Source organism: Aquarana catesbeiana, linkage group LG01 (assembly GCF_042186555.1).
Source record: "Aquarana catesbeiana isolate 2022-GZ linkage group LG01, ASM4218655v1, whole genome shotgun sequence".
Taxonomy (NCBI): domain Eukaryota; kingdom Metazoa; phylum Chordata; class Amphibia; order Anura; family Ranidae; genus Aquarana; species Aquarana catesbeiana.
The window spans coordinates 243,305,743-243,377,831 of record NC_133324.1 but is presented as its reverse complement, the minus strand read 5'-3'; the positions used below and the strand labels follow the sequence as shown (position 1 = coordinate 243,377,831).

The 72,089-nt window shown below is 43.7% G+C and overlaps 3 protein-coding genes and 1 pseudogene across 10 annotated transcripts in view; 2 read left to right on the top strand and 2 right to left on the bottom strand.

Annotated features, from left to right (window-relative positions):
- CLIP1 (CAP-Gly domain containing linker protein 1) overlaps positions 1-6,270 on the top strand; it is a 225,624-nt gene extending 219,354 nt beyond the window's left edge. For all 7 annotated transcript variants that reach the window (XM_073626982.1, XM_073626975.1, XM_073626958.1 and 4 more), the window contains one exon: positions 3,485-6,270. In XM_073626982.1, the coding sequence (XP_073483083.1) occupies positions 3,485-3,713 (229 nt within the window). In that variant the 3' untranslated portion in view covers positions 3,714-6,270. The remainder of the gene's footprint in view (positions 1-3,484) is intronic.
- Positions 6,271-19,815: 13,545 nt separating this feature from the next.
- On the top strand, positions 19,816-51,573 carry LOC141140100 (uncharacterized). 2 transcript variants are annotated; one of them, XM_073626927.1, is made up of 5 exons: positions 19,816-19,932; positions 20,087-20,226; positions 31,824-31,953; positions 44,234-44,367; positions 50,740-51,573. In XM_073626927.1, the coding sequence occupies exons 2-5, from the start codon at positions 20,107-20,109 to the stop codon at positions 51,556-51,558; spliced, it is 1,203 nt and encodes a 400-aa protein (XP_073483028.1). In that variant the 5' UTR covers positions 19,816-19,932; positions 20,087-20,106; the 3' UTR covers positions 51,559-51,573. The 2 variants fall into 2 exon arrangements, with proteins under 2 accessions (XP_073483028.1, XP_073483020.1); XM_073626919.1 differs by having other exon boundaries at positions 20,020-20,226.
- On the bottom strand, positions 42,436-42,604 carry LOC141124466 (U2 spliceosomal RNA; annotated as a pseudogene).
- A 2,773-nt stretch (positions 51,574-54,346) lies between the features above and the next one.
- LOC141106241 (hydroxycarboxylic acid receptor 3-like) lies at positions 54,347-55,273 on the bottom strand. Its single transcript, XM_073596896.1, has one exon. It carries the CDS (start codon positions 55,271-55,273, stop codon positions 54,347-54,349), a length of 927 nt encoding a protein of 308 aa, XP_073452997.1.
- Between the last annotated feature and the right edge of the window lie 16,816 nt (positions 55,274-72,089).

Sequence of the window (72,089 nt, the reverse complement as noted above, 5' to 3'; positions counted from 1 at the left end):
TCCAAATGTGAAGCCAAAAACTGTGAATTCAGTAATTCTTCGATTATGATGGAAGTGACAGATGTGGATACCAAATGCCACCAAACCTCTTAATGATAAACGACACAGCACTTCGGTTTGCAACAGAGGTAGGCTTACTAGAATCATATGACCCTCAAATAAGAGTGGTCAACCAGTGATTGTGTATCAGTCCAAAATATCCAGCTTTCCTCAAAACCACATGTCAAATGATGGCACTTTTGCATTTGAATAGATCACTGTGCATATATACTCAGTTGGACATAGTATCATGAAAGACACGCTCTCTATAGTGTAATCCCAATTAAAACACCAATTTAATGTGGTAAATGCACTTACAATGAAGAGATGACAACCAGGCACTTCATATCATATGAAGAACTCATATTCCAGAATCCAAGATGGCCGTGGTGGGATCGCATATGCGTGTGTTCCGTCTCTGGCCTACTAGTTTCATCAAAGATGACATCATAAGGAGTATAGGGCATATGCTGCCATTCTTCCCTTTTAGGCTGGGTTCACACTTGTGCGATGCAAGACATGGCATGTGATTTGCACCGTATTGCTGTGCACATCACATGTGATGTCTGTGCGATGCAAATTCAGCCATACAAACTGTATGGGTGAAATCGCATTTGCACCAAAATGGCGAAGGACCCTTTTTTTGGTCCGCACTGGAATCGGATTGCATGGGTTTTCACACCTATGCGAACCGATTCCTGCACCATTTCACAGTTTGCACTGCAATCTGCGAACCGATCTGGGGGATGTCATTAATTTTCTGTTGACACCTGCAGAGGGCAGTGCGAACCGTCTGCAATACAGGTGCGATGCGGGAACCCGCACAGGATTTGCAGGGTTTCCCCGCATTGCAAAAGTGTGAACCCAGCCTTGTACAGAACAACACAAGAAGGAAGACGTCCTAATTAGAGCAGAGTACACAGGGTAGAAATTGATAGTTACCCTGCATACAAATTGCAGTGCCAAACACTTTCAGCGCTGTCTCATGAATGATGCTATAGCAAGTGTTGGCAATGTCTATCATGCGCCATCTTGTAGTCGAGAGTAAAATTGATCACAAAAAAGTTAAAAATAAGTGCAAAACATTTTTTTAACAAAAATATTCAACATAATAATATCCTTTGCATGTTTTAAAAATTAATTTAAAAACAAGAAATGTATTGCATAAATATTAAAATATATTTTTGAACAGATATTATTCCCTAAAAATTCCTAGAAATAGACTATATTGTCAAAAGTATTGGGATGCCTGCCTTTACACGCACATGAACTTTAATGGCATCCCAGTCTTGGTCCATAGGGTTCAATATTGAGTTGGCCCACCCTTTGCAGCTATAACAGCTTCAACTGTTCTGGACAGGCTGTCCACAAGGTTTAGGAGTGTGTCTATGGGAATGTTTGACCATTCTTTTAGAAGCACATTTGTGAGGTCAGACACTGATGTTTGACAAGATGGCCTGGCTCGCAGTCTCCGCTCTAATTCATCCCAAAGGTGTTCTATCAGGTACAGGCCAGTCAAGTTCCTCCACCCCAAACTCGCTCATCTATGTCTTTATAGACCTTGCTTTGTGCATTGGTGCGCAGTTATGTTGGAGCAGGAAGGGGCCATCCCCAAACTGTTCCCACAAAGTTAGGAGCATGAAATTGTCCAAAATGTCTTTGGTATTCTGACGCCTTTAGAGTTCCCTTCACTGGGACCAAGGGGCCAATCCCAACCCCTGAAAAACAATCCCACACCATAATCCCCCCTCCACCAAATGATTTGGACCAGTGCAAATGAGGATGAGCGAGTTTGGGGTGGGGAACCACATGTTTCTGTAAATATCTATTGAAGCCCCAGAAATTTAACTGACAAAAAAAGGGAAATACAGAACCAAAGGTCAAGAAAGGGGGACAAAACCGAAAGTAAAATGAAATATTAAATTAAATTGTAAAGAACAGGGCAGAGAGGGAATACATGCCATTACGCTTATGCGATCCCACCACGCCCATCTTGGATTCTGGAATATGAATTGTTAATATGGTATATGATGTTTATATTTGAAGTACCTGGTTGTCATCTGTGCATTTACCATATTAAATTGGTGTTTTAATCGGGATTACATGCAGAACGTGTCTTTTTCTTTTTCATGATACTATGTCCAACTGAGTATATATGCACAGCGATCTATTACAACACAAGAGTACCATCGTTTGACATGTGGCTTTGAGGAAAGCTGGATATCTTGGATTGATACACAAGCGCTGGTTGACCACTCTTATTTGAGGGTGATATGATTCTGGTAAGCCTTCCTCTGTTGCACACCAAGGTGCTGTGTGTGGATTATCATGAAGAAGTTTGGTATCCACATCTGTCATCTCCCTCATAATCGACGAATCACTGAATTCAGTTTTTGGCTTCACATTTGGATTTCTTTTATTTTTTGTGGCGACACATACTAGTTTGATATATTTGCATTGCACTTACATTTTAATTTATCTTAGCGCTGCACTATTGTTTTGTACCTTTGTACATTTTATCCAACTTCATCTCTTCAAAGACCTTCTGAATGCAAGCACATACTGTGCATTACTGTGCAAAGGTTTTAGGCAGGTGAGGAAAAAATGCTGTAAATTGAGACTGTTTTCAGAGATAGAAGTGTTAATAGTTTATTTTTATCAGTTAACAAAATGCCAAAGTAAATGAACAGAAGAGAAATCCAAATCAAGTCAATATTTGCTGTGACCACCCGTTGCCTTCAAAACAGCATCAATTCTTCTAGGTACACTTGCAAACAGTTGTTGAAGGAACTCTGCAGGTTGGTTGTTCCAAACTTCTTGGAAAACGAACCACATATCTTCTGTGGATATAGGCTGCCTCAAATCCTTCTGTCTCTTCAGTCTCATCCACAGAATATCTGTGGTTTAGTTTTCCAAAATGTTTGGAACAACCTATCTGCCGCGTTCCTTCAAAAACTGTGTGCGAGTGTACCTAGAAAAATTGATGCTGGTTTGAAGCCAAAGGGTAGTCACCCAAAATATTGATTTGATTTAGATTGCATTTTGTAAATTAATAAAAATAATCAATTCTAGTATACAGTTTTGAAAGCTTTCTAAACACTTGCCTATAACTTTTGCACAGTACTGTATATATGTCATTTAGGATTACTTTGTAACAGAACCACTGAGAACGTTTATGGTTTCAAAAGTATCCATGACCATCCAGAAAATAAGAGTATATAACATTTTCTGCAACTTTATTCTGTAGGCAGTTTTTCTATGTTAACTTTGTTAACCATTTTAGGATAAAGGAAGTGTGAAGGTGACCTCTGGTAATATTCTATGGGTTATTTCCACAGGATAAACTGTGTGATGTTCTGGACACTTAGTTTTTTTTTCAGTACCTTGAACTGAGATTAATAGCTTGCAGTTGCTGATTTTTGTATGATTTTTTTTTTTTTGTCAGCTTAAATGGCACACAAGCCAAGAAGAAAGTGCCCCCTCGCCTTTTCTGCGATATTTGTGATTGTTTTGACCTGCATGATACAGAAGACTGCCCGACACAGACTCAGTTACCTGACTCTCCTCCTCATTCAAACTTCCATGGAAACCGAAAAGAAGAGAGACCATACTGTGACATCTGTGAGGTGTTTGGCCACTGGACAAGTAACTGCAATGATGATGAGACCTTTTAACGTCACAAGTCTTTAGTTATTGGTATTTACCAACCTCACCAGCATTTCTTTTTATTGGCTGAACTTTTTAAAGAATCAAATCTGCATTTGCATCATTATACCATATAAGGGCTTGCACAGTGACCTGCGTTTGAAACCTCATGCAATGTTAGAATTTATTTTAAGATTCACTATAAGTTAGTACATGTATAATAATGCTCGGTTTCATATTTGCACTATAAGATTTACATATTTACATTTAAAAGGCCTTCAACGTGTGACACTGGATGTAATTTACATATCGGGCTTTAATTTTCATTTTTTTCTATCCTTGCTAACATCAAAAGTGATGACTAAATAGGACAAGTATTGGTATTGGGGATCACCACTGCTGCAAATGCGTTTGATAAATATGGACAAAGACATTTAAAATGAACAATGAAGAAAGACTGGATAGTTAACATATTTGCCATAACACTATCAGTATTTATGGGAGTGGAATATGACTTAATTCTACCATTTTAAACAATATAGTAACAGTACAGTGTTGAAACAAAACTGAAGTATTTATATTTTATTTTTCTGTACGTTTTTCCAAGGAGGGTTTTGGTGGGCAGGGGTGAGGTTGGTATGATTTGAGCGTATCACCTCCTTTCAAACTCTGGTTCAGTTAATTACAGAATCTTCTGCCTTGCAGTTGCTGCGTCACATTGTTTTTCAGCTTTTGCTGCTAGTGAGTTAGACGTATTTTTAAGACATCTATAGATCAATTATTTGCATCACCAGAAGGAGCTGGAAGGCAAAGTATGGTAGAGAGACAAATAAAACCTAATCAGGAATCTCTGCACTCGACTACAGAAGTCACTCATATTTTTCATGCATATCTGTCCCCTGTGTCAGGGAATCACGCCTTATGTTGGCGCTTGTATGTATGGTTAGTTTTACTTATGTTGGATCAGAAGGCAAACCATTTTACTTGTGACTGAAATCATCTTTGCATTTCAGACTTGCCGTATGTTGCATAAGACAAAGTTACTGTCAGTAAAAACAGTAATCGGATTCAGAAAATTGATTTTACCCTGCCCCTCTTCACCTCCTGAGCCTCCCTATTAATCAGTAAATTGTGGCGTTCACTAAAAGTATTATCCTCATGCATTTTTACATATTATGCAGTGCTTGAGCTACCCACGTGTATGACAGATTTACTTTAACTACTCTGGAATTTGTTCCTGCATTGGCATAATGTTTGGGTTTTTTTTGTTGGTGTTTTTTTTTTTAATAGAGATATGCCTCTAGAGGGAAATTTGCATCTCACTGCAATTACTCAGCCTCTGTGCTTAACAACTGTTGAGATGAGATATAAGCCACATAGGAAGTGCATTGATTTCTGCTGGTAGGCAGACTTGCATTGAAAAGGAGCAGTAATGCACAACCATTGTGTAGCAAAGCAGGAAACTGAGCCTGTGTATGTGATGAGCAAATATGGCGTGTATATCATTACAAACTATACTTGGAAGCGAAAAATACTTTCATTATATTTTAAAAAAATAAACGTTTGCATGCATACAAAAAAGCATTAAAATGCTTGTCGGATGCTTTTTGCTTTTCTCAAACTGTAATGAACAGTGATACTACATTTATTTAAATAACCTTAGCTGCTGATTCTTTTCAGTTTGGTAACTGGGAAGGCAGCTTAAATACAGGCAATCTTCAACTTTTGATCTGCGTGATTCAGAATGGAATATGCATGGCCCTGCCTGGGCTGCTGCAAGAGGCTACTGCTTTCAGACCATCAGCCCACCCTTACAAATCATATATAGGAACATCATCTGTTTAAAACTAAGCAGCACTTTAAAAAGATTTGAAGCCCCTTCAATTCTGCATTCCAAACACCAATGGGAATTACAGGTCGGAAGAGATTGGCAAACACGTCAGTCTAAAACCTCAAGTACAAATCCGTTTGTGCCTCTGATACTCTCTCACAACCAATTTGCGATGTCATGCAAACATTTTATTCAAGGAAGATGATTATAGTTTTTAAATGGGAACTGGGTTTTATAAACCAAGAATTCTTTAAAACGATCATTTAGTTTTTGTCTTTTTTTGCTTTTTTTCAAATTCATCTTTCCTCATATCAAACCAATGGTGTACTTGTCACCTTATGCTATTACTGTACAAAATTTGTTAATAAAGTAAGTTAAAATTAGACAAGAAAATTTTGAATATGTATATGAACTGACTGTTGCATATGAAATGTATAGTGGATGTAAGAATGGATGAATGTAAATATACATATTCTATCCAAATAAAAGGTTCAAAAAATAATTAAAACAAATCTTTTTATGAACTTGATGTAATAATATCTAGTACATATTTATTGTTCTTGTAATATGTATGTTCTTAAGTGGGTTTCTTATATTGAGAATAATGTACCTGGCTTTCTATGGACGACTTTGTAAACGGCTATTAAAGCTGTATTAACATAACTGGTTTGTGGATGTTTCAGGGCAATGTAATAGAGGTATGGTACGTCAGAAAATAATAAAGCTGTTAATAAAAAAAAAATGTACATTTGTAATGCTTTAGTAGGTTAACCTGACACAGTACATGGCTCTATCGGAGTTATTGCATTTTGGTGAATTTCCATTCCTTGTTATATGCGGAGTACATACTTTATACAGCTTTAGGCCCATTCCTTGTTATATGTGCAGTACATACTTCATACAACATCAGGTGTGCCATTATAGAGAACATATAATCTGAGCACTGGTCAACTACCTGACAAACAAAGCTCATGCTTAGGAGTGCATTTTGAATAGCAGGCAAAGTCTAGGCATTGTTGGCCTGGGTTGCAAGCACAAACTACCGCTTTAGCTTTCTTATTTCCCGACCTTCAGTCACATGACATCTCAGAGCCACAAAGGAGGTTGAAACTGGAAGACTACCCTGTTCCTGATGCTGTGGTTGCAGGTCTAAACAGTAAGAAGCTATCTATTGAATGGCCAGCAAATGTAACTGACTAGATCCTGCTCTGATTGATGTCTGAATTGCATCTCCTCTTATTTGTACTGGGTCAGCTAGCATATGTCCCCATACCAGTACCAATCATCTATAAAAATTGGTCGTTTATGGAACAGGCTAGTGAATTACAGTTATCTGCACCCTTTTAATTTGCCAGTTACAATGGCTTGTGGAATATATAAACCTTTTACAATTTATATGCCACAGTTGAGTCTGTGTGCATGACGTAACACCGGTGTGATAATTTACCGTAGGCTCATTATTTTACATGTGTATAATGTTGACGTACTCAACATGGCTGATTGCATATAAATGCAATTCTCATATAATCAATCGCATTTATATGCAATTCTATACATTTCTGTATAGAGAACAATGAACCATTCATATCGCTCTCTAGCACAGAGGCGTTTAATAATAATACTATTGTTAAGAGACATAGTGCTAATGAGTGGATGGTACATCTGTATAAAGATGAATTGATAAGCACAGAACCCATCACGACAAAATTACACCATAACGACAAAATTACACATTTTGGTTTTTTTAAAGGCATAGTTCACCTTTTGCAAAATTTCTATAAATGCACCCACATAAATAATAAAAGTGCATTTATTACATTTTTGCATTGAAACCTGCAGAGCATTTCAACCAAAATCCTTGCATTATGGGTGTGACCCAGCTGATCATGCCATCACACTTGCGCTCCATAGTGATCTACAAGTCCTCCTGCCGTAGTGGTTAATGGCACTTGTAGTCTTTCCATTTGCAGATGCATGTGAATGACTGACCTGGCTGTGTGGGCAGAGCCACACACTGCTGCAATCAATTAAAGAAAATATACAGGATGATGCAGGGAGAAGCATCCTGCAATTCAGGTGGAAGGGGTTGGAAAATGTGACCCTTTTTAAAGGATAAGTTAATCTTTGTGAACATGCTACACCCATATGTAGGGTATAACCCGTTCAGCATTTGCCTGTTTTCCCCCCCGATATGCCCATATGCTACTCATCACCACATCGGGATCATCGCCCTGCATCCTCTGTCATATTCAAAAGGAGCACAGCCGTTTCATTCATTCAGAGTTCTGTGAATTAATGAACTACAAGCACCGACAGCCTTTGCGGCTTGACAAATGCATGACGGTTTCGGGCTGTACAGATAGCGCCCTTCTTAAGAACAAGACGCATAAAATAATGGTGATCTTTACAGTCATGGCCAAAAATATCGGCACCCCTGCATTTCTGTCAGATAATGCACCACTTCGCACAGAAAATTGTTGCAATTACAAATGTTTAGGCATTCTCATGTTTAGTTATTTTGTTTGTATTGGTATGACACAAAAAAGTGGAAAAGCAAAAAGCCAAATCTGACACATTCCAGGTAAAACTCCAAAATGGACTGGACAAAATTATTGGCACCTTCTCAAAGTTGTAAGAAATAATTGCATACCAAGTTTGTGATGCTCCTGTAATTTGTAATCAGTCGCCTGTATCCGGTAACACGTGCTGACAATATAGAAATCACAACCAGTTAAAATGGTGAAAAATTCACTCAACCTTTCTGTTGTGTGTCTGTGTGCCAAACGAAGAATGGAGAAGAGAAAGAGCAGCAAAGAATTGTCTTGAGGATTTGAGATCAAAAAATGTGGAAAAGCCTGGACAATCTCAAGATAAAAAGTCCACCTCCAGAGATCCTAATGTTCCTGTGTCCACTGGGCGCACCATTGTGAAAAAGTTTACAGCCTATGGCACTGAAGCTAATTTTAGCAAAATTTACAGCTTTTTGGTAAAGCCTGTCAGTCTAGTGTTTTCAGAAAAAAGAGGCCTTCAAAGAAAAGAATACAGTCCCTACAGTAAAACATGGTAGAGGTTCACTGATGTTTTGGGGTTGCTTTTCTGCTGCAGGCACTGAATGTCTTGACTGTGTGCATGGCATTATGAAATCTGAAGTCTACCAAAGAATTCTGGGGTGCAATGTAGGGCCGAGTGTCAGAAAGTTGGGTCTCTGTCAGAGGTCATGAGTATTACAGCAGGACAATGACCCAAAGAGCACGTCAAAAATACAATAATTTTGTCCAGTTCATTCTTGGAGTTTTGTGTGGAATGTGTCAGATTTGGCTTTTTGTTTCTCACTTTTTTGTGCCATACCAATACAAATAAAAGAAATAAACATGAGAATGCTCAAACATTTGTAATTGCAACAATTTTTTGGGTGAAGTGGTGCATTATCTGACAGAAATGCAGGGGTGCCAATATATTTGGCCATGACTGTGTGTGTGTGTGTGTGTGAGTGATAGATAGATAGATATACACACTCTTCTCTCATATGGGATGTCGATGAGGATAATTGACAAATAGAAAAAACACGTAGACATATATGGAATCATGGGTCATCAGGTGCTATCGCTTTTATGCACTAAAAAAGAACAAACGCATATAGTGTGTATGTGTGTGTGTATGTATATGTATATGTATATATATATATATATATATATATATATATATATATATATATATATATATATAAAAAAAGAATAATAATGATCATCGCTGTTTGTATACATTTAAACCAAAAAACAAAAGGAAAAAATAAAATTAAAATAAATCAAGTATATATACTCACTATATGTGTTTGTTCTTTTTTAGTGCATAAGGAATGTAATGGCACCTGATGACCCATGATTCCATAAATGTTTAATGTTTTTTTCTATTTGTTAATTAGCCTTATCGACATTGAATGAGTCATTGATTGATCCCATATGAGAGAAGAGTGTGTGTGTGTGTGTGTATATATATATATATATATATATATATATATATATATATATATATATATATGTATGTGTGTGTGTGTGTGTGTGTGTATATATATATATATATATATATATATATATATAAAATATGTTTGTAAACATCACCATTATTGTATGTGTCTTGTTCTGAAGAAGGGCGCTATCTGTACAGCCCGAAACTGTCAGGCATTTGACACTGAATGGAACTTGAATTGATATCTTTCTAAATAAATTTTAAGTGCAGCAATCCCATATGATTTTCTTTCTCTATATGGCCTGTGGAAGGGCCTGATTGCTTAGCACTGCTACCTTGGATCGTGTGCACTCCACCCTCAACACTTGTTCCATATCTATATTCTCTATCTATATATATAAATTACAGTATCTCACAAAAGTGAGTACACCCCTCATATTTTTGTAAATATTTTATTATATATTTTCATGTGACAACATTGCAGAAATTACACTTTGCTACAATGTAAAGTGAGTATACAGCTTGTATAACAGTGTAAATTTGCTGTCCCCTCAAAATAACTCAAGACACAGCCATTAATGTCTAAACCGCTGGCGGAAAAAGTGACTACACCCCTAAGTGAACATATCCAAATTGGGCCCAATTATCCATTTTCTCTCCCCGGTGTCATGTGACTCGTTAGTGTTACAAGGTCTCAGGTGTGAATGGGGAGCAGGTGTGTTAAATTTGGTACTGGTCACATACTGGTCACTGGAAGTTCAACATGGCACCTCATGGCAAAGAACTCTGAGGATCTGAAAAAAAAAGAATTGTTGCTCTACATAAAGATGGCCTAGGCTATAAGAAGATTGCCAAGACCCTGAAACTGCGCTGCAGCACGGTGGCCAAGACCATACAGCAGTTTAACAGGACAGGTTCCACTCAGAGCAGAACTCGCCATAGTTGACCAAAGAAGTTGAGTGCATGTGTTCATCGTCATATCCAGAGGTTGTCTTTGGGAAATAAACATATGAGTGCTGCCAGCATTGCTGCAGAGGTTGAAGGGGTGGGGGGGTCAGCTTGTCAGTGCTCTGACCTTACGCCGCACACTCCATCAAATTGGTCTGCATGGCTGTCGTCCCAGAAGGAAGCCTCTTCTAAAGGTGATGCACAAAAAAGCCTGCAGTTTGCTGAAGACAAGCAGACTAAGGACATGGATTACTGGAACCATGTCCTGTGGTCTGAGACCAAGATAAACTTATTTGCTTCAGGCGGTGTCAAGCGTGTGTGGCTGCAACCAGGTGAGAAGTACAAAGACAAGTGTGTCTTGCCGACAGTCAAGCATGGTGGTGGGAGTGTCATGGTCTGGGGCTGCATGAGTGCTGCTGGCACTGTGGAGCTACAGTTCATTGAGGGAACCATGAATGCCAACATGTACTGTGACATAGTGAAGCAGAGCATGATCCCCTCCTATCCAAACAGGATAACCACCCCAAACACAACTCCAAGACGACCACTGCCTTGCTAAAGAAGCTGAGAGTAAAGGTGATGAACTGGCCAAACATGTCTCCAGACCTAAACCCTATTGAGCATCTGTGAGGCATCCTCAAGCAGAAGGCGGAGGAGCGCAAGGTCTCTAACATCCACCAGCTTCGTAATGTTGTCATGGAGGAGTGGAAGAGGACTCCAGTGGCAACCTGTGAAGCTCTGGTGAACTCCTTGACCTAGAGGGTTAAGGCAGTGCTGGAAAATAATGGTGGTCACACACAATATTGACACTTTGGGCCCAATTTGGATATTTTCAGTTAGGGGTGTACTCACTTTTGTTGCCAGCGGTTTAGACATTAATGGCTTTGTGTTGAGTTATTTTGAGGGGACAGCAAATGTACAATGTTATACAAGCTGTACACTCACTACTTTACATTGTAGCAGTGTCATTTCTTCAGTGTTGTCACATGAGAAGATATAAAATATTTACAAAAATGTGAGGGGTGTACTCACTTATGTGAGATACTGTGTAATATATATTAAAGCGGTTGTATTGTCCGCTTGGTCATTTTTACCTACAGGTAGGCCTATAATGAGGCTTACCTGTAGGTAAAATTAATATCTTCTAAACCTGCATGGTTTAGGAGATATCCACCTTTCATGCAGCCACTGATGTCAGCCGTGCATGCGCACTGAAGGTCCGGCGGCTCGTGCCGGAACTAAGGACTCTTGAGCGTATGCGCGGGAGTGACGTCATCGCGGCTCCAGCCAGTCACAGCGCCGGAGCCCGCAAACCCAGAAGAAACGCAGCGGGAACATGTCAGCCCCCCTCAGCAGTGACCAGATGAGCTGCAGGAGCCTCCTTTTAAGGTAAGTATTTCATAATGTGCTAGTAGGCAATGCCTACTAGCACATTATGCTGTTGTCTGTCTTGCAGGGTTTTTTGGGGGTTTTTTTGTCGGTTTACTACAGCAAAAAAAAGTGCAATTTTTTTTTTTTTTTTTTTTTTTTTTTTTTTTTTTAGGTGTACATATCCTTTAATGTAACATCCTAAATATGGGTGCAACATAAAACATGGTCAGAAAGGTCAACTTGGTCTTTAAAGAGCATATCCAGACAATGACTGAAAGCAAGGAGGAATTTCCCCCTCATGCATAGCCTTGACCTGCAGCTGAAAAATTTAAAAGATATAAAACTGGTCCCTGAAGCAGAGTGCCATGATTGGAGGATGTATTCAAAGCAATAGCACAGGTAGCGGCTAATTCCTTCATATGTATTGTGCTGTAGCGTAATTTATTGTAATAAGTCTTATAACTGCAGAACACAAGGCATTGCCTGAAACATGTTGTTACGTATGCTATTACGTTAAATAAATGTCCCGGTCATGGCATAGTGCTTCATGGATTGTTCCTTTTGAAGGTATTTCCTAGGATCACTAGATTGCCAGTCAAAGGGACAGACGTGAAGTGGAATATTCAAGTCCTTGGACTCCTAATTACAGAAATCCAAAATCCCCCTGTAATGTTTTCAACGCTGCATGAAATGAATCAGGTTTTCAAGGGAGGCTCTATGCCAGCTTTCTTAGTATCCATTTTATACAGATGCAAACCAAGCCTGTACAGTAAAACCTTGGTTTGAGAGTGTTTTGCAAGACAAACAAAATTATTTTATCAATTTTGACTTGATATACAAGTAGCGTCATGTCACAACGGAGTATAAAAGAGAAGAGAGGCGCCTCTAAGTGTAGCAATATAGTTACATTTAATGAAGGTACAACATTTAGAAACTCACATGGTTGATGAAGCAGGCACATCTAAGTATGCAGGCATCCGGGTAAAGATGTCCACATAGACCATCCTCCTTAGTGCCATTGACGCTGTCCCTTCCACGCTGCACTCCACGAGCGGTTCAAGCCTTGCTTTCAGATCGCTTTACTCCAGGGTAGTCTTCCTGGTCACGACTGCAGACAGCTTTACTACAGATGCCTGCATACTTAGATGTGGCTCTTTTAATCATCAACCATGTGAGTTGCTAAATGTTGTACCTTCATTAAATGTAATCATATTGCTACACTTAGAGGTTCCGCTCTTCTCTTTTATACTCTGTAGCTCCTGCTGGATTTACTTCTAATCCCCTTGTGGAGGCTTTCATTTGTGGATGGACATTTTATGGTTACACAACCAATCACACTGCTATAATCTTTTTATATGGACTATAAACTGAAGGACTTATGAATAAATGGTTGTGGAATGAATCATTTGAGTTTCCATTATTTCTTATGGGGAAATTTGCTTTGATATGCAAGTGCTTTGAATTACAAGCATGCTTCCGGAACGAATTATGCTCACAGGTTTTACTGTATTGGAAATCAAGATGAAGTAAGTGCTGAGCAACCATAACAGCTTGTGGACACAGACTCTTGGTTAGAAATGCTTTCCTCACTGTACAATTCAATGGGAATGCAAAAGCAGCGAAGAAAGAATCTGAAATGCGTCCAGTGTATGAGCTGACGGTTGATAAATGCATATTTTGTAGGAATAACTCTTCTGCAAGTGCCTTCAGAAAAACCTATCCAGATTTAAACTGGCCATACATTATACAATTTTTTTTGTTCAATTTCCTTTAGATTTACCTTCAACTATATATTGCAAGGGCTTGCTTGATTACATACAAACTAAAAGTGTTTAGGTTTGACCTCATATGGTTTTGGTAAATCTAAAGGAAAATTGTAAAAGAATATTTTATAATGTATGGCCAGCTATATGGTCACTGCAATACGCCACCCAAAATCGTGATCTACCAGCCTGATACTAGGCCTCTTAGGGACCAATACCTGTCCTTTTGAGAGGAGAGTTGTCCCTACCCCCGCCAAGTGCAGCTTCCATCTGGGTTCAGCTTCTCCTAGGCGCAGTGCCTGTTCCTGGGCCATTAAATGTGTTAATAAGGCAGGGAAGCCATTCTGCGGCTCCTTTGCAGTCTGCAAAGTCTCCTCAATGGCATATAGCGATCAAATTTTGATCTAGCAGGCAGAGCAGGACAAACCTCCCCCTTTCAGGTACTTTAAATTCTTTCCTCTTGGGTTGTCTGGTTTCTTAGTTTTGGCCTAATTTTTTCTGGGTGCTACTCGCCTGTATGGGCATTGGCACGGGACTCCTATGGTGCACATGTTTCTGTGAAGTTTTCAGGACAGGTGGGATGCACTGATTGGTCGCCGCACAATCTCTTTGATGAGGAGTGGGGCGTGCTAAATGCAGCTCTGAATCCTCCTAGTCAGTGGGCGGGCACATCCTCCTGGCGCACCACATTCGGTGTCCTCTAGAGGCCACCTTAACTATCTGCAAATATGCCCTTTTTGTAGTGGGTAAAGCAGGACTTTCTCTGCCCTCATCTATTTAAACTTATGGGCACCATTTAGATACTCACTGGCATTTTTGTGGCTGCATTCTGCTATGTGTTTTGCCTTTGCTGGGTGGAGGTCTGGTCTCTTTGCTGGTGCAGATGGGTGGCTTAACTTATCATTATAAGTCTAAATCCTGGGGTGCATTCTCATATTCCTTCCTGTCTTTCCAACTGCCCTCCCTGCTGTCCAATCATCAGGGGCCGATCACCGCCTAGTCAAGACCCTCACATGTCTTCTAGGTAAAGACCTCCATTTAGGGAAGTTGGATTCAAACAAGGGCTTGGTAACAATTTTTTTTCTCGTTTCCAGCCCTGTATGCTCAAAGAGGTCCAAACAAGGCTCAAGGCGTCATGAAGAGTCTGCTGCGAACAGGCACCAAGACCAAAAGTACGTTCCTCTCAGTCAAGACACCAGTCCAAAGGGTCCTGATCAAGAACACATCACCGCTCTTCCTCCACTCCTGCTCAGACAAAAAATAAAGAAATGCTGGTTTTGCAGAGATGCCCCCTTATTGGATAAACTGGTGAGCAGAAACTGCTTTACAGAGCATGCAGAGAGCTGGAAAGTCAGCAAATTGCTGGTTACTTAACCACTTTCCTACTGAGCACTTTTACCTCCTTTCCTGCTCAGGCTGATTTTCAGCTTTCAGCACTGTCACAATTTTAATGACAATTGCGCAGTCATGCAACACTTTACCCAAACAAAAATGTTATTTTTTTTTCACACAAATAGTTTTCTTTTGTTGGTATTAAATCACCACTGGGTTTTTGTCAGAAACCATGAATCAGACTGAGACAGAAGTACAGTTAAATCACACTTGTTTAATAATAATAAAAAAAGGTAAACAGAGTAAACGTAGTCAAAACATAGCCAGAGTTCAGGAACCGGAACAGATAGTCAGACAAGCCAAAATGTCGAGGAGCCAGAAGGAATGTCAGCCAAGCAAGTCTTTAACAGGAACACAGGAGAGCGTCTCGAGATGTGACCAAGGCGAAGGCAGAGATCATCTGGACTGGACGGCTTAATTAGGCAGGACCGACGAGCAGGATCATCAACAGGTGAGTCACTGTGGAGAGATAGGAGCTAGCAATTGGCCAACAGCTGAGCGGCCAGCTCAGAGAAGGAAGGGCTGGGCCTCTACCCCCTCCTCAATGACCCCTCCTACTCGGGGGACCACCAGGCTTGAGGGGAAAATGTCTATGGAAATCACGGAGGAGGACAGGGGCATGTACGTCCGAGGATGGGACCCAAGAGCGTTCCTCCGGACCGTACTCTTTCCAATGCACCAGGTACTGTATGTGCCCTCCTTAATCCTCACGAGATTGTATGCCCCTCTCAAATCAAGCTTCGTGCAAACCATTGCTCCCTTGAGGCGGTCAAATAACTCCGTAATCAACGGAATCAGATAGGCATTCTTAATCGTGAAACGATTGAGACCCCTATAATCAATACAAGGTCTCAGTTCACCACTCTTCTTCTTCACAAAGAAGAAATCAGCAGGAGACGAGGATTTGCGGATGAAACCTCCAGAAAGTGCGTCTGCAACATACTCCTCCATAGCCTTATCCTCCAAGACCGACAAAGGGTAAACCCGGCCACGAGGGGGTATGGCACCAGGTTGAAGGTCAATTGCACAATCATACAACCGGTGTGGAGGCAAACTACTGGCTTGACCTTTGTCAAAGGCATCGCTAAAATCGAGGTACTCCTCCAGCAGGGAGATGAGATAAGAGGTGCACAGGACCTTGGCTACCTTCTGGAAGCATGTCTTACTGCATTGTAGCGACCAGGAGAGAACCTCAGCACGGAGCCAATCAAAAGAGGGGTTGTGCCTCTGTAACCAAGGATAACCAATAACCAGCAGAAACTTAGGTGAGGAAATAACTTCGAATTGGATTATCTCATGGTTAAGAGCCCCTATGGCCATGGACAACGGAACAGTCTCATGAGTCACATGGGCAGGCTGTAGAGGTCTCCCATCAAGAGCCTCAAAAGCAAGTGGAGTGTCACGCAGCTGCAGTGGAATCAAGTGCTTCGACACAAAGGCAGCATCAATGAACAGGCCTGCAGCCCCAGAGTCGATTAGAGCCTGTATCTTGACGGACGACTCAGCCCAAGAAAGGGTAAACTAAACCAGAGGCTTATCCTTCTGGATAACTGGGGATGAAACAACGCCACCTAAGGTCTGTCCATGACAGGACCTCAAGGTTCGTGCGCTCCCTGAACGGGTAGGACAAGACTTCAAAAAGTGACCTGCCTGGCCACAATAAAGGCACAATCTCTTCCTCTTCCTAAAGGGTCTCTCATCCGCAGAGAGAAGTGTGAAACCCAAGTGCATGGGTTCATCTTCACAGACCGACTCAGTACCAGGAGGCATGGGAGGTGAGGGAGCAATAGGTGGGACTGCAAAGCTCGGAGACAAATGTACAGGAGGCTTCCGTAAGCGCTCCTTAAAAGAGAGTCTTTCTCTGAGTCTGGAGTCAATGAGGATGGCAAACGTGATCAACTTCTCCAGCTCAGTGGGTATATCTCGGGCTGCTATCTCATCCTTGATGGTATCTGAGAGACCATGAGAAAAAGCAGCCATGAGGGCCTCATTGTTCCAAGCAACCTCTGCTGCCAGAGTACAGAATTCAGTGGCGTAATCGGCAACAGTTCTTGTACTCTGATGGACATGAGGCAATTGGCAGCAGAAGCGGAGCGTGCAGGAACGTCAAATACCTTTTTAAAAGAAGCCTCAAACTCAGAGTAACAGAGTAACTCAAGACAACATTTTTTTTTTCGTCTCTCATAGAGGGTTTGCCCAGGCCAAGGCTCTCTCAGAAAGCAAAGATATCTTGAAACTTACTTTGCTTTTGTCTGTGGGAAACGCCTGGGGCAGCATCTCAAAGTATATCTCAACCTGGTTAAGAAACCCTCTGCATTGAACTGGATCACCCCCAAATCACTGGGGAAGTGGAGCGGAACCAGACATACCTCTTATAGAGGTAATATTTGAGGTGGGTGCCTGCACAGAGACAGCAGGGACGGCAGCAGGGACAGCCTGCAACACAGGTTGTACCAGAGCAGGCACAGTGGGAGATTCCAGGTGAGCCGTGCGACTCAGGAGCGTTTGTAACGCCATGGCAAACTGATCCATTCGGTGATCCTGCTCATCCAATCTGGAAAAAATATTACCAACAAGTGGATTGACTGCATCTCCTGAATTCATGGCCAAACAAGATATTTGGGGGGCACACCTTCGCCTACTGTCAGAAACCATGAATCAGACTGAGACAGAAGTACAGTTAAATCACACTTGTTTAATAATAATAAAAAAGTTAAACAGAGTAAACGTAGTCAAAACATAACCAGGGTTCAGGAACCGAAACAGATAGTCAGACAAGCCAAAATTTCAGGGAGCCAGAAGGAATATCAGCCAAGCAAGTCTTTAACAGGAACATAGAGATGTGACCATAGCAAAGGCAGAGATCATCTGGACTGGACAGCTTAAGTAGGCAGGACCGACGAGCAGGATCATCAACAGGTGAGTCACTATGGAGAGATAGGAGCTGGCAATTGTCCGACAGCTGAGCAGCCAGCTCAGAGAAGGAAGGGCTGGGCCCAGCCCTACCAGTCTTTTATTTTTTGCTAAATAAACACCGTAAATTTTGGGGGAAAAACCCAACCTTTGCATATAGAAAATATGTGGTAATGCCCCTGCATCAATGTTTTCATTTAGTATGGCACCAACATCCCTACATACATTACATACATTATATGTTATGCAAGAAACAAAAAATTGGGAGATATGGGACTTTATGGGTGCACTGAAGTATGAATGCACAGACAGTAATTATAAAAAAATATATAATTTTATTTAAACAGTATCATAAAACCAATGCATACAATACAGCCATATCCATAGGTGTATGAGAACACCTATTGGTAATATTGTTTCACTGTATCCACGTTCGAAATTCTATATGTTTCGCCGTATGGATTCTTCAGGAAAAAACGTGGAGTTTCATCTACTAAAAGTGTGAACATATGCATCAATCAACTTTATCATGAAAAAGAACAAAAACAAAAATTAGCAATATGTATATACACTAGAGTCGTATACGAGCTATAAAATATACACATATGGCTGCAGTCAGTTACATGGCAAGCATCCCCAGATATTGGTTCTTCAATTTCAATTTGGCTCCCACGCTCAGTCAATGAGGTAGGGTTCCCCGTATCCAATTCGCAATGGTGTGAACCCAGCCTGAAAGACAGTTGTTATGGATTCCAGGCCCCGCTCCTTAACATTCAGCATTTACTGCGCCCAGATAGCCATGGCAAAGGAGTGACGTATTCCGTTGTGTGTCAGTTTTATTCTCGGAATTAAAGGGGTTGTAAACCCTCGTGTTTTTTCACCTTAATGCATCTTATGCATTAAGGTGAAAACACAACTGCTAGTCTCCGGCCTCCCAGCCCCCCCACCGTTTTACTTACCTGAGCCCCTTCATCTCCTCTGCGGGGACGCGCTGTCCCTCTCTACACGGGGTCCCGGCTCTTGATTGGATAGATTGATAGCAGGGCAGCCATTGGCTCCCACTGCTGTCAATCAAATCTAATGAGGCTGGCACCGGGGGCGGGGCCGACTCCGGCATTCGTGTCTGTAGACGCAAATTCTGGACTCGGAAATGCGCCTGCAAGGTAACCCCCAGGGAGTGCGCTTCTAGGGGGTTATCTAAAGCAGGGAGGACCCGCGAAAGCCGCCGGGGGACCCCATAAGAGGATGTTCCGGGCTACTCTGTGCAAAACAAGCTGCACAGTGGAGGTAAGTATGATATGTTTGTTATTTAAAAAAAATTTTAAAAGACACTTTACATTCAATTTAAGGTACCCGGGACAGACCTGCAAAATGTGGGACTGTCCCGTGCAATCCAAGACATGTGGTCACCCTGTGCGGCACTGATCGAGCATCAAAAATCAAGCAGGGCAGCTGTACGGAAATCGATTAATAGATCAACTTCTGTACAACCACCTTGTCCATACATGGATCAAAATTCTGCTGGTCCCTACTGAACCGGTCAAATTTTGATCCATGTATGGCCGGCTTTAGACAATCGCCTCCAAAATAGTGTTAGAAGATTTCCCCTCACAGCTCAGGTGTATCTGTGGAAATGTTTAGCACTGAGGGCCCCTAGACTTGAATAGGGTCGTACTCTGAGACTGCAGACACTTGTATGATCCACATTAACATTCACTACACTGGCATTACCAGCAGTGATGATCTCCTCCTTCGTGGAGGTAGGCTGCGGCTAGCACGCTAAGCCAAGTGAAGAGCTGTACGGTGCGTGTACATGCTGTACTGAAGACAATGGAACAACGAAGAAGGACAGCATTTGAAGGCTCACGGGCCGTGACAGCACCATCTAGCGGCGAACACATGACACGTACTTTCCTTCCGCCCTCCCACATTCGGATTCGAATTTTCCCCTCAACAATAATGGCGACCGCACTGTCTGTGGGCGGATGTGTACAGTGGACACGTGCTTGTGTCTTGAGTACAGGCGGAAGTGCGTCTGCTCTAGGAGAGTGGTGTGTTACAGAGGTAGGTATTTGCTGGATATCAAGAGGGACTGATGTTTTTTTTCTGTTCCAAATAGAATACTTTGGTTTTTTTTTTGTTTTTTTAAAGCACAGTGCCTGCTTCAGATCCCAATAAAGAGTACACAGTGGTCTCTGGTCTGTTTTATCATTTCCAGAATAGACCTTTGGCTGATTGATGGCAGCAGAGGTGAGAGGTCTACAGTTCTCAGAATGGGACACTGGGAAGAGGAGGCTTCGATATCTGTACTTGTGCCCTCCAGGTTCCTTTACGCTTCACAAGGGACAGACACACCAGGTTTGTATAGATAATGCCACTACTTTTTTTTATCATACCCTTCTTTATGTAACATCACCAAGTGGCATACAGCGGGGTGGGCTGACTAAAGGCAAATAGGCTACTCTCTTTGGATAGGGAATTTTCGCTTAGTTTAGTAAATGTGGCGAAAATTTGTTTTGCAGACAATACCTAATCACATCCAAGAAAAAAAAACAGTATTTTTACTTGTATGCGATTGGATGTTGGAGATCAGCCTTCATCCCATTCACTAAGACAAAAGTTCCTTGTAAAGTGAACAGCGTATTTGCTCTTAGTAAATCAATCCAATGTAACAGCTGGTAGTCAGTAATTAAAAAAGACTGTGTTGGGTTTTAAAAATGACTTTCAGTAGTATGTTATGAAGAAGCCATATTTTTTTTTTATTCTTACCTGTCTGTGGCCCATTTGCTGGGACTTCGTTCTGCTGCAAAGCTCCTGGCGTCAGCTCTCTTCCACTCCTGTAGCGCATTGAATAGCGGGATCCATCGCTGGCTGATTGGTATGCAATAGTCATGATCGGGTTGTCGGGAACAACCACAGTGGCAGTGGAGGCTATGCAGTTCTGCGTACTGAGGAGTATAGAATGGGGTCGTGTCCTGGGAACTCTGTCACAGTACCAAATTTCTGCAAATGGGCCACTGGACAAATAAGTCTAAGGGCTCGTTTTCACTGAGCATGTTGACTGGCATTTTTACTGCAAAATATATAACTATCAGTCACCGGAAGAGCACACAGAAAACAGTTGTTTTCTACGTGCCTTGTTCACTCTGGGTGCCATGCAGTGCAGGAAATATGTATACTGTATGCATTTTTCCCACAGTGGACCAAAGCTCACTTGAAGGCTCTGTGTACTGTCCATTTCTATGCATTGCAGCTGAGCTACGGTGCAAGGAAATGTATGAATAGTCATTTTAAAGGATAAAGCAGAGTTCCACCCAAAAGTTGAAATTCTGCTCATTTGTGTGTCCCTCCCCCCCATTCGGTGCCACATTCAGGGAGGAGCGGATACCTTTGACAGGTATCCTGTACCCACTTCCGGGAGTCTTGGCCATGGCCTTTGACGTCACCGCTCGGCCCCCTCCTCCTTCCCCCGCCGGGCCAGTAGGAGAGCGCAGCTGGTGCCTCTTGCATGCGCAGTAGGGATCCGACATGGAGCTGTAATGCTTCACTACCGGGTTCCCTTACTGGCTATGGCAGCAGCGGTGGAAACATCGGCTGCGGTGCCAACATCGCTGGACTCCAGAACAGGTAAGTGTTCTATTATTAAAAGTCAGCAGCTGCAGTATGTGTAGCTGCTGGCTTTTAATTTTTGCAGCGGTGGGCGGACCTCCGCTTTAAGTTCACCTTTTGGGAACATGTTATATGTTCCAACCATTCTTAGGGTGGAACATGTTCCCACTGCTGCAGCCACTCACCGATCCCCTCTCTCCCTGTGACAGCAATATGGGGTGAAGTTCCCCGTAGCAGCTGTCGCTTTTTGAAAAGAGAGCAACCGCGCAGGGCTCCGCCCATATGACCGTGCCATTCATTCACAGAGTTCTGTGAATGAATCAACTACAAGTACTGACATCCTTTGCGGATATCACTTGTAGTTCTCGGTGAACTACTGCGTCGCTGTTGAGCGATCTGATAGTTTATTCTTTCTGTCAGAGTGAAACTGCCAGACAGCTTACACTGACAGTCTGCAGGAGTCCTGCAATGCTTTCCAGGTTCCTACAAGAAAAAATATTAGATGCACATTTTGTTTACCTGCAAAAAAAAAAAAAAATGTGCATTTTTTTTTTTTTTTTAAAGGGTAAACTTATCCTTTAATTGAAAAAAAAAAAAAGTTCACTGTGTGATGCACAAAAAAGTACACTGTGTGATGCACTAAAAAGCAGTTTGCACTGCTCCTTCCCAGACATTGAGAGCTGCCTGCACAGTTTAACCCTACGTTTTACTGTGTGGGCCTGTGTGAATGAGCCCTATAGTTTTATTTACGGTTTAACCAATTGCCATCCAAAGTAATTTTGACATTTCTCACATGTTAAAATCCTCAGTTTTTTGCTAGTACATTGCTTAGAACTCCCAAACATTTATATACTTTCTAAAAGTAGAGGCCCTGAAGAGTAAAATGGTTGTTAAACGTAATCTGTGGCACTAGAGTTATTGCCCTTGCTCTGATGTTCACACCCGTGCAATCACCGTTTATATATACATGCATTTGCATTTGCACAGGGGGACACTTTTTACATTTTTTTTTTTTTTTTTTATAATTTCTTTTTTTATTTAAATGTATTTTTTTAAATTTATATTTTCACCTTTATTGCTATTACAAGGAATAAACACTCCAATAGATAGTACTCTTTATTGAGAGATCAGAGGTCTATAAGACCCCTGATCCCTCATTTGCCCTCCAAGGCAGCCAATCAAACACAGAACAGTTTGATTGGTAACAGCCAGGGAAAACCAAGAACTGAAACTGGAAGTGACGAAATCCTCATCGCTTCCAGCTTTATCCTTCACAGAGAAGGGGAGGAAGGGATGTTCCTCCTCCTCCTCCACTGTGCTCAGCTGACCTGACTGCTTGCAGCAGCAGTCCTGGGCTCCCCAGCAGCCCTAAAAAAGTAATCAGGCGGCTGTAGAGCTGGATCACTTTTAGGCCCAGTTTACACCTATGCAAATTGGATGTGGCTTACACCGCATCCAATTCACATAACATTTTAAAATCTATTAGTTTGAATGCATCTGGTTCACATATGTGTGTTGCATTCGCACTCTGCATTGCCCAAAACGGTGCTAATTGAAGGCACATATTCTTCTATGGGAACACATCTGATTCACAGATGCATTACGTTATAAACAGGCATTCTCTCCCCCTCCTCACTACACCTCCCCCCCTGTCCCTGCTCAGCTGATCCTCAGATAGAACGGAGGGGCACCGCTGAACAGCTGCTTTTTCTCTTCACAGAGAAAACGGAGCTGGAATTCGCCCCGGACTGGTGTGAATCCAGCCTTACAGTAAAGCCCATCGCCAGCTGAAAATTTTGATACCAGGTTCATGACTAGAGCTGCAGCCATGATCCTGGATGGGAAGTGGTAAAGGAACCATTCACAGAGTGTATAATCTTGGAACATAACATTAGGCGTTTGATTTTAGGGTTCCTTCACACCTTTTGGATAGAGTAAAAGGTGACTGTGGCACCTGTCAGGTTTTTATTGCTGTCTGTGTCCCCATTAGGTTGATGACACAAGTGATTCTGCCACCAGCTCCAAAATCACCAGTGACAGGATTGCTAGGGCGACGGTTTCCACCCTGGGGTCCGGTGCGTTCCTGTTCACTGGTTCAAGTGGGATTCAGGTCTAAATTTTTGCCTGAATTCACACCTTAACTAGAATTCGCACCGTGGCCGCCCCAGACATGTGTGAACCAGCTCCTTTGAGAGCCGGTCACACTCGCATGTCATGTGAATTTGATGCAGTTACAACTGCATCCAATTCCCACATATGTGAACCCAGCTTAAGAGACAGTCTGTTAGTCTGAGGCAGTGTGACAGTGGCCCAAACGCTGCAGAATCTCGATCAATAGAGTGACAAATCGCTGCCTCAGAGCGGTTCCATAGGGACAAATGGGCAGCCTCTTAGCAATTCTGACATTATTCATTGGGACAATCGTCAGTGGCAGAATCACTGTCAGGTAAAGTCAACCGTGTTTTATCAGCCTTTGATATATGTAATATGTAAAAGACTGGGCAGGCCCAAGAGGCAGCTAAGTGTTTTTGGGTTACCTCTCATTAGGAGGGGCTCTTACCTTTTTTGAAAAATCATATAAATATGTTGCATTGGAATGATTGGCAAGTTAGAGTAACAAAAACGGTAATTCAGGACAATTCAATAGTAATATTTAAATCTGCTGAAGGGACCGCAAAACATGTCTTATTTCCTACAGTGGCTTATACTGTCAACTTTAATATAACAGAGAAACAAAGCGAGTAATTGGCTAAAGTCTGGGAGATTATGGTGGAGAGCAGTTCATCAGGCAATGTTAAGCTGGTTATCACTGAGGTCTAGCTGAGTTAGATTTTAAAACCGATTAGATCTTTTATTTAGGAATACCAATGAATTTTGCATATATAGCCACCTGTCTGTTTTTTTTTTGTTTTTTTTTTACTGTGCTTTGAAATCTGTTGTTAAAGGGCCAAGCCCAGTGTAAGCAGTGTCCTATTTACATTCAGTTTGTCTACATGTTTACTATAGCTGTAGAACAAGGAAGGTGCCTACTTCACATACCTCAGGGCTTGACAAATTTGATTTGAACCTAGGAGTCAGCTAAAAAAGTTTTTTAAATTAGCCCGGCCGATGCCTGGAACTGCATGTCCAGGGCATCAGGCAATAGGAATTTCTCACACCTGGTGCCAAGTGAAAAGAGACTGAAATATTTAAAAAAAACAAAAACACTATTTTAGTTTGTTTTCAAAATTTGCAAATAGGTCATTTTTCTCCTTCACTGATGTGAACTGATAGGTGGCACTAATGGGCATTGATGAGGTGGCACTGATGGGTACTGGAGAGATGGCACTGATGAGCCCGGATGAGCAATGATGAGGTGGCACTGATAGGCGGCGGTAAGGAAAGGATCAAGCCCGCAACCCCAGCACCCAGCTATCAAACTGGGAAGGAGATGTCAGAGGTGGGCAGGCAGTGAGAGCAAGCAAGGGAAGCCCTCTGCCGCGCTCATCACAGCCCCGCCCACCAGAGGAGGACCCCGGTTCACACAAAGGAGCGTGTATCCCGCTCCAGCAGGCCTCAAAGTCCCGGCCTCAATTACCAGCCAGCCCGAACTTAGTCTACGCACCTGCAGGTGGGGGAAATTCAGATCGCTGCTGCAGTGTAGCCCAGGACGCAATTTCCAGTCCCCATGGTGACTTGGCACCTGGGTTTTGTGGAACCCTGACAAACCTGTTATATTCAAAGCCTTTTTTAACAGGAAGGATTTCTATACTATAAAATAACAGCCCCTAATATGTTTAGCTAAGCCCTGCCCATTCTACATTACATGAGCAGGTAAAAAAAAATGTGCATTTATTTGTTTTGGCACCTGTAAAACATTGCACCAGCGATCAGCTGATCGCTGGTGCCATGCAGGTCTCCTACAGATCTATCTGTGTGCCCCTACATCCTGTAGGGGCCAGCAGATACACTGACAGGAAGTATCAAGGAACTACCACGGTGCTCCACAGCACCATGGTAGTTCATTGCGAACTGCAAGCCAACAGCCGCAAAGGATTTCGGGGCTTGTAGTTCATTCACACACACAGGGTTGTGTGAATGAATGACACGGCAGTGTGGGCAGAGCCCCGCTGATTTCAAAAAGTACATACACACAGGAATTGCCCATGGGACTTTAGCGAGGCACAACCAACAAATAAAATTCACCAAAATTATTTTAATAATCCTAAAACAAAAATTACATACATTTTAAAATCATCTTGGTACATAATTATCAAAAGTATCTATACATGGATAAACATAATTGAATACGTCAAAGCTGAACTTTGAATACTATGTCCTGTTTCTCTACGTGTTTCGCAAGATAAAAACTTGCTTCCTCAGGAGAGGAGAGGTACATATGGATATCTAAAAATAGAGACGAGGTTGTTTAGGAAAAAGAGGGGGGGTGGAAGGTGGGAGAAGAAAAAAGTGGGGGGGGGGGCGGACAAAAATAGAAGGAAACAGGAAATCCGACTTACAGGTTATTGGAGTCATGCAAAGAGCCTCCACGAATGTTCAGTGGTATAGTAGATTAATTATGTAACTGGCACTTTTTGTATCTTATTTCAATGTCTTCTTGCGCTAATAGTTCCCATTCACCAATATTTCCATTTTCACGTGGTTGTTTTTACACTCTCTTTTAGTAAGGGTGGCACTATTTTTGGGAACTGATAGCTTTTTATAGGACTGCCTTCTCTATGGAGGTTCCTTACTACAAATCACAGGGGATTGCTTTGTTAGTGTTTTGCTCCCTCCTCTCCACAACTGCCGTGGGGAACCATGTGGACCATCGGGTGATTGTGTCCGACTGTTTTTACCCATTCCTATATGAAAGATTCACCAATCCAAATAATCTACTATACCATTATTATTATTATTATTCAGGATTTATATAGCGCCAACAGTTTACGCAGCGCTTTACAATATAAAAGGGAGACAATACAGTTATAATACAATAAAATACAAGAGGATTAAGAGGGCCCTGCTCAGAAGAGCTTACAATCTAATAGGGTGGGGCAGGTGGTACAAAAGGTTGTAACTGTGGGGAATGAGCTGGTGGAAGTGATAGGAGATTAGTTGGAGACGTGATAGGCTTTCCTGAAGAGATGAGTTTTCAAGGATCGCCTGAAGGTAGCAAGAGTAGGGGATAGCCGGATAGATGGAGGTAGCGAGTTCCAGAGGATGGGAGAGGCTCTGGAGAAATCCTGGAGACGAGCATGGGAGGAGGAGATGAGAGAGGTTGAAAGCAGGAGGTCTTGAGAGGAGCGGAGAGGTCGATTTGGATGATATTTGGAGACAAGATTAGTGATGTAGCTCGGGGCAGAGTTGTGAATGGCTTTGTATGTTGTGGTTAGTATTTTTAAATTAATTCGCTGGGTGATTGGGAGCCAGTGTAGGGATTGGAGTAGAGGGTTGGCAGACACTGAGCGGTTGGTAAGGTGGATAAGTCTGGCAGCAGCATTCATGATAGACTGAAGAGGGGGTAGCCTATGGAGAGGTAAGCCAATGAGAAGGGAGTTGCAATAGTCAAGGCGAGAGATAACAAGTGAGTGAATGAGGAGCTTGGTGGTTTCATTTGTTAAAAAGGGGCGAATTTTAGAGATGTTACGGAAGTGAATTCTACAAACTTTTGACAACAATTGGATTTGAGGCTGAAATGACAAGTCAGAGTCTAGGATTACACCTAGTACCCTGGCGTGAGGGGAGGGACTGATGGTTGCATTGTTGATTTTGATGGAAAAGTCATGGAGGGGTGCACGGGCGGGGGGGAATATTAATAGCTCAGTTTTAGAGAGATTTAGTTTAAGGAAGTGGTGCGACATCCATGCTGATATGTCAGTTAGTAAGTTAGTAATGCGAGAGAAGACTGAAGGAGTGAGGTAAGGAGTAGACAGATAGATTTGGGTGTCATCAGCGTATAAGTGGTATTGGAAGCCATGGGCAGTTATTAAGTGACCGAGGGAGGAGGTGTAGATAGAGAAGAGAAGGGGTCCAAGAACCGAGCCTTGGGGGACCCCCACAGAAAGGGGCAATGGACAGGAGGAGACAGAGTTGTAGGTGACACTGAAGGAGCACTGTGATTAATAGGCAGAGAACCAGGATAGAGCAGAATCTCGGAGGCCAAGGGAATGTAGCTTATTGAGAAGGAGCGGGTGGTCAACAGTATCAAAGGCCGCAGAGAGGTCAAGTAGTAGGAGTATGGAGTACTGGCTGTTGGTTTTAGCAGTTAGTAAATCGTTAGTGTGTTTTAGTAAGGCAGTTTCCGTGGAGTGCTGCGAGCGAAAGCCAGACTGTAAGGGGTCAAGAAGGTTATTTTCATTGAGGTAGGAGCTAAGACGGTTGTAGACTAAGCGTTCTAGAAGTTTAGAGGTGAATGGGAGCAATGAGATGGGTCTTAAGTTGTTCAGGTCGGTAGGGTCCAGTGAGGGCTTTTTAAGAATGGGAGTGATCTGCGCATGTTTTAGAGGGGAGGGGAAGATGCCACTAGAGAGGGAGAGATTGAAGATGTGGGTGAGGGAGCATAGGATAGAAGAAGAGGGTGACCGTAGTAGTTGTGAGGGAACAGGATCCAAAGGACAATTGGTTAGGTGGGCATCCGAGAAAATTTTTGTAACCTCTTCCGTAGTAGCCAATTCAAAAGAGGAGAGTGTTGAATGTGCTGCTAGGCAAGGTATGTTTGGTGGGGAAGACGTACGCACAGTGGAGATGTCCTCACGAATTGCATCGATCTTGTCTTTGAAGTGATTGGCAATCTCTTGGGCAGTGAGTGAGTTAGTGGGTAGAGGGGGTGGTGGACGAAGCAGAGAGTTAAAGGTTGAGAAGAGCTGACGGGGACTGGATGACAAGGAATTAATAAGAGAGACAAAGTAGGCTTGTTTGGCAGCATGGAGGCATGAATTGTATTTTAGAAGGGCAGATTTATATAGGGTGAAGTCTTGCAGGCATTTGGTTTTACACCACAGTCGTTCAAGAGCACGGCAATGTCTCTTGAGATTTCTAGTGTTGTCAGTTTGCCAGGGTTGTAACGGTCGGGGCCTGTTTCTGCGTGTGGTTAGAGGAGCAAGTGCATCTAGTGATGATGAGAGTGAACTGTTGTAGACAGAGGTGGCCAGGCCAGGTCAGGACAGGACAGGGGAGAGATTATGTCATATAGGTGGTCAGTAGCAGAATAGAGAAGAGAAGGGTTAAAGTGGCGAAGGTTTCTACAAGTAATTGTTTGCTGCTTGGAGGGATGGGTGGTTGGAGGCAAGGATTCAGTGAAAGTAATGAGGTTGTGATCAGAGAGAGGAAAGGGGGTGTTGGTGAGGTTGCCAGGGTTGCAGAGATGGGAGAATACAAGGTCAAGGGTATTACCATTGGAGTGAGTGGAAGTATGTGTCCATTGGATTAGGTCAAAAGATGAGATTAAATTGAGAAGTTTAGCTGTAGTTGGGCTGTTAACATTGACAGTAATGTTAAAGTCACCAAGAATAATGGTGGGTATTTCAGAGGAGAGAAAGTAGGGTAGCCAGGCAGCAAAGTCATCAAGAAAGCGCGATACCGGTCCTGGAGGCCGATAAATTGCTGCAATCCTCAGAGAAATGGGAGAAAACAGATGAAAACAGTGCATCTCGAAAGAAGAGAGGGAGGGACAGGAAGGACTTGGAAGGTACTTTGTGGGGATAGAAGGAAGCCAACTCCACCTCCTTTCTGTCTGTTGGGTCTGGGGCAGTGAGTCCAACGGAGACCACCATGGGAGAGGGCAGCAGGAGAAGCTGAGTCAAAATTTTGAAGCCAGGTTTCTGTTATGGCGAGTATGTTCAAGCCATGAGAGATGAAGAGGTCATGTACAGATGTTAGCTTGTTACAGATGGAGCGGGCGTTCCAAAGGGCGCATGAGATTGGTGGGGTGCTTTGAGGAAGCAGGGTGATAGAAATTAAACTGAGTGGATTGCGGTGGTTGCCAGAGGGGGAGGGGTATTGGATATGTGGCTTGCATTTGGAAAATGGCGGACCAGGATTAGGAGAAATGTCACCTGAGACTAGGAGAAGGAGTAGGGCGAGGAAGGCAAGGTGGGAGAGGGATGTGCATGAGCGCATGTGTCTAGTGGCCCTGGTGTTTATGTCAGCATGTGGGTGCAGAAAATGCAGGAGATGATGGGTGCCATAGTAGGGAGAGGGTAGGAGTGAGGGTGATATGTGCATGCTGCAGGGAAGAGAGGAGGGGTAGAGTAAAGATAATTTGAGGATAGAAGACACCAATGTGAGAAGGAAGAGAATAAGGAGCATGTTAGTGGATAGAGAGTGGGAAACTAACTTAATGTAAAATAAATGTCAAAGCTGGTTTGCTTGTCGTCTTGCAGAGTGGAGCAGAGTTCTTGTTCATGCAGCTTTAGTTATCCTGCTTTCGTTAAACTGCGTCGGTGAAACTGCGCATCACTTGTGACAGAGCCACTCAGGACAGAGCCATGTCTGCGCCTTGCCCCTGTCTGCGCCACCCCATAAGCTGCCATAAATTTATAGGGAGACTAAGCTGGAATGCATTTCTCAGTTGGTCATTATTGGGTACCATTGAACATTCGTGGAGGCTCATAGCATTACTTCAATGATCTGTAAGTCGGAGTTCCTGTTTCCTATTTCTATTTTTTTCCTCGTTCCTCTCCCCCCTTTCCTACTTTCCCCCTCTCCCCTCAAACCCCCCCCCCCTCCTTTTTTCTTCCTCTTTCTCTTTTTCCTAAACAACCTTGTCTCTATTTTTAGATATCCATATGTATCTCTCCTGAGGAAGCAAGTTTTTATCTTGCAAAATGCATAGAGGATCAGTACATAGTATTCACCCTATGAAAATTCAGCTTTGATGTATCTAATGATGGTGATCCATGTATATACACTTTTGATAATTATGTACGAAGATCATTTTAAATGTATGTATTTTTTGTATTAATAAAATAATTTTTGTAAATTTTGTTTGTTGGTTGTGCCTCAGTAACATTCTCCCAAAGGTGAACTTATCCTTTAAATTTCAACTTAAAGCCCATCTCCGGGGAAATGAAATATTCTCCTTTGCAGTGGGGCTGCCCCCTGTGTTACAAGCACCAACTGCTTGTTTGGGCCTGGGGCGGGGGGTGGAGTTTACCCGATTCTCCACTTCCCTAGCAGTCAGCAGTCTCCTCCTACATTTTAGCAGTGGTTTATGAGCTCTGCATTGCTGACCTCCAAGGACCTGCAACCGCCAAATTATAGGGGAGAAGATTCTACAATGACCAGTCTTATAGCCTGGATGGAGAGGAGGATTGGGTAAGTAAAACTGCTCTTTGTGGCCCTCAAAATCTAAATGAGTATTTGACCCTTGCAGGCCGACTGCAAAGGAGCATTTTTTTTCCCTCCCAGAGTTCAACTGTAAGCTATTAAGTTCTATAAATAAAAGTCTTTTATCATCAAAGAAGCAAACTTAGAGTCTGGAAATGTGAAAAGGAGTGTAAAGCTCCACCTAATGGGTCAAAAAGGAAATACAAATATTTAATATGCAAGGTTTCATATTTATCTGCTATATATAGTAAATCAATCAAACATATATTAATCAAAAAATATATTTAATAAACAAAGTCCAATAAGTCCTCTAATTACATGCAAGTGTTTAAACCACTGTGATCTCCTATCGAAAATAAGTCACCAAGAATTCCACCACCGATGTGTGTCAATTCCGACCCACACCCATAGGGCAGCAACTTATCGGATCATATTGCCCCCTATTCTCATGAGTAGGCAAATGCGCTTAACAGTCACTATTGTTGGTCTCCTTAGTAAGCCACTCCACTTCTCCACCCCTCTTGCAGTATGATTTCACAAAGCTGGAAGTAGAAGAGAGACTAATTCTAATCCCACTGGAAAACACAGCGCAGTTTACCCACACTGGGAACCGCACTGCGTTTGCGGTTTCCATGTGGCTTGCATTTTCAGAAAAGCTGCAGGGACCTTTTTCCCTGCATTTTCTGGAGGCACAGCAGCCCATTCAAATTAATGGGCTGCCGTGCCTGCGCAAGACGTGGCCCACATATCCACACAAGTGTGAACCTAGTTAAAGAGCTTGTATGTTTAGTGTTCTACTTTTAAAAGCTATTTTGATTTTAAAAAATGTGGTCATTCAATAATTATATTGCCATTTCTAAATTTAACTATCAATCTTTGATTGTACAACTATTTGTAATTTATATCTGTAATTCTTTAAAATTACAATAAAATAATTATTGTAATTTACAATTCTAACTTATGCATTTTGAAATTACAGTGGTTCAGCTGAAGTGGGGCTACTTTATTTATGCCTGCTATTTTATTTTATGTTGCAGAACACCATGATTCCTGTTTTCCTAGGAGCTGATGTTGTTTCACAAACTGGAGTTAGAACCGAAAACCATCCCAAAATTCATGCCAAATTTGCAAAGAAAGGATTAGCTGCAAGGCTTACTTTTAGCCCAGGTAATACATGTTTTATCCTTTTTTTTTAAAGTAACAGTCTTAAAATTCCTTGCACATTAATATTAGTAAATATTTTGTGAAAGGTACAGTTACTTTGAATACATATTAGGCAATGCAAACCTGTTTCTTGAGTGGGAAAATTCAGAGAATAGAGCATTTAGTAGAGTAGGGGGAGTTTTACACCTTCATTGCAACCTCCTATGGATTTTAGCCAAACAGAGGCTGACTCAATCAGTCCTTTTAATACCAAGTAGTACATTGATATTATTCAGAATTCACAGTATGTATTGCTATGTCTGCTGTATGATAGATTGCACTTATGTGTATATATATTTTATATACTGTATGATGTAGCAGTTGTCAGAAACCATGAATCAGACCGAGACAGAAGTACAGTTAATCACACTAGTTTAATAATAATAAAAAGGTAAACAGAGTAAGCGTAGTCAGTACATAGCCAGAGTTCAGTAACCAGATTGCGAGTCAGCCAATGCCAATGTCAGAGAGCCAGAGATCAACGTAGTAGTACAGCAAGCAGGATCAGGAGCCAGAAGGGACGTCAGCCAAGCAAGTCTTCAACAGGAACACAAGAGAAAGTCTTTGAGATGTGACCAAAGGTGAAGGCAGAGATGAAGTGAGCTGGACGGCTTTAAGTAGGCAGGACTGACGAGCAGATCATCAACATCATCATCAAGAGTCACTGTGAAGGAAGGAAGGGCTGAGCCCAGCCCTGACAACAGTATACAGAATATGTGAACGTTATCCCAGTTTCCATGATGACATGACTGTAGCACAAACTATCTATCCTTGGTACTCATATTCCACTGCTCTGTGCGCACTATTAGTAAACAGTACAAAAGTGAAGGCCAGTGACAGAAAAAACTAACTAGTATGAAAAAGGCCTACACTGCTTTCTGTGTTCTTTTTTTTTTTTTTTTGGAAATTACTTTTTATTAGAATTTTAACAGTTATACACAATAGTGTTGAAACTGCTGTAACTGAACGAAAAAAAAAATGAATTACAATAAAACAAAACATTTGCCCCATCAAACATACAGCTTTTAAGAACCTCCAGCAGGAGAAGAGCAGATGTCCAGTCCAGTGAGGTGATGCCCCCCTCATACCATATTTATAAGGTCTCAGAGAAATTTGCAAGTTCCCCCATCCTCCACCACCAGGAAACTACATCCCAGAGAAACATTTATTTGGAAACATCATTAGAAATGGAATAAGCTGGCAATATACTCTAACCAGGAAATGCATTACACACAGTCATTGGACAGCAACAAGGAGTGAACAATAAGAGCACAGAAACTCAATCAGGGACTGTATTTGCGGATGAGAACCAGCCACCCCATACCTTTTCAAACTTAGCAAAGGCCCCCCTACTCAAATAAGTGGCTTTGTGAAAAGGTTCGGCTTTATTCACCAAAGATTTCCAAGCCGCCAATGTTGGCACGGAGGATTTTTTCTAGGACAAGATAATCAACTTACTAGCATAAAATAATAAATAGCTTTTGTGGTAGCCAGGGGTTCAACCAAGCTTAATAAACAAACCTTGACCGAGAAGGGGATAGAGATGGAAGTGACAGATTTAATGTTGTGACTTCCTGCCAAAAGGGTGTAATGGTAGGGTACTCCCAAAAAATATGCAAAAACTTTGCGACTGGCGTGGAGCATCTCCAGCATAGAGAGGATTGGCCCCTATATATCTTAACCAGCCTAGCTGGGGTAAAGTAGACTCTATGTAAAAATGTATAATGTATCAAACAGTCCCTAATGTAAAAGGGCCTCCCAAACATCTCAATCGTCAAGGTTCAAACCAATTTACATGGCCGCATTAGATGAAACGTTTCTGGAAAGAGGTCTTATATAAATATATATATACATGTACATATATACAGTGGGGACGAAAAGTATTCAGACCCCCTTAAATTTCTCACTCTTTGTTATATTGTAGCCATTTGCTAAAATCATTTAAGTTCATTTTTTTCCTCATTAATGTACACACAGCACCCCGTATTGACAGAAAAACACAGAATTGACATTTTTGCAGATGTATTAAAAAAGAAGAACTGAAATATCACATGGTCCTAAGTATTCAGACCCTTTGCTGTGACACTCATTTAACTCAGGTGCTGTCTATTTCTTCTGATCATCCTTGAGATGGTTCTACACCTTCATTTGAGTCCAGCTGTGTTTGATTATACTGATTGGACTTGATTAGGAAAGCCACACACTTGTCTATATAAGACCTTACAGCTCACAGTGCATGTCAGTGCATGTCAGAGCAAATGAGAATCATGAGGTCAAAGGAACTGCCTGAAGAGCTCAGAGACAGAATTGTGGCAAGGCACAGATCTGGCCAAGGTTACAAAAAAAATGTCTGCTGCACTTAAGGTTCCTAAGAGCACAGTGGCCTCCATAATCCTTAAATGGAAAATGTTTGGGACGACCAGAACCCTTTCTAGAGCTGGCCGTCCGACCAAACTGAGCTATTGGGGGAGAAGAGCCTTGGTGAGAGAGGTAAAGAAGAACCCAAAGATCACTGTGACTGAGCTCCAGAGATGCAGTCGGGAGATGGGAGAAAGTTGTAGAAAGTCAACCATCACTGCAGCCCTCCACCAGTCGGGGCTCTATGGCAGAGTGGCCCGACGGAAGCCTCTCCTCAGTGCAAGACACATGAAAGCCCGCGTGGAGTTTGCTAAAAAATACCTGAAGGACTCCAAGATGGTGAGAAATAAGATTCTCTGGTCTAATGAGACCAAGATAGAACTTTTTGGCCTTAATTCTAAGCGGTATGTGTGGAGAAAACCAGGCACTGCTCATCACCGGTCCAATACAGTCCCAAGAGTGAAGCATGGTGGTGGCAGCATCATGCTGTGGGGGTGTTTTTCAGCTGCAGGGACAGGATGACTGGTTGCAATCGAGGGAAAGATGAATGTGGCCAAGTACAGGGATATCCTGGACGAAAACCTTCTCCAGAGTGCTCAGGACCTCAGACTGGGCCAAAGGTTTTCCTTCCAACAAGACAATGACCCTAAGCACACAGCTAAAATAATGGAGTGGCTTCACAACAACTCCGTGACTGTTCTTGAATGGCTCACCCAGAGCCCTGACTTAAACCCAATTCAGCATCTCTGGAGAGACCTAAAAATGGCTGTCCACCAACCTTTACCATCCAACCTGACAGAACTGGAGAGGATCTGCAAGGAGGAATGGCAGAGGATCCCCAAATCCAGGTATGAAAAACTTGTTGCATCTTTCCCAAAAAGACTCATGGCTGTATTAGATCAAAAGGGTGCTTCTACTAAATACTGAGCAAAGGGTCTGAATATTTAGGACCATGTGATATTTCAGTTTTTCTTTTTGAATAAATCTGCAAAAATGTCAACAATTCTGTGTTTTTCTGTCAATATGGAGTGCTGTGTGTACATTAATGAGGAAAAAAAATGAACTTAAATGATTTTAGCAAATGGCTGCAATATAACAAAGTGAAAAATTTAAGGGGGTCTGAATACTTTCCGTCCCCACTGTGTGTGTGTGTGTGTGTGTGTGTGTGTGTGTGTATATGTGTGTGTGTATATATATATATATATATATATATATATATATATACGGCTGTTACTGATTAAAATTTTCATGTTCGATTAATCGATTTTATTTTAAACGACTAATTTCGATTAATTATAACGCACATACAGATCCAACTACTTTTAGCTGATCTCCTTGCATTGCAACTCTGCATTAGTCAGTGGTAAATGTGGTATACACTATATACAATCACCCGACACTAGTTAGTTTCCACAATCCATGACTTAACTTCACAGTTCACACAAATACGTTTTAAATTCAAACTGTAGCACTGACGTAAGTCTTTTTTTTTCCACAGTAGCGTGACAATCCCTCCACCTCCGGTCTAACTAATCACTCTCACCTTATGGCATGGACCCCTGTGCAAACAGGTGGTCATGCAAGCGGGTATCAAAAGGGTTAACACGGACCATAAACTTCTCTCACGTCTTCTTAGATCTCAGCAAGGATGCCAGGTCATCGTTAGAAAGAAAAGTTCTAAGTGCTCACCGCTTAAGTATAAGGTTTAATTTTTGTGTTCAAACAAAAACTACTCACATAAAGATGATAAAAACACAGCATGTAAAGCCGAAATCATGTTAGTTCCATAGGGCAGCAGCGGGTGACCTCATTCGTAGCTCCTCCCCCGTACGCATTACGTTCAATCAGAACTTCGACGTCGCTGGACTCCTCCCCCCTTCCCAGCGTGCCTCCGTCTGCTAATGAAGGGAAGGGGGGAGGAGTCCGGTGATGTCGATGTTTGTGACGTCACCAGATCTCCGATGGAACTCCCTGAAGACGCGGAAGCCAGCGGAAAGGTGATTACCGATCAAAAGAATTTTGATCGATCAAAAAAATTAATCGAGGAATTAATCTTTAATTTCCACAGCCCTAATATATATATAAACCGACGAAGGGACATGTTTTCCAAATGCAATAAACTTTACTGTATCTTCAAATCATCAGGTATTGTCAAATCATGTAAATCGGCAACAGCATCTACCGTAAACAGTTGCATCCCTGCTCTTCCTCAGGCTAACTGGCAATGTCAGCCTGAGGAAGAGTAGGGATGCTTGCAACTGTATACTGTAGCTTCTATTGCTGATTTAAATGAACTGACAATACCTGATGATTTGAAGATACAGTAAAGTTTATTGCATTTGGAGAACGTGTCCCTTTGTCGTCTTTACATGGATATTGGTGGAAGACAGGGAGTCCACCCTAACATTGTTCCAGCCAAAAAACCAGGATAAAGAAAAGGCAGTAACCCACCCGAAGTTTTGATTGAGATATATATATATATATCTCAATCAATCAATCTCAATCTGTATTTATAGCGGATAACGGTTTGGTTAGCGAGTTGCTTCGGGTTAGTAATTCTTAGGTCACTGGGTTCAAGGTTGAGAGGGCCCAATCCAAATTGGGACAAAAAGGCATTTTTGATTGAAAAATGTATACTTTATTTTGCAAGAAAATATACAAAAAAACAAATACTTAAACAGGGTACATCCAATCTGTACTGCGACGCAGCGCATAAATACACTACATTACAATACATCACCAAGCATACAAATAAATTACATTCATCCTGCGGTATGATGCCTAATGTGTTGTGCAGAGTAGTAATACCCCGAAACATCACATCATGCATGACGCCGCGTTACCCTGAAAGCAGTACTAAAAACATTTCACAAAAAGTCCAGTCATATAGTCAAATAACATTCAAATGGGCAACGGGTGTGATGGGGGGGTGGAGAAGGTGGGGCAGGGGAGGGAGTAAAGAGTTCACAGGCCCGAAGCTTTATTTGAACTGCCAAAGGATACACGGGGGAGAGGGGGGGGGATGGGGAAATCTTCAGACCTCCTCTTCCTCCTTGAAGTCCATCAGGTGATAGTCTCTGAGCAGACTGTGAACCAGTCTGCGACAGTCCTCGATGGACATCCTCTCCCGCTGGTGGATGAGGCGCTTTCTGGCGCACCATAAAGCGTCCTTAAAGCAACACAGCACCCGCCAGGCACCGTCAATGTCCTCCTGTGAATGAGTTCCACAGAAGAGTCCGTTCAACACACCAAAGTGTGTGATTGCAGTCTGTGGTACAAAGTCTTTGAGTTCAGGTTCCAGGGCCCTCAACAGGTCCTGTGCAAAGGGGCACTCCCAGAAAACATGCAGAGCAGTTTCCTCCTGGATGATGCAAAAGGGGCAGTGCCTGTATCTACACAGGTTTCTGGCATGCATGAATGTCCTGAGTGGCAGCCCCCCTTGGATTGCCATCCATGCCAGATCTTTGTGCCTGTTGGTGAGTCTCTTTGAAGAAACATTTCTCCAGACCACTTTACAAGTGGCTGAAGGGAGGCCTGGAACAGTCTCAACAATGTCCGATGCTCTGATCAACTTGTGGATAGTTTTTGGCTTCCACAAGTCGGGCTTCACTCCATGTAGCCCCAGCTCCTTGATAAACTTGAAGGTGTCCAAGTAGTACCAAGGCGTGTCCCAGTTGTAGGGGATGGAGCTGTCCCATTTGTCCCATCCAAGGGTCCTCCAAAGAGGCAGGAGGAAAAAACGGGACATAGAGTTACCACCAGAGTCCACAGTTCTGTCCACCAATGTCCTGCGGATGCAGTTACAAGCAAAGCACACCCTCAATAGTGTAGCGATGTCGGGCACGCCCTTACCGCCCTTGAGGGGTTCCTTGAACATAACCGCCCGCTTCACTCTGTCCATTTTGGAGCTCCAGATGAAGTGAAACACCGCCCTGGTGATGGCCTTACAGGTGTTGACCCGAGGGGGCCAGGCCTGGGCGAGGTACTGCAACACAGGGAGGATCTCGCTGCGGAGTACCAGTGTTTTGCCTTCGATGGTGAGTTCTCTGAGGCTCCAAAGTCCAAACTTCTGTCGCATCTTTGACAGTCTTTCCTCCCAGGACTTCAGGGCTGCGCCCTCAGCTCCAAACCAGACCCCAAGGATTTTGATGAAGTCCGTCTTGACGCTGAAAGGAATTGGTGCAGAAGAAGGCAGGAACCACTTTCTGAAGAGCATGACTTCTGACTTCCCGCAGTTGACCTTTGCCCCTGAAGCTTGGCCGAAGTCCTCACAGGTCTGGGCGAGTGTGTCGATGGAGCGCCGATCAGCACAGAACACCGTCACGTCGTCCATGTAGAGTGAGCACTTGACCTCCCGTCTGTCCGGTCCTGGTGCGGTGATCCCTCTGATCTCTGGGTTCCGTCTGATGCTTCGGGCGAAGAGCTCTATACAACAAACAAAAAGCAGAGGTGAGAGAGGGCAGCCTTGTCTGACCCCAGACAGAATTGGAAAGGGGTCAGTTTTCCAGCCATTTACCAGCACCAAACTAGAAATGTCAGTGTACATTACATTCACATACGAACAAAACATTTCCCCAAGACCAAACCTGCGCAGAGCTCTGCACATAAACTCGTGGGAGACACGGTCAAAGGCCTTCTCCTGGTCAAGACTGACCAGGGCCGCGTGCACACGGCGGCCATGAATGTACTGGACCGTGTCCCGGACAAGCGCAAGGCTGTCCGCAATCCTGCGACCAGGAATGCCGCAAGTCTGATCCGGGTGGATGATCTGTCCGATGACAGACTTCAGCCTGTTGGCCAGGACCTTGGCGAGGATTTTGTAGTCCACGTTCAGCAGAGAGATCGGACGCCAATTTTTAAGATCCGATCTCTCCCCCTTCCGCTTATACAAAATCGTGATCATCCCCTCCCTCAGTGACGGAGGCATTCTGCCCTCCACCACCATCTCCTCGTACAGCTCGAGCAGGTCCGGGCCCACGAGATCCCACAGTGCTACATAGAGTTCAACTGGGAGACCATCGCAGCCCGGGGTCTTGCCTCGCCTAAAGGATTTAGCGGCAGAGTGCAGCTCCTCCAGCACCAAGGGGGCGTTGGCGGTTGATGAACCTGCAGGATCAATTTGGTTAGAGATACCTGACAGGAACCTGTCGGCCGCCTGTGTGTCCGTTTCTTTCGGGGAGTAGAGGTTGGTGTAGTAGTCGCTGACCACTTTCATCACAGCCTTCTTCCCCTTCTGGAGTGTTCCGGTCTCGTCGCGCAACTCTGACAAGGGTGTGTGTCCTGAGTGGAGTTTCCTGAAAAAGAAAGAATTACACTTCTCACCTTTCTCAAGATTCTCCACCTTGGCACGGAAGACAATGTGCCTGGATTCTTCCTCGAAGTGTCCTTTCAGGCTCCTCTTGGTGTCCTCCAGGTCCTGCCTAACGTCCCAGCCACAGTGCTGAAGGTCCTGCAGGGACTGCAACTGACGCTGCAGTCTCCTGAGTTCCCTCCTCCTGGCACACACACGCTGGCGTCCCCTTGCCTGAAAGAAGCTACGCAGCTTAACCTTCACAAACTCCCACCAGTCACTTACCCTTCCGAAGAATCTCTTTTCCTCCGTCCAGGTGGCATAGGCATCTCGGAGTTCCCCCATCAATTCCTCGTTTTCCAGCAGGGTGCTATTCAGCTTCCAGGAACCCGGTCCGCGGGCAAAGCCCTCGCCCAGGTCACCCCGAAAGTGAATAGCCCTGTGGTCAGAGAAAAAGCAGGGGACCATGGAGAACTCACGATGTTTGACTGTTCTTGAAGTGAGCACGAAGTCAATCCTGGAACGCACAGATCCATCGGGTCGGCACCACGAATAGTTCACGGTCCCTTTCCCTATGGATCCCACGGCGTCCTGCAAGGAGGCCTCCGAGATCATCTCCTTGAGCAGCCTAGAAGTAGCATCAAGTTTTGCGTATATGCTGGAGCTGCGCCCATCCTCCTCGATCGGACAGTTAAAATCACCGCCGATCACTACTGTTCTGGTGGTGACGAGTTGGGTCCGCAGGGTCTGGAAGAGTTCCAGCCGCGCATTCTTGTCTGGGGGGGCGTACACGTTGATGAGCCTAACTGGCTCTTCCACCCACGAGCCGTCTATGACCAAAAGACGGCCACAGACTAGCTCATGGATAGAGTCAACCGTGAAACGCCCACCCCTGACCAGAATGGCTACGCCTGCAGACTTGCAATCGCCACCCCCGGACCAGTAGGAGGGACCAAGGGTCCACTGGGAGGACAGATGAGTGTACCTCCTCAGGGGAGGAAGGGCGCACTCCTGAAGCATGTAGACATCACTCTGCTGACTTGAAAGAAAGGTCAGGACCGCTTGCCTTCTAGATGTATCCTTGATACTCCTCACATTAATGGAAAAGATTGAGATCTCAGCCATAATGAAAAAGGGTATGAGGGTCTAGTTAACAAGGGTCCGAACTTACCTCCCCGGAGGGGGGGGGTGGCTCTTCCGTTGCGTCTTCTGCCTGTCCTGTGTCCTGGGCCAGGCCCAGCTCCTCAAGGACAGACTCCATCATCTGCTGGCTGATGTGGACGTTGGGGGGGAGGTCATGCTCAGGGTCGACCACGATCTCCTCCCCTTCCTCCTCCTCTCCTGCAGACTCTAGGTCCTCCACTACTTGCTTGGGTCCCTCGCTGTCGCGTTGGACCCCGTTGGGCCGTTTGGTGGAGGTGGCGGGTTCCTCAGCTGTTGGGCTCTCTGGCTTACGTTTACGGCTTCCTCTTGGGCCACTGGTGGGGGTGGAGGGGGGTGGGAGGGTGGGGAAGTCCTCCAGGGAGGACAGGTTGGGGGGGGAAGGGGTGGGGAGGGGCTCCTCCGGCACGGAGGGGGTGGGTGGGGGTGTGCTGGAGGTAGGGGCAGGGGCAGGAGGGGCAGGGGCAGGTGGGGCGGGAGTGGACTTACCTTTGGCCTTTCGAGGTTCTTTTGGTTTTTCCGGCAGCTTTCTCCCGGATGGCTTACCCTGGCTTACTGCTCCAGCGTAGGTCCGGGTTCTCTGGGGGCAGTGTCTGAAGACATGTTCTGCCAGTCCGCAAAGGTTGCAGGCTTTGGACCTCGGACAGTCCTTGGTCTCGTGGCCTGTCACCCTACAGAACTTGCAAGCAAGTTCTGTACAATCCTTCCCTATGTGTCCCGGCTGCCCACACTTGTTACAGTTGTAGGGTATGCCGGGGTAGAAGAGGATTCCTGCGGAGGATCCCAGGGAGAAGAAAGGCTGCAGGTGCTGGATGTCCCCCGAAGGGTCTTTCCTCAGTTTGCAGAGGACAGACCACTTACCTATCCAGAAGCCGTTGGCATCGAAGATTTGGATCGGGTCCTTCACCACGGTGCAGAACCTCTGGAGGTAGGTGGCTATGTCCTTTCCACTGGTATGGGGGTTCCTCATGGCCACTGTCACCCACTTTTCGTCCCGTGTTATGGGGCAGTTCGCAGTGAACTTCCGGAAAGGGGATTCAGGGCCACTGGTCTTCACCATCTCCCAGTATCTTCTGCAGACCTGGAACGACACAAAAGTTATAAAGAATATACCTCTTGTGAAGGCCTGCACAGAAAGCGTCTCCGCTTTGCTGAACCCCTGTTCCAGGATCATCTTCTTTCCAAAGATCTCCGGGGTCATGTCGGGGACTCTTCCGTCCACCTCCTTCAGCTGCAGCACGACCGTCTGCTTCATCCATGGCTCCAAAGCTGGGAGCCCGTCTGCAGGCTGGTCTGGCTTGGCTGGTCCCGGTCGGCTGGTGCCGGCCGGGGTAGGGGCGGGGGTTGAGGCAGCGGCATTCCCGGGCTTGGAGGAAGTGGCTGGAACGGGGTTCTTCTTCTCTTTTCCGGTCTTCTTTTCGCTCTTCCCCATCGTCAAGGATTTGGATGTCGCTTCAGATGTTTCTTAGGCGGCTTCCTTCTGGTTCCTCGACGTCTTCGCTCTTTTTCGTAGCCTTTAAAAAGGCTCTAGCATCTACTGCCCGGAGGTAGTAATGCGGAGTGGGGGAGGAGGGAAGACCGCAATCTCGTTCCCTGTGGGGGCTAAGCCTCTAACCCAATAGCAGCAAGTAGGTGAAGCTGAATTTAATCAACGATCCTACCAGGCCGAGCAGAGGGTACCCCACAAGGACCAATTAGCTTGGATAGATACAAGTGGTTCTCAACGTCCTAGCTGTGAAGCAGAGACACCCCTAAGGGCTAAAGTCGATACTACACTTGATCTTAGCCAAAAGGCCGAGAAGCGATCCCTTTTGTCCCTTTTGGGACAAAAAGGCATGTCTCAGTTGAATACATCTGAAAAAATGTGTTAGGTAAGTTGTAGTGACAAAATATAAATACAGTGCTCACAAACAGAGACCCATAGAGAACTCATAGTGAGTGACAAAAACATATAGTCCATATAAAAAAAGTGCTTCACAACTAAATACAGTCCATATAAAACTAAAAAGGTGCTTCACAACTAATATGCGAAATCGCAGGGAATGCTACACATCTAGTGTGCAAAAAGTGCAGAGAAAAATGTTGCAGAAAAATATTTTCAGGCGTACCATGGCACCCCCACATGTGTCCCCACTCACCAAATCACAATGACACCCAGCTTTTCAGTCTGGGAGTCAATAAGGCTTAGAACGATATCTAGAGAACGACACAGGATGGCAGGTTCACTGATGAGATGATAAACGATCCTTCAACGTAAATGTTCAGCCATACAAAACGGGTACCCAAAAAGGAAGGAAAAAAGGGGGACCAATAGTGAAGTATGCTAAGAAAGCAAATCTATTGCGCTAAAAAGGTATACTTACAAAAGTAAGTTAAAAACAGGCATTGAAATTGTAAGAAGATGCAGCAAACACCATTGGGGGCGTTCCTACGAAACCGGAAGTGATGTCAGTGCCGGAAGTGAGTCACGCTTTGTGAGCGCTGTATTTATATTTTATCACTATGTTCAAGTGTTTAGCACTTTGTGTATAGCAGCTACATTCATTATTTATCACCCATTTTCTACACCATCAGCGCAAGTTGATATATTTAGATTATATATTTTTTTCCAGGTAAGTTGTATTGCCCTCTAAGATCGTCAAAGGTCATTAGGGAACCGTGGGATACTATATGTTGTAACATCTTAATGCCATATTTAGTCCATACTACTGGGTCGGGATAGTCATAGAAGTGTGATAAATTTTGGGTTTCTCCACAACGGGACATGGGGAGAGAACTGACCAGGGCTAGTCATTGCAGGCCTATGCGCCACATGCCATGCCATGCTATGCTTTAATAACTGAGCGCATAGAGGAGATAAGATAGGGGGATTTCGAACCTCTAAAGACTAAATGGGAAAAAGCCACATATGATCCCACACAGGCTGCCTCTAGAGACACTGAGGCGTCATAGGGATTGGTCAGCCAGCAGTGGCAGGAAGTGACGGGAAAATTTATGATGCCATTTTTTTTTTTACTGTGCACTCCGTTGTGTGTCTATTTCTCACAGCACAGTCTGGGTCATTTGCTCTCTCCATAATGGTGGATGCCAGCCAGAATCTCAGTATAGGATTGTTTCGCTTACACTTACAGTATCTGTGAGCTGCCCTTATTTGCCCTCCTGCTCCTTTCCTGAACATGCTATGTTAATGTAATGTATTGGTTTGTGTAGGATGAAGAGGTGCACCCCCCCCACACACTGCACTCTGCATCACTCCCACCTTTTTTCTTGCAGAAATTTATCTCCGAAAAGGCAGAACGTTAGTGACTTTCAGAAATGTAAACAATAGTGATAGGAGAGACGCTTAACACATTTTCTGTATGTTTGTTACAGCAGTAGAGTTATTAATCTTGTAAACTACTGAATACAATAATGCTTGTTTTATGTCTTCTCCAGATTTCAGGTTTGAGAGGTTGAGACTTCCCAGTGGACTGAACACTTTATGGTTTTATAGCATTCAGGGATTATTTAAAGTTGCATTTGATTTGTACAACAGAGAAGAGCAGCTGGCTGTCATTGAAAGCCTTCAGGTATCTCCTGACTTTTATATCTATGAATTTATTGGCTCAGTCCTCTATGATCCTTTTATTATAACTCCATTCATTATTTTACATCAGTGGTTCTCAACCTCATTCCTAAAGTACACCCAACAGGCCATGTTTTTGGAATTTCTCTTAGATAAAATAGCTGTCCAAAATACCAAGCCATTGACTATGATTTAAAGTGGTTGTAGTCCCACTAACAAAAAAAAAACAAACCAAAAAAAAACCTGCAAGACAAAGGCATAATGAGCTAGTATGCATAGCATACTAGCTCATTATGAATTACTTACCTTAGATCGAAGCCCCCGCAGCAGTCCTTGTACACCGCTCTGGTCGACGCCATCGCTCCCTGAGTTACTTCTGGGTATCGCGGGCTCTGGCGCTGTGATTGGCCGGAGCCGTGATGACGTCACTCCGGTGCATGGGAGCCGCCGGTAACGGCACTCTAACTGAAGCAACGACACGTACGTGTCATTGCTTCAGTGCGCATGTGCCGGTGATGTCGGCACATGCTGATATAGGGGACATCCCTTAAACAGGTGCAGGTTTAGGAGATATCTGGGGTAGCTACAGATAAGCCTTATTATAAGCTTACCTGTAGTAAAAAGTGGTTGTAAAGGGTTTACAACCACTTTAAAGCACCTGTGCAAGATAAAGGAAAACCTGCAAACATTGTCTGTTTGGGTGAACTTGAAGACTGAGGTTGAGAACCACTGTTTTACATCATAATAAGCTTCTCCTTAAAGAAGAGGTCCACCTTAAAAAAAATATTAAAAGCCAGCAGCTACAAATACTGCAGCTGCTGACTTTTAATAAATGGACACTTACCTGTCCCAGAGTCCAGCGATGTCGGCAGCCGAAGCCGATCATTCTCTCGGCTCTCGGTAGCTGCCGCCGCCATCCTCGGTGAGGGAATCAGGAAGTGAAGCGCTGCGTGTCCTAACTGGTCCCCGCTATCTCCTGGGACCTGTGCGTTTCCCAGGAGACAGCGGGGGGGGGGGGGACAGGAAGGGGAGTGACTGGTGACTCCCGCGGGAGTCTATTTCCGGAAGTGGGTGCAAATACCTGTATTATACAGGTATCTGCACCCCCCCTGAAAGGTGCCAAATGTGACACTGGAGGGGGGGAGGGTTCCGAAAAGCGGAGGTTCCATTTTTGTGTGGATCTCCACTTTAAACTGTACGATTCACAAGCATAAATAGCAGTAGAATTGGTATTTTTTCACATGAAGTGAGCTTTTAGCTGGTAATTGGTAATTCTGTCTTATGTGATATTCTTTTATCACCACCTCCCGTGGCCTCTTTTCCTGCCCTCCCTAAAACGGAATTAAAAAAAAACAGGTATGGTTTTTGTATGACAGAAGAGGCCCCAGTGGTCTGGTTCTGTTTCTGCTTCTCCCTGCCTGGCAGCTGTAATAATGTACACTGAGACACATATGCGTGGTTCAGAGTACATTTACAGCACGCTCTATGCCGTGAGGAAGTGACTCCCATGTGCATGTACAGGAGTGACATCATTGCGACCTCACCATTCAAGCAGCTGAATGGAGCAAACCCGGAAGGAAGATCAGAAGAGAATGGAAGTGCCCGGGACCAGCTAGAGCGCTGACAGCTTCGTTTGGCAGGCAAGTCTGCCATAGTGTAATATGTTACGCATACTAGTGCATTATGGCATAAACCTCCTCGGGCCCATTAAAAAAAAAAAAAAAAAAAAAATAGATAGATAGATTTATCTATCTATATATATATATAGAGAGAGAGATATATAGATATATCTATATATAGATATATCTATATATAGATAGATAGATATTAGCTGAGTTTAATTCTGCTTTAACAGACATCTCATTGAAACTCGGTTATCACCAATCTGAAGCTTATTAATTGACTTTCATATACCTCAGAAATTGATAAAATAAGGTGTGTTTGACAAAATCAGTCAATCCATGTGGTAATACCTTTTATTACATTGAAAAATCTATTTTCAGTTCTAAACATGGTAATGAAAAATACCATGTGTTATGCTTTTGTGAGCTGAGTCTTATGTCCTTTGAATACCGTTAGTTTGCTTATGCAAATCTGTGGTGATCCAGTAACCTGTAACAGGCAATCAGATTACACCTTTACTTGGTTTTAGGAAACACATTGTTCTTTGTGTAAAAATCTTGTGCTTATTTTTGTTAAATATTTCTACTGAATAGAATTGTGTAGACTATATACAGTGCCATTTACCTCCATCCCTTTTTGTTATAATCCAGTTTCATTAAAAATTCCCCATGACAAATACATGGAATTTTCCATACATTGTGACACGCATGCCATTGGCTTTAGTAATCGTAGTGCCACGGTTTACTGTTTAGATATTCGTTTATTCTGGAGTGTGATTCTATATTATCATTATTTAAAATGAGTTTGTTATTGTTTTGAGATGAGTGGATGTAAACCCGATTCATGAAATTTGACCAGGCACATATATCTGCAGTGTTTACTTATCTCTCTCCAAAGCCCTAGGTCCTGTGTCTTTCTGCTGTTTCATTCCTCTGTTATCAGCATGATAACCTCTGACAAGTTCTCCAACAACCGAGATAAAACCAGCCTGAAATTTGTGTCGGGTGGGTGCTATAAATAGATTAGCAGAGAGCTTGTCCTGTCATGGCACAGTTCTGCACATTTCTTCCTTCCTCTGCCAATGTGAAGGGGGGGTGCCTTTCCTCCAATCAGCTGTCACACAGTGTATGCCAAGAATCCACTCCTGCTGCTGATTGAGGAAGTAAAGATTCTAACACGATGTGAGAATTCTAAAGAATATAGCAAGCTGAAGACAGCTGATATGCATGTAAAACTTAAATAGGGAGATATGTTTCATCTCTGTAACATCTGAGGCTGTTCACTTCACTGGGTATATGTGAGGGTTTACATCCACTTTAAAGCGAAACTAAAGGCACAGTTACTTTTGGTCCCTTGCTAGCACTGGCATCTTCCTGGGTTCTTCTGGATGCCTGTCTTCACCTGTTAAAACTGGCTGGTGTGAGATGCTGTCACTCCCACATATGCACAGGAGTGCAGTCATCCTGGCACACTTCCAGTGTACCAGAATGTAAACTGAGCTGCACATGCGAAGCCCAGTGAGCATTTCACACAGAATTCAATTGGTAAGTGTACTTTATTGCAGAAACGACATCAACTGCAATAAAAAACCTGCCTGTTTGCAATATTTTTTTTTTTTTAATTTAGCTTTTAGTTCCGCTTTATGTTGTTTTTTTTAATTCTTATGTATTGCCATATATATGTATCATTTTGTCATACCTCATATTCATTTTAAATATCAGTTTGTTAAAGACAGAATACAAACATAATATAAATATAAAGTGATCCTAAAGGCAAATTTTTGTTTACCTGCATTCTCTGAATTAACCACCTCCCACCCGCGCTAAAGCCAAGGCGAACTAGGCAGCCGCCTAGGGCACAATGTCGCCTAGGGGCGCAGCCACAGCTGCTGGGTCCCCTCCACAGGATCAGTTCCCCTCTGGCAGGTAGGCGGCTTCCGCGGCTCCATCTGGCTGACTGCGGGTGCAGAGTCGCTGGGCTGGGAGCAGGAGCAGGAGCAGGCAGACCCCCTCATCTGGAGCCAGGGTCGACCATGCACCCCTGTCGGCTCGTGGATGGAGACAGCTGGAATGGATGCACCCAGGTCCGGACTGGCTGTAAGGCACACGCCGAGCCGAGGCCGCCAGACCAGTTGTCCTGGAGGAGCCCAAAGCTCAGCTGCTCCTACAGCTCGACCCCACTCGCCCAGCCTCTTTGCTGGGTGAGTGGGGCGGGCGCTGGGAATGAAGGCTTCCATAGGAGGACCTTCTCACTGGTATGTGACCACCACCCTCTCCTGTCCACCTGGCACCAACCCTCCACCTGGCTGCACCCCCCCTCACCTGTCCACCTGGCTCCATCCCTCCACCTGGCTGCACCTACCCTCTCCTGTCCACCTGGCTCCATCCTCCCCCCAGCTCGCTGCACTCCCTTCTCCTGTCCACCTGGCTCCATCCTGCCCCCCACCTGGCTGCACCCCCCTCTCCTGTCCATCTGGCTCCATCCTCCCCCCACCTGGCTGTACCCCCCTCTCCAGTCCACCTGGCTCCATCCTCCCCCCACTTGGCTGCACCTCACCTCTCCAGTTCACCTGGCTCCATTCCTGCGCCTGGCTGCACCCCCCTCTTCTGTCCACCTGGCTCCATCCTCCCCCCTACCTTGCTGCATCTCCTTCTCCTGTCCACCTAGCTCCATCCTCCCTCCACCTGGCTGCACCCCCCTCTTCTGTCCACCTGGCTCCATCCTCCCCCCTACCTTGCTGCATCTCCTTCTCCTGTCCACCTAGCTCCATCCTCCCTCCACCTGGCTGCACCCCCCTCTCCTGTCCACATCCTCCCCCCACCTAGCTGCACCCCCGCCTCCTGTCCACATCCAACCCCCTCTCCTGTCCACCTGGCTGTACCTCCCGCTCCAGTCCCCCTGGCTCCATCCTCCCCCCACCTGTCTGCACCCCCCTCTCCTGTCCACCTGGCTGCACCCCCCTCTCCTGTCCACCTGGCTCCATCCTCCCTCCACCTGGCTGCAACTCCCCTTTCCTGTCCACCTGGCTACATCCTCCCTCCACCTGGCTGCACCCCCCTTTCCTGTCCACCTGGCTCCATCCTCCCTCCACCTGGCCGCACCCCCTCTCTTGTCCACCTGGCTCCAATCTCCCTTCTTCTGTCCATCTGGCTCCATCCCCCCACCTGGCTGCACCCCCCTCTCCTGTCCATCTGGCTGCACCCCCCCCCCCCCACCTGCCTCCCCCCCCACCTGGCTTCAACCCCTCTCCTGTCCACCTGGCTCCATTCCTCCACCTGGCTGCAACCCCCCCCCCCCCCTCCTGTCCACTTGGCTCCATCTCTCCACCATGAACTCTGGTGCTAAAATGATTAATCCAATTTTGATTTTCTTGTTTTTGGGGGGGCGCAAGTAGCTGATCTTGCCTAAGGCGCAAAATAGTCTAGCCCTGGCTATAGCCGAAAGATGGCTACAGCGCGGGCCTTAATTGCCAGGAGGGCATCCATGTACCTCTTCCTGAGAAAAGCGCCACCTGCGCGCTCTGTGATCAGCGAGTCAATGTCGCTCGGCTGATCACAGATCGGAGTAAGGGGCCGATCCCAGAGTATGGGGCTTGCCAGTGACAGCTGATCATGTTATGTAAACAGAAGATCTTAAACAGGTTTTTTTTTTTTTTTTCCTCACGCTGACAGCGTGACTAGAAAAAAAAAAAGCAGATTAGCAGCTTCTGTCAGAGAGACATCGGTCCTGATCACGAAGAGCCAGTGCTGCTATGCAGTGCCACCTGCCAGTGCCCACGAGTGCCACCTACCAGTGCGTATAAGTGCCACCTACCAGTGCTGCCAATCAGTGCCTCCTATCATTGCTCACCAGTGCTGCCTAATCATTGCCCACCAGTGCAACCTATCAGTGCCCACCAGTGCTGCCTTTGCCCATCAGTGAAGCCTATCGGCGCAGAACATCAATGAAGGAGAAAAATTACCTGTTTTCAAAATTTTATAAGAAACTATGAAACTTTATTTTTTGTTTATTAGTTTTTTTTTAGCAAAAAATGAAAAGCCCAGTAGTGACTAAATACCACAACAAGAAAGCTTTATTTGTCTGAAAAAAAATGATAAAAATTTAATTTGGGTACAGTGTTGCATGACCGCGCAGTTGTCATTCAAAGTCTGAGAGTGCTGAAAGCTGAAAATTGGCCTGGGCAGGAAGGCGGTTCAAGTGCCCAGTAAGCAAGTGGTTAAAGTAAAAAAAAAAAAAACTTCCAATATCAGTTCCTCCAACCTACCCTCTACCCTCCCCCCAAAAAATAAGACACTTACCTGAGTCCTTTTTCAATGCAGCATCACTCTCTTCTCACAGGACACACATGCAGCAGTGGGAGCCATGGTTTCCTGCTACTGTCAGTCAATACCTGTGAGAGAGCAGAGGGCTTGGCCGAGCCATGCTGTGTGTGTGTCTGTAGCAAGCTGTCAGCTTGCTGAGGGGGCACTCGGAAAAGAGGAGGAGCATAGATCGCCGACGGGGAACACCAGAATAGGAGGCAAGAGTAACTTTAAACTATGTTTTTATTTAAATGGTACATAAAATAAACTCAATTTTTGAACAGTTAGTTAAGTAAACACTGTTTACTCCCATTTTTCTGACCTAATAACCTCCACTCAGTCATGGTTTTTATTATGTTTCTAACCAAAATTCCTCTACCCAGTCAAGGGTCCCTTCTATCATATATCTGTTTTATATTTATCAGCTTATGCCGTTTATTTGATTGTTCTAGGAGCTATGGAAGTCCCATCTCAAAGATGACCCTCTAAGTGAATGTTATGACCTCAAGAACTATCTTGGAGACCCAAAAATTGCCATACCATCTTATAACCAGACAGAGAAGGTTGATTGCTATGAAACGTTATCAGGCTGTTCTTCTAGAGAATTATTTGACATGCATAGTTTTCCTCGGAGTCTTCCAGCAGAACACAACTACTGCATGACTAAAGAAGAAGAATCTAGCATATGTCATTCACGGGAAACGCTGAGTAATGACTTCTTCATGCAGAGAATTCAGTCTATATTGGTCACCTGTGCCAAAATGGCAGTTGATATAAGTGAACAATTAAAGAAGACAGCTGCAGCAATGATAGATGTTGTTGAGCAAATACTTAGTGGACATAGGTACTTAGATAAGATGATTGTAAGCATTGTGCAACTTTTAGAAACTGCCAGTCACTTGCAGAAAAAGGAAGGCTCACATTGTGATGGCTCCAACGTGTATGACAACCTTCTACTGTTTGAGGTCAGCAGTTGGCTGGGAGACCGCTTCCACAGTGAGAATATTCACGTCAGTGAACAGGTGGAAGAGTTTAAAAGGAAACACATTGATCGCATCTCAGACTTGCCTCCTGCCCAAGAACTGGTTTCTGCCCTATTTCCTAATTCCATGAAAGTTTTATTACTCAAATGGATGGGATTGTTTGATGATACTTCAGTATCCAAACTGCAGAGTGAATACCCAATTTTACTCCTTATTTTAGAATTTGCAAATCGCAATCTTATTACAGGAGTCGCTCATGTTCTTTATTCCACTTTGATATGTAAATAATACTAATGTTTTTTATTTTTTTTTAGTTTTGTATTTTTTTCTGTGTAACTTTCTTCTGAATATTTTTTTATTTTTTTTTTTGCTCATTCATTCCAACAAATGTCAGGATCCAGCACTGCTGCCATATAATATCTTTTTTTTTCTTGGTAGACATTGACAGATGGTTCTCATATCATAGTTCTGTAATACAATACCTGAATTCCCAAGTCTACTCGCCTACCTCGTCTGTTATGAGGAGGCTTCGCTTTCCATTCATTTTAGGCATTTAGCAGCTGCAGCATGGGTAGAGCGGCTCCATGCTGGGCAGAATGGGAGAAAGAGAGGTATAATAATTGGCTAATTCAACCAATCGGTATTTACCAAACATAGAAAAATCGGTTTTGTATTGATTGAATCATTAATCACAGCCATCTGCTAAGCATGTATTACTATGCAAAAATTTGTAATAACCTTTTGTAAGCTAAGAAAAGTACCACTCAGTCCTATCAGACTTCATGCTTTAAATTTAGTTAATTATCTGTGACCATGCCCAGCTTACAGGAATTTTATCTTATTTTATTTCCTGCTGAAGATGCTGACTGCATGTTACATAGTCTGTAAAGCTGAAAAAAAGACAATAGTCCATTCAGTTCAACCTGTGTAGTTGTATATGTATCAGGGTCTATAATGCTTTCCCATATCCCTATATGTTGTGTCCTTTAAGATGTACATCTAAGAGTCTTTTAAAAATATCCATACTCCCCGCAGCCACCACCAATTGTGGGAGAGAGTTCCAATCTTTATAGCCCTAACAGTGAAGAACCCCCTGCACAGTTTAAGGTTAAACCGCTTATCCTCCAGTCTCATTGTGTGGCTTTGTGTCCATTTACACTCCCTGGGACTGAATAGTTTTGTTCATATGCTGGGATCCCCTTTGAGATATTTGTAGATCGCTATCATGTCTCCTCGAAAGCGTCTCATCTCCAGCGAGAATAGATTTAGTGTTTGCAGTCGTTCCTCGTAATTGAGGTCCTCCAGTCCCCTTATTAGATTTGTTGCCCACCTTTGGACTCTCTCCAGCTCAAGCACATCCCTTCGGAGGACTGGTGACCAGAACTGGATGGAAAACTCCAGATGTGGACTAACCAGAGTTTTATAAAGTGGCAGAATTATAGTTTTATCCCTTTTTTTTTTTCTCCCTTCGCCTTTCAGGACAGCACCTTGGAAAGCGCATAGCTTCACCTCTGAACAGGATACACTGCGTGACAACGCCCCTTTATAATCAGCTGCTTCCACCATGCCATCAGTTTTAGTGTTTCCTCCGCCATGGTGGAAGCACTGCTGGGGAACCAGAGGGGCTGCGCTCTCTCCAAGGAGGGGGTTTTGGCAGTACCTTTGTTGTTTCTGTATGAGACCAGCCCAGCTCCCTCACAAGAGGGGGGTTGCTTCAGTGCCCGTTCCTGCGCCTGCTCACAGGAGTAAGGCTCCGCTGGTGTTACTCTGCCCCGGGTGCTCAGGGGGCTGCGGGTGTGCTCTGATGGAGCGTCTATGCCTGGTCTCGGCATGTCAGCGTCGAGTCCCAGATGGCGGGTGACGTCATTTCCGGGTGGCAGAGACTTCCGGCAGGGCGTAGCAGCACGTGGTTCTGGCTGCTGGAACGCAGGAGGAGCTGCATTTAGGGAACACACAGGGGGCTGCTGCGGTGCTCGGGATGGAGGAGATAGAGTCATCGACATAAAATGGATGCAGGCGCCCAGGTTCCCAGCCAGGCCCAGGTAGGAGAGGTGCAGAGGCACCTCTTTCCTTTCTGCACTGGGTGGTTGTTTTGTTTGTTGTGATGGTAGAGCCTGCAGCTGTCTGCTAGGATGACACTTTCCGTTAGCAGTTCCACATGGAGGGAGACTCTGGGGCACGGTAGCGAGTATGCTTTGGGCACTGTGTTTCTTGTCTCTCTATTGCAGTAGTATCTCACCCTAATAGAGATATGGGGGTTGTCTCTGTCTTACAGAAAGCCACCTCCAAAACAGAGAGAACTGCAGGAAGAAAATGCCCTTCATTCAAAAACCCATTAAGGGACTCATGGCCCAAACCGCTTTGCAGATCTTGCATCGCTGGTTTAGTAAGGAAATTGTATTTTAAAGCATGTCTAATTAAAAGTCTGTAATAAATTATAGTAGACGGGTTTAAGGTTATAAAGGGAGACTTCAGCTGGGCTGGACCAAGGACCGTGCACAGTTCCATGAATCCTGTAAAGAATAATTAGGTGAGCTGGTACTATAACCGTTAATGAAATGGGAAAAAGTAAGGAGTATGTAAAAGTAGACAAAGGAAAGAGCTAATGACTATAAAACATCCTTGTCATGTACAGGTGTTTTGTTTTTTTTAACTTTTAATTCCATTTGGTAACTATTGTAAAAACTATAATAAATAGCAGAGAAGTAAACAAATTACATAAGGCATACTGTTTATCTTGTACATTACTTTTTACAGCATTTTATCAGATACTGTTATTGCAGAAAAGCTCAAAGGTATTTTATAATGAAAATATATGTGTGTCTTTTTTTTTCTAACCAACCTTTATTTACATTTGAAGAAACAAAGCAATGTTCACTTTACCTTAAATGGCTGATAATGTAAAGTAAAAGGTAGGGTGGAAAGCAAATAAGTAAATATTGCAATACCCTTATATTTGAAATGTATAAGTTTATCTTAATTGAAAAAGATAGATGTATGCTGTTTACAACCATGATGCATATACATGTTACACATTTGCCAGTTTCACTTTCTACCTTACATTTATGTGTTCCCTTCAATTGACTTCACTTGACTTTATCTCTTTGTTTTTCCATAACTTTGTAAGCAGATTATGAGAGGAAGGACTTGAAAAGTAATATAAAATGGGATTAAGCATGCTATAAAAGTAAGTTAGGCAGATAGTAAAATAAAATGCAAGGTTGAAATCCCTATAGTTTGCACAGTCCTCATATTTCATGGCTTTCAAGACCCATATTACAATTCTGATTGTCGCACTGGGTAGATAACAGACAATGAATACAGTAGCAATTAACAGAATGAAGTTCATTGCTCTTCCTATCTTTCCATTTGTATCAATAGCATTGTCCTTCAAATGTAAAGCAACGCACACTGTGCAGTATGTTATAGTCAGCAAGGACAGACATGACAGGGAGATATAGAATGCATCCTGCCAAGCAATTGAGGATTGTGGGCAAATGGTAAAACTTTCACACTGTGTGCTATTGTTCACTTTGAAAAAATGGGGACCAGTTAAGATATAGGAGTGTATTACAAAGATAAATATCCACAGTGTAATACATATACCAGTAGCTTGGCTTACAGTAAGGTTATTAACGTTGTGAAAAGGAAACAAGATTTTGCAGTAACGATTTAGAGCAATAAGAGATAAAAAGATCATCCCGGCAGCTCTAGCAGCAGCAAGGATGTAGAGCAATAATCTGCAGGGAATGTCACCGTACACCCAGTCTTGATAGCGAAGGTAATAATCTGCACGGAAGAGCACACAGAAAACAACCACAACATCTGCCAAAGTCAGGCTGAGCAGATATACAGAATTTGGCTTCCAGGACTTGACATCACAGCAGATCATCCACAGCCCCAGACTATTACCAGCCAGTCCCAAAATGAACTCCAGCAGAAGAACAGGAGGAAGAGCAATGTCCAAGATGGGTTCATCATAAGCACAACAGCTGGTGTTCATTGTGTATGCTGTTGCTACTTCTCCAGACTTGGCCTCTTTCTGTTGTTAAATGCAGAAACCAAGTACCTCTTTTATATGGCATTTAATTCCAGAGGGTGGAAAGACTTTTCTCCAAAAAAGCTAAAAAGCAAACATTGATCTTCAGAGTTGTTGGATACGTAAAACGTAGAATGTAAATGTTAATCTCGAAGATGGTGTTCCTTTTGCTTGTTGCGTGTAGTGCTTGGAGAATGGTTTATGCCGATGTAAAATACAACAGGGCTCATTTTGCATTTTTTCACACACAATTTTCATACTTAATATGGCAACAAAGGATGGTGCATGAGCTTAGCAAAATAGAATCTGCAGCATTCAGCGAGAAAATGAGCATTTTCATAAATCGTTTACAGCCCAACAACAGTTTTCAGCAAAAAAGCTCTCACTTTCCATCTCCTGGAACCCTTTCTTTTTGTTAATCAAGCAGGCAAATTGAAGCTAACGTATGTGCAGCTCTTGTAAAAATGAAGGTTTGGTGTGCTATCTTTTAAGGGATAGATATTTGGAGTCTGTAATATCTCCAGAAAGTAGTCAATTTTGGGTAAGACCAGAAAACAAGCATTTTCACATCTCCAGCATTGGTCATTGATATTCTGATACAATTTATGCAGAACTGATGGAGTTCTGTACCATCTGGTTAATGTTGGTCTGCTAGAGAGTCTGGTGCAGATTGATGTCTTGACATTTGTAAAAAGTTAAAGGTCTTGTGTAGGTCTGTCTCCCAGCACTGGAGTTAAAAAGGTTTATAATCCAATTTGGGGGAGGCTAGGAGGGCAGTGGACAGAGATACTGCAACATCTCAAAACTCTTAGCTCCCAGACACAGGTGCATAGTTTGATAGCAAAATGGCATGATCCTTCAAGCGACAATCTTACTGCTTTGCCCTAGAAGGAGAAACCAAGGCGTAGGACATTCTCAGATATATTGATTGCCAAACAAGTTTACAAAAGATGCAGCTGTGGAACGAAGGGCGTGCAGGAGAATTGTAGCACTGGAGAGGTGCCAAAAAAACTCTTAATGCAGTAATCTTTCCAATCGATTTGTTTTAGTTTATGTAAATCACCATTAGCGCTGCACTATTATTCGTTAAAGAATAAGATCACGATTCTTCCCCCCCCTTGCGATCTTAACAAAGCATTTTCCCGATTCTATGCACAGTTCTCTGCTCACAGCTGACAAGCTGTCTAAAAAAAAAAAAAAAAAAAAAAAAAAAAAAGAGCAAAACATGACTTAGTAGTACTTGGTGGAGAAACCCTTGTTGGCAAGCACAGAGGTGAGACTTTTCTTGTAGTTGGTTACCAGGTTTGCACATGTCCCAGGAGGGATTTTGGTCCACTCTTCTTCACAGATCTTCTCTAAATCCTTAAGATTTCTTAGCTGGCGCTTGGCAACTTGAAGTTTCAGCTTCCTCCATAACTTTTCTATAGGATTAAGGTCTGGAGACTGGCTAGGCCACTCCATTACCTTAATGTGCTTCTCTTTAAACCACTCCTTTGTTGCCTTGGCGGTATGTTTTTGGTCATTGTCATGCTGGAAGACTTATCTGTGACCCATCTTCAGTGTTCTGCTGTCCATTGGCCCCTCAATGCAGCAAAGTCGGCCTGTACCTTTAGCAGAGAAACAGCCCCAAAGCATAATGTTTCCACCTCCATGCCTGACTGTAGGGATGGTGTTCTTAGGGTCATAGTCAGCATTTTTCTTCCTCCAAACACAGCGAGTCGAATTTATGCCAAAGAGCTAAATTTTGGTCTCATCTGACCACAGCACTTTTTCCCAATTGTCTCTGAATCATTTAGATGTTCATTGGCAAACTTCAAATGGGCCTGTACTGTACATGTGCCTTCTTGAGGAGGGGGACCTTGCGGGTGCTACAGGATTGGCGGCGTGTTGTGTTACCAATGGTTTGTTTGTTGACTGTGGTCACAAATGTCTTGAGATTATTCACAAGCTGCTCTCGTGTAGTTCTGGGCTGATCCCGCACTTTTCTCATAATCACCCTTACACCATGAGGCGAAAACGTACATGGTGCTCCAAAACGAGGGAGATTGATGGTTGTTTTGTATTGTTTCAGTTGCTTATAATCACTCCAACAGTTGTCTCCTTCTTACCAAGCTTCTTGTTGATGGCCTTGTAGCCCATTCCAGCTTTATGCGGGTCTATCTTGCCCCTGACGTCCTTTGACAGCTCTTTGGTCTTGCCCATGATGGTGAGGTTTGAATGGAAGAAAGAAATTCTGTGGACAGATGTCTTTTATACATGTAATGAGTTGTCGTTAGGAGCACCTTCTTAAACTGACAGGACTAATCTGTGTACCACATGAGCACATACTGTAGCCAGTCTGTAGGAGCCTGAATTATTGAACTGCCACTCCATTTATAACATTTGTATCGGGTGTTTTTTCTAGCTTTTTAGTTGATATTCTGTCTCTGTCATTTAAAATACACCTATGATGTGCGACTCCGACTTGCACAAATTTAAAAAAGGTTCCTGAACTATTTTTGGTGACTTTGTGTGTGATTTGCATTGACATCTGTGCATGAAATGTTGACAAGCCGCACATTAAATCGCACTGACCGGGGGCTTTGAAAGCATGCTGAAGTAGAGCGATTTTAAAGGCGCATTCAGTGTCAATGGGGGCTTATTGTCAGAGCTTAATTGAACAAGCTGAAGTTAGAAGCTGATTACTGTGTACAGCTGCACCTGATTCTGTGTGCACCGGTTTTATTATATTCAAACTTCTAAGTTTAGAATAGAGCAGGGAGTAAGTTAAGCAAGGTACACACAATCAGATTATCGGACAAATTTTCGTCTGCTTTTGTTGCACGCTAGTCTTATATCGAAAGTGAAGAGGTTACTCAACATATGAAAATTCTTGTACGACAGAATTCAACTTCAGAAGTAATGTAATGTGTTAAATTGTTTTGTATGTGTTCTTTCATTTCTGAGCATGCGTAGTTTTGTACTTACAATTTTTTTCAGAGGAAAACTGTACTGAATGAAAATCAGACATTGTGTTTACATACATCAAAAATTTTATAGCCTGCAGATCCAGTTTTTGTCATCCCGAAAATTCAGACTTGGCTGTCGAAAGCATCGTACTAACGATCCGAAAATCGGCAGATCATTTGTCGGACAAAATGTTACTTCTGATTTTCTGAGCGTGTGAACGGGCCTTTAGCAAGCTTGTCAGATTTTTACTTATGTCTGTGTCCCTGCTAGGAAGATCCACTCTTTCTCTGTTTATAGTAGACTGATACCCACTGGCGGCCCGTCCATATGGGGCGCACGGCCACCCCACCCCCCTCCAGGTAGTCAGAAAATAAAAAAAAAAAATAATAATAATTTTTTTTTAAAAAGGCCCTTTAAAAAAAAAAATAGAAAAAAAGGTGCTTAAGTGCACTGTGTTCGGGCGCCACGGGGAAGACTATGGGAAGCGCCACGTCTATGCAATCACAAGATTGTGATTCATTTGCAGGCTTTTGACCCTCCTTGCGGCGCATTCCAAAGCGCTGAACAGCATCCGCCCGTAGTATTTATTACTGGGGCCGGGTGCTTTGATTGACAGTCGAGTTATGATGTTGCTTCCGGTTTTGTCCTTCACCGCCGCTGAGCAGAAGACAGCTGCAGTCTCAGTCTGCCTGTGTATCTGTCGGGTCCTGAAACTCCCCAGTGTTGTCAGTGTTATCTCTGGTCAGCGTGAATAGGAAGCTTGCTTCACCTCCTCCCTGAGTCCTGACCTCTGATTCCCCTCCCTCCAGATTGTGCTCTCACTGCTCTGTGTTCACTGAAGGGTTTGGATGGAGCAGTACTTCTGCTGGAGGGGGTGAGTGGGGGTGGGGGGGTTGCTGCTGGAACGAAGTCACAAAACTTTAGGATTTTGGAGAGGATGAATATGAAGCCAGCCTAGAAGAGATGTCACTCCAGTGCTGAACATGAAGCCAGTGGACACATCTCTCTCCAGCTGCCAGGCATCTCTGCCCAGCCATTTCTATATACCATCCCTAAGGTCCCTTTATACTTCACATAGCAGGAACAAACATTCCTGCTCACATTTTTTTTTCTTGTTTTTCGCTCATAGGGTAACCAATTGACTTGAATGGGCTGCCATATGTGTGACAAACACATCATAGAGGCTTTAGAAACTTTTAAGGCATGCAGCTTTGCCACATGACAAAACGCATGTCTGTTTATTGCATTTGGGGTGCCAGTGTGAGCATTTGATATGGCACAGTGACTGCGTTTGATGGGCACAGTGGCTGCGTTTGATGGCACAGTGGCTAAGTTTGATGGTACAGTGGCTACATTTGATGGTACAGTGGCTGCGTTTCATGGCACAGTGGCAGCATTTGATGGCACAGTGGCAGCATTTGATGGCACAGTGGCTGCGTTTGATGGCACAGTGGCTGCGTTTGATGGCACAGTGGCTGCGTTTGATGGCACAGTGGCTGCGTTTGATGGCACAGTGGCTGCGTTTGATGGCACAGTGGGAGCGTTTGATATGGCACAGTGGGAGCGTTTGATGGGCACAGTGGCTGCGTTTGATGGACAAAGGGCTGCATTGGATGGTACAGTGGCTGCGTTCGATGGCACAGTGGCTGCGTTTGATGGCGCAGTGTTTGATATGGCACAGTGGCTGCGTTTGATGGCACAGTGGCTGCGTTTGATGGCACAGTGGGAGCGTTTGATTAGGCACAGTGGCTGCGTTTGATGGGCACAGTGGCTGCGTTTGATGGGCACAGTGGGAGCATTTGATATGGCTGTGGGAGCATTTGACAGTGGCTGCATTTGAGGGCACAGTGGCTGCAATTGATGGGCACGGTGGCTGCAATTGATGGGCACAGTGGCTGCGTTTGATGGGCACAGTGGCTGCGTTTGATGGGCACAGTGGCTGCGTATGATGGGCACAGTGGCTGCGTTTGATATGGCACAGTGGCTGCGTTTGATGGGCACAGTGGCTGTAATTGATGGTGCAGTGAGGCTGCGATTGATGGTTTTTTTTTTTTCAGACTTTTTCAGTTTGTTTGCGCCCCCCCAAAAAATTTTGAGCACCAGCCACCACTGCTGATACCACTGACTGATACTGAGCGTGAAGAAAAATCCATAATTTTGAGTTGTCTTTAGAACAAGAATAGAGAGGAAACCTTACAATGAGGACATCAATAGATTTCCTCTTGCTTCTTGTTGTGTCTATCCACTAGGACACAGACACAAAGAAAAAAAAAAACAGGTTTAAATCTCCATCCATATCAAATATTAATGTTAATTAATTAGCTTTTAGTTATAATTTATTGTTAATAAGCAGAATCATTTTTAACAGCTTGCTATACAAAACAGTTTATAATATATCAATGTATCTCTAAAAGGTGCCATATGCAAAAACCAAATTTGCACAATGGCTTTCAGCGCAAATTTAAGGATGAAAAACAGCTGCTAGGTCACTGTAGTATTTTGCATTTTGCTTTCTCAGAAACAGGTTTTCTTTTTCAACGTCAATTTTATAACATGGACTTCTGTACGCATTTTCTTTTGTAAAAATATGAATTTATACTGACATTGGTTGAACAATAAAGTGGAACTCTAGTTTATTATTTTCAAATTCAAGAGGCCAGTGTTGTTATAAAAAGCAGCTGTCCCCCACAGTACTACCTGTTAACCACTAGATCCTGTCACACAACCCACTTCTTCTGAGGCTAGGTTGTCATAGACTTCCCCTGCTGCATGCTAATCGGCCTGAATTACTGCATTGGATGGTGTTTATGTAAGAGAGAAATCCTAGTTACACAGTGCACCGGTAGAGCATAACTGTTCCCAGATTCATGTCTAACATGATCATAATTATTTTACCAGAAACGCTGTACTCCCTTTTCATGAGTCAACATGTATCAATGCACCCAAGCCAGGATGTTTTCACCACTTACCTCGGAGAGGATACAACTTGGTGTAGATTTACTACTACATCATTACTAGCCTCTTCCCCTATACAGCATTCACAACCTGTCAGAGGCCAATCTTACCTTGCTCCTCTATCCCTCAAATTAGACTTCACTAAGGCAGGCTCAACCACTGCTCCATTTTTAATCTCGCGATACATATTTATGCAGTTTTATCCACTTTGACCTAACTGCATCCATTACTTAGCCCCTTCCTCATTGGTACATTTACAAGATCTTTTTTGGTGCTATTCGGTAATGTGATTTCTAAACATTTTGACAATGCCTAATATAACTTAAAAAGCACTCAATGATTGGAGGAGGTGGACCTTTCATTCAGCTGCCAGTCCTCCATTCATAGATTGTTTTTCATATATGGAAGGTATAGCATAGCTTCTATGAATAGGGAAGAGGGTGATAAGGGCGGGCATATTAACCACTTTTAGTAAGTGCCTGTCACAGGTCTAGTGTTGGTATTAACCCTGGAAGATTACGGCGGAATGGTATGGTGGGGGCAGAGGACTAAAGATTTCCACTATGACAGCTAACACCAGCACAAGGGACACTTCAAATTAAACTTAACCAATGTCCCTTGTGCTGATTTTGTTTTTTTTACTAAACTTAGGCTTTAATTTTCTAGTACTCTGGAATGGCATTTGATGTTGTTTACAATTTCTTCTTCTCTGCTTTGTGCAGCCTGGTTTTGTTTGCTCTCACCAATTGTGCACAACTCTGCAGGTATGATCTCTATATAGCTGAGCATGCTTTTGGTTTTCTCCTCTGATTGAATTTTGGCATTTTATTTTCAGACCTAATGGGTCCATCAGCAATCACCTTCAAGGTCAAAGTGGGAGTATGATCTTTTTCTACTTCTGTTTCAACTCCAGACAGCAAAAGATGTTAGTAATTGTATATTCCCCTCTGTTATCTAGTCTTTTTAAGGGGAGGAATCTAGAAAGGGGTGAGCATTGAGAGAAAACACTTAAAAAGCAAACTTATCAGTCTGATTTAGAGGGAGAATCAACTTCATCATCCTCCCCATAAAGAAAACTATTCAGCTCATAATTCACATCGTAATAGTGATAAACCGCACCAACATTCTAAGGGTCTATGCACACTAGGAGTAGAAAAAATGCCAGAACCTCTGGCAGAAAAAAAGTGGCATAAAGAATGCTCACGGTAGCTCGTATTGTACAAGAGTTTGGGAAAGTTTATGGGCATTTGCTTTTATCAGCGTCTTTTCCAATACATTCCCATCTGCTCAATTTTTCAATGTACACTTGAAACTGCAAACACCCCTAAACACTGTGTTTATCCATGTTTTTGCTTTAAAGATGTAATAGCAGAATTAAACTACTTATTGAAGTTTCTAGATCGGGGGTTCGTTTACTGTCCTTTAAAGTGGAAGTAAACGTCCATCATTAACTTTTAGGTGAAGTGTAAGCCTATAATAAGGCTTACCTATGGGTAGTGTAAAAATCTCCTAAACGTGCATGCAGCCAGTGACATCACTGGCACATGTGCTCTGAAGGAACGGCCACCCGTGCCGTTACCTCAGAGCCCTGTGCTGTGAACGGCTGCTCCCGCGCTCTGGCCAGTCACAGAGCCGCAGTCCGTGAACCCAGAAGCAAGACAGGTGAAGATGGAAGTGGCCTCCAGCGATGACATCGCATTGCTGTAATGCTTCGTTTTCAGGTAAGTTTCACATAATGACATTACCTTACAGGTAAGAAAAAAAACGTACAACTGCTTTAAGACTTTGAGGAGGCCGGACTGTGGCCAGTGAGAGTAGAAAATGCCCTGGCTTCAGTGGGAGTAAACAATACCCCATCATTGATATTAGTGTAAGGAAAAGTGTCTCATTGTTTGTATCATGGGAAGGAATAGTGCCCCATCCTTGGTGACAATGGGAAGAATAGTGAACTGCCATTGGCGTCAATGGGAGGAATAGTCAATGCACATATTAGCTAGCACACCAAGGATCATCAAATATCGTCCGAAGCATTTATTGCAGAAAGATCACAACACAAAGGACCAAGTGCAACTTTACAGAGCTGCGCAGGACCCCTTCATCAGGCATATGATATCAGGTTGGTATCAGGGAAAGGAACAATGCCCCATCATTGGTGTCAGTGGGAGGAATAGTGTCCCATTGTTGGGGTCATTGGTAGGAATGGTGCCTTACAGTTGCTATCAATGACAGGAATTATACCCCGTTGATGTCAGTGGGAGGAATAGTGCCCCAAAGGCTGGATAAAAGCAAGCAAAGGGCCACTGTTTAAAGACCACTGTTCTAGATCATCAGAGAATTCTCTCTTTCAACTCAGAAGCAAAATTCTTCAGTTCATAATTCAGATAGCTCAGATGAGAAATAAGGCATGCATGTTGAACCACGTGCTTTTGACTTTGCATTAGTTACCCTTTTACTGAGGATGTTAAATTCACAATTTCTTGGTAGCAGGAGGTGGGATAACCCCAAAAAATTAAGAAGTATAAAGAACCTTCTGCTTTTCATGCAGGAAGTTAAAGAGTTTGTGGAAGATGAGGTCTACCCAGATAAAAAAAGTTCTTCTCAAAATAGGTTTTCAAACTTATACCCTTTGGCTTTAGGAGATTCAAAATCTTGAAATAGTGGGTCAACATCTTCAGTTCCACTGTCTACCCTTTTAGGCTTGCCAATACTCCCTGAATGTTTTACAGCGTTCTTCTGGCTCCTGTATAAAATACACTAAACTTAATTTTAGTACAGTTTAAAAAAATGTTCATTTTAGGGCACACAAATCCACCACACAAATGTGGCAATATGTAGCACAAGCAATGGCTTTGTGTGTAGACACCCCTGACGCATGTGTGTGTTTGTATGTGGGTGGAGGTGGGGAGGTTAAGTACTTGGGGAAACTAATTTTTTACACTTTTTTTTTCACTACGCTTTTTTTTTTTTTTTTTTTTTTTTTTTTGGTAACAAACTCTCTTTATTTAGAAACAGGGATCTTTACTTAAGGACTGGAAGGATTTGCCCCCTTAATGACCAGGCCATTTTTTGCGATATGGCACTGCATCGCTTTAACTGACAATTACACGGTCGGTGCAATGTTTTCCCCAAACAAAATTGACGTCCTTTTTCCCACAAACCAAGCTTTCTTTTGGTGGTATTTGATCACCACTGCGGTTTTTATTTTTTGCGCTATAAACAAAGCGACAATTTTGAATAATAAAAAATATTTTTTTTTTACTTTTTGCTATAATACATATCCAAAAAATATATATAAAAAAATGAATTTATTCATCAGATTAGGCCTATATATTTTCTTCTACATATTTTTGGTAAAAAAAAAATCGCAATAGGCGTATTTTGATTGGTATGCACAAAAGTTATCGTGCCTACAAACTATGGGTTAGATTTAGTGACTTTTTTTTCTTTTTTTAATGTTTCTACTGATTATGGCGGCGATCTGCGATTTTTAGCGGGACTGCGACATTGCGGCGGACAAATCTAGCCCCAAATTACACTTTTTGGGACCAGTGACATTATTACATTAATGAGTGCTATAAAAATGCACTGATCAATGTAAAAATTACATTGACAGAGAATGGGTTAACACTAGGGGGCGATCAAGGGGTTAACTGTGTTCCCTCAGCGTGTTCTAACTGTAGGGGGGCTGGCCTGCCTAGGACATGACAGAGATCACTGTTCCCGATCACTGGGAGCAGAAGATCTCTGACATGTCCCCATGTCAGAATGGGGATCCGCCTTGTTTACAAAGGCGGATCCCCATTCTACCTCTGTATTAGGCGATCGTGGGCCTAGCCAGCGGACATCGAGTCCACCCAACCCGTGGTCCCGCAGCGTGCGCAAGAGCGCGTGGACGTACAATGATGGTGGTTTGCGCAGGAGAGCCAACCTGTCACAGTACAACTGCGGCGGGCGGGCGTTAAGTGGCTAAAAGGCCTCAGTACAGTGATATAAAATAACGGAAAATTGTATTCAAATACCGTATTTTCCTTTCCTGATATGCTCCACAGCAGCACAGCTGTTGAGGCCCCGCCTACCTCCTTACTGATCAGGACATACCCTAACAAATTTTAGGCCCACCACAGCCTCGGCATTCCGTAACTCGTACTACCAACTGGACGGGATTTGTGCTGCCATGGAGCTTGTCAGGAAAGGGAAATTACAGTAAGTATTTGAATACAATTTTTCGTTTTCCTGACGGCTCCATGTCAGCACAGCTGGGTATTAACTAGCCACACATATGAGAGTAATGCTTGATAAATTTAACTTTGACTGGAAGAAGCCAAAACGCCTCTGCCAAAATCAACAGTAGTCAGAGCAGCAGGCTCTATACAATAATGCGACATGAAGGTATGTATAGAAGACCACGTAGCCGCCTTGCAGATTGTTTCCAGAGAAACTAGACCTGCTGCTGCCCAAGAGGTTGAGACCCCTCTAGTTGAATGCGCTGTGACCCCCTCAGGCAAAGACAACCCCTTTGTTTTGTAAGCCAAAGAAATGATCTTGACCAACCAGGAGGCAATCACTCTACTAGAAGCTCTCAGGCCTTTCCATGCACCGTTAGAGATGATGAAAAGTTTGGCTGATTTTCTAAACTCGGCAGTAGCGTCTACATAAGCCTTCAATGACTGTCCAACGTCAAGCGGACTTGGATCCTGGGAGCTCTCTGGATAGAACATAGGAAGAACCTGGAGGCCACTTTGTGTACGAATCCTAGCATCAGTCTAAGTACTACCCTGTCCGAGAAGGAGAGGAAGGATTCTTTAAACCCTAAGGCTGCCAACTCCGATACTCTTCTGGTTGATTACATAGCCACGAGAAATGTTGCCTTCAGAGAGAGATGCCATAGCGAGATAAGATGACTGAAGGTATCCGATGAGAGGAAATCCAACACCAGAGGTAAGTCCCATTTTGGGAATATCAGAGGTCTGGGTGGTCTCAGATGAATAGCTGCTTTAAAGAACTGACCTACTAAGGAATTTGCGGCTCATTGGATCCCTGTAATGGCAGAAATGGCAGATACATGGACTTTAAGGAATTTACAGAAAGGTTCATATCCAATCCCGCCTGAAGGAATTCCAGTAAATGACAGACTCTTGGAATGTTTGGTGAAAAATCATGTCTGCTTGCAAACTCTACGAACTTACTCCATATCCTACTCTAAGCTGTGTTCGTGCTGTCCTTCCTGGCCTTTATCAGGGTATCCGTGACCCTAGTTCAACATCCTAGATCGGCTAACCAGCTTGGTATTTCCTCAAAAGGCAAATAGGTCTATCTCTGGGAGAAAGGCCCATGCCACTAAGCTCCAAAAGATTTGCGGCGATAGGGCCCACTCGTTGTCCAATTTTGCTCTGGACAGGTAATCCGCCTGGGTATTCAAACGGCCGGGCATATACGCTGCTGTTAGCATTTGCAAGTTGGATTAAGCCCACTCCAAAATCGGAGCCACCTCCCTCGAGAGCTATGCTGCGGGTGCCCCCCTGCCTGATGGATGTAGGCCACTACTGTTGTATTTGTCCATTTTCATCAGAACGGGAGCACCCTAAATCAGATTTCTGAAAGCCAGGAGGGCCTGGAAGGCTGCCCTCAGTTCCAGAATGTTGGAAACCATGTTGGCAGCATGGAATGACCATTGGCCCTCGACCCAGTGATGTTTGCATAGGGATCCCCTACCTACTTCGCTGGCATCCGTTTGGACTACCTGCCACTGTATCGTAAGTAAGAATGGCATCAAAGGAGATTCTGCTGTTTCGACCACCACTCCAGGCTCATCCTCATCTTGGATGTGATCTGGATCCTCTGTCCTAAGTTCTCTGACCTCCATTGTTCCAGGAGCCGTGAGACGTGAATTCCATTGTGCCCATTTGACCATTGGAATGGTCAAGGTCCTAATCCCGAGAAGCCACATACACTCTATTGTTGGAAAATATGGGCGGGACTTCCTCAGCGAATCACGGGGGCTCGTTAAAGACATCTTGGGCGGCACAGTGGTGCAGTGGGTAGCACTCTCGCCAAGCAGTAAAAAGGGTCGCTGATTCGAATCCCTACCACAACACTACCTGCCTGCAGTTTGTATGTTCTCCCTGTGCCTGCGTGGGTTTCCTCCGGGTACTCCGGTTTCCTCCCACATTCGAAGGACATGCTGGTAGGTTAATTGGCTTCTGTCTAAATTAGCCATAGTATATGAATGTGAATTAGGGACCTTAGATTGTAAGCTCCTTGAGGGTAGGGACTGATGTGAATGTACAATGTATATGTAAAGCGCTGCGTAAATTGACAGCGCTATATAAGTACGTTTAAATAATAATAATGACTCAGAAGAAGAATATCGTCCAAGTAGTAATATATATGTACTCCTTGCAACCTTAGATATGCTATCAGGGCCAGAAGAATCTTTGTGAACACCCTTGGGGATGTGGTCAGTCCAAAGGGTAGGCAAACAAACTGGTAATGGAGTTTCCCCACCGCGAATCGTAGAAATTTCTGGCAGACTGGGGTTACTGGCACGTGAAAATACGCATCCTTGAGGTCCACTGACAAAAGCCAATACCCCAGCTGAATGACCTTCAAGGTTGTCTGGAGCGATTCCATTTTGACTTTCAATATTTTTTTTATTTTATTATTCAAATAACAAGACAATGTTATAGAAAGTACATTCAATAAACAAAAAAACTTAGAAATGTAAAATTAAGCATAAGCATCTGAATGTCCTTCCATCAGGATATGCCAAAATACAACACCTCAAAACTTTAAACTGAGAGATAACATATTTGGTGGAAATATTGGTGAGGTTGACAAGATGTACTAACATAGGATATAATTCGTTAGTGGCCAGGTCATGAGATATGTTTCTAATTCTTAGTTACATAGAATCCCAACGAGCCACTTAGACCTGTACTACTGGGAATGGTGACAGCACAGGGAAAAGGTACAGTGTAGGAACCAAATAAGGGGGGTAGGAAAGGGAAAGTGAGGGGGGGGGGTGTAAGTATCAACAACATGGAATTATATGTATTATCAAGTCATCTTGTATATCTAAGAATATCTGATAAACAGTAAATATTAAAGAGAGTAAGGAAAAGGATAAGAAGAAAGAGGAAAAGGAAGAAAAGAAAGAGAAAAAAAAAACGGGGGGGGGTCAGCCAGAGGTGAATCAGGAGGGAGATATGTATCTTATCCACAGATCTAATATTGCATTGAATTTCTTAGTAGTGTTGCGGAGAATACAGGTGAGTCTATCATTAACCATGATCCAGTTAAGCTTATTCTTCACAGGTCAATAGGAACCATCGACTGCTTCCAGTATTTGGCAATGGTTATTCTGGCAGCCAAGATTATATATATATGATTAGCTTCATCGATTTTTTTTTTTTTTAGGGACTCCTTCAGGAAGCTTTTGAAAAAGTGCCATTTCTGGGGATCTACGGATATTAACCCCTGTCACAGAGTACACTAGGTTGAATACACAAATCCAGAATCTAGTGATAGTTGGATGCTGCCACCAAATGTGGTACATCGTACCCACCTGGCCACACCATCTAAACCTTGGTTGGTACTAAATAACAGCAAAGGAGGGTTTTATAATTAGCTTCAATTAGTGTTGTGTTAATGGATACTTTAGATAAAGCATAAGCCATATCTTGCCAGTCAGATAATTCAAAAGTGGTATTCAAGTCCTGTTCCCATTGAGTCATGTAGGGGAGTTTAGTATTCGGTTCAGTAAGAGTGGAATATACTGTAGATATTCGTCCCCGTAGGAGGCCCTTCGTTTGGCAAGATAATTCAAGATTTGTATGTGTAAGAGGTCCATCTAATAAATTAAGTTTAGAACGTATAAAGGAAATGAGCTGATTATACCTAAACAATTCACTAGAGGGCATCTGCATTGTGTCCTTAAAGTATTGCAAAGGGTGAGGTTGATTTCCATCAAGGTAGTCACCTATTCTAAGGAGTCCCTTATTGAGCCACCATTGAAATAACAGTGGAGTCAGGCTGGGGGATAATTCTGGATTACAGAACAAAGGGGCTAGTAGGGTATGTGGGGACAATAGTGATCTATGATGTAGCCCCCTGTCCCAAACTGCTAGGGAGTGAGACAGGGTGGGGCACTAAATAGGGGGGCGAAGGCGGTTTGGAAGCCACATTAGGGAGCCGATAGCAAAAGGGTGGCATGAAAGAGCCTCAATAGAGACCCAGAGGGGTGGAGACCCCTTTGCCGTTGTATAGGAAAGTTGTGTTATTTGAGCTGCTTGATAGTAAGCTTGTAAATTAGGGAGGCCAAGCCCACCACACAATTTTGAGGCATGTAATGTCAATTTGTTAATGCGAGGCTATTTATTACCGCAAATAAAACGGAGAACATCTGATTGTAGTAGTTGTAGATCTCCCCTCGGGGCTGCAATAGGTAAAGTTCTAAAATAAAAAAGTATCCTGGGTAGAAATGTCATCTCAATAGAATAGATCCTACCGAACCAAGATAAGGAATAGTCTGACCATCGTTGAAGATCTTCCCGGAGTTGGCGAAAGAGTGGAGGATAGCTACCCTGGTACAGAGTGTTAATTGAAGATGTCAGTTGGATGCCTAGATATGGAATGGAGTTTGCCCATTGAAAATTATAGGTAGTTCGTAATTTCCGTTCCGTCGAGGGGGGCACAGGGTTATTAAGAGCCATTGTTTTCTGAGTATTTAAAGAGAGTCCTGAGAGCTGGGAAAATTGGTGATGGAGTGATTCAATTTTGAATCTGTGTATTTTCTGATGTACCTGTTGAGGTCCCTGAGGTCTATCACTGGCCTCCATGCCCCGGATTTCTTCTGCGCTAGAAACAGCGGAGAGTAAATCCCTGGAAAAACGCTCTCGCTGGGGTACTGCAATTATTGCCCCCGATTCAAGAAGGTTTCTATGTATTCCCAAAAGACATCCTGTTTTTCCCTTGATAATGGAATCTTCATTGGGACAAAGATTTTGTGGGGATGTTTGAGGAACTTCCAGGCGTGACCGAAGGTGATGGTGGATATCGCCCAAGGCTCTCTTACATTCTGCGCCCACACCTGACTGGAAGTTGAATAATCTGGCCCCTACCCAACAAGTGTGACCTGGTGGATAGTTAAAAGGACTTCTGGGATTCCTGCCCCAGGGAAGAAGCTGGTCTTATTGACTTGCAGTTAGTAGCCGAGTTGCGCCATTGTCTGCGAAATTCCATCCCTGGCCTGTAGGACTTGGCCTCCCTGCCTCTGGTCCTAGGTGAGCTTTTGTATACCGCACCTCTTCTGTGAAGCAGCCTTTGAGCCTGAGGAATAAAACATGATCTTTTACCTGTGGCCTTAGAAATGGCCGTATCTAACTTATTTCCAAACAGGGACTGCCCCTCAAACGGTATCTTACACTGTCCCTGTTTGGAAGCTGGGTCTGCCACCCAGGGCCTCAGCCACAGGGCTCTTCTAGCCGTCACTGCATTCAGCATGACCCTGGTCAAGATCTTAATCGGGTCAAGATGCCTCCACCATAAAAAAAGCTGTTAGCTTCAGGTTGGTAAATGAGGCCAAGACCTCTGCTTTTGCTGAGGTCATTCTCTACTGCCATTTCTGACTTCTGGATCCAGGCCTCCATGGCCTTAGAAATAGCCGCCAGAACTCTTAGGGATAGTTTCAATTTTAAATGGACTAGCACAGCCCTTAAATACTTAGGCACGTATATTCCTCCTAAGATATCACAGTTATTTGCCCTGAACTTCCCCCCACTACTGTCCAAAGTTAGGGCCTTACTCACCACATGGAACACAGGGTTACATTCATGGTTTGGCAGATGCAACATCCTTAAGATGTGCATCCTTCCAAAGTTTCTGTACCTCTTACAGGCATTACCGATTCAAATACCCTCTCACTATTTCGATCAGACAAGTGCCCTCTTCTCTAACTTTATATGGGCTAACAAAAAGCCCAGACTCAATAAACGACTGCTCACACTTCCCAAAATATATGGAGGCCTAGCGGTACCAGATCTCCGCAAATACCAGCAAGCAACCCACCTGACCAGACTCATTGATTGGATTCGGCATCAGTCCACTAAAGTATGGACTCAGCTGGAACAGGCACAAAGTATTGTACCGTTAAATAAAGCGCCCTGGTGTCACGACTCCCTACCACGCACAATAAAGAACCATCCTTTAATAAGGGTAACGACGAGAACTTGCTCATCCCTCTTCATACATTTACAACTTACGTCTCTTAACTCCCCGCTACGCCTGATATTGGGACATCCAGACTTCACTCCAGGATATGTGGACCCAGTCTTTAGATCCCTTTGTAGCTTAGGACACTTCCAGGCATCACATTTTGCCGCGGGTGGTCAATGGCCGACGGCGGCTGAACTCATGAACCCTGAAGGACCGTTCCGTCTGGATTTATGGAGGGCTCTCCAACTTACGCATTATCTTAAAACACTACCTCCCCCTGAAAGTCTTGACCAGACTTTGACGTCTTACGAAGCTTACTGCTCGGAGGAGGGAGTCCTCCCTCACGCGCTGTCGGCCACCTACCAGTTGCTGATCACACCACCAGGAAACTACCAAATGCATGCAATAGAAACATGGGAAAGAGAATTACAGTGTACGTTTACAACGCGTCAAAAACAAAACATTCTATACTTCACATTTAGATCCTCAATATGCACAAGGATGCAAGAAACTAATTTTAAACTACTCACTAGATGGTACAATACACCTACAAAACTACAAAAGTTCTTCCCACCCTCCTCGGGGCTCTGCTGGAGATGCCGAGGAGATCGAGGTACGATCCTCCATATCTTCTGGAGCTGCCCCACGTTGGGACAGTTCTGGA

Bases quoted from the DNA above. Each gene is read 5' to 3' on its own strand.
- LOC141140100 (XM_073626927.1), top strand. From the start codon at position 20,107: ATGGCAGCAGAGGTGAGAGGTCTACAGTTCTCAGAATGGGACACTGGG. The intron at 31,954-44,233 runs GTAATACATGTT...TGTCTTCTCCAG, and splicing joins AAGGCTTACTTTTAGCCCAG to ATTTCAGGTTTGAGAGGTTG. The intron at 44,368-50,739 runs GTATCTCCTGAC...TGATTGTTCTAG, and splicing joins CTGTCATTGAAAGCCTTCAG to GAGCTATGGAAGTCCCATCT.
- LOC141106241 (XM_073596896.1), bottom strand. From the start codon at position 55,273: ATGAACACCAGCTGTTGTGCTTATGATGAACCCATCTTGGACATTGCT.